The 72089-nt window shown below is 43.6% G+C and overlaps 2 protein-coding genes across 5 annotated transcripts; one reads left to right on the top strand and one right to left on the bottom strand.

Moving 5' to 3' along the window:
• Window positions 1–33701: 33701 nt before the first annotated feature.
• LOC111838654 (sialic acid-binding Ig-like lectin 13) lies at window positions 33702–58522 on the top strand. Of its 4 annotated transcripts, XM_072716525.1 has the most exons (10): window positions 33702–33776; window positions 49759–49854; window positions 50667–50764; window positions 51466–51855; window positions 52256–52561; window positions 52749–53012; window positions 53334–53603; window positions 53842–53947; window positions 55642–55810; window positions 57051–58522. In XM_072716525.1, the coding sequence occupies exons 3-10, from the start codon at window positions 50725–50727 to the stop codon at window positions 57153–57155; spliced, it is 1650 nt and encodes a 549-aa protein (XP_072572626.1). In that variant the 5' UTR covers window positions 33702–33776; window positions 49759–49854; window positions 50667–50724; the 3' UTR covers window positions 57156–58522. The 4 variants fall into 4 exon arrangements, 3 of the variants coding, with proteins under 3 accessions (XP_072572626.1, XP_072572627.1, XP_072572628.1); XR_011993020.1 differs by lacking the exons at window positions 33702–33776; window positions 57051–58522 and adding an exon at window positions 54815–54955 and having other exon boundaries at window positions 49761–49854; window positions 55642–55779; XM_072716526.1 differs by lacking the exons at window positions 33702–33776; window positions 57051–58522 and adding an exon at window positions 56920–57042 and having other exon boundaries at window positions 49761–49854.
• LOC140592528 (uncharacterized) lies at window positions 36379–38287 on the bottom strand. Its single transcript, XM_072715922.1, has 5 exons — window positions 37695–38287; window positions 37300–37528; window positions 36962–37192; window positions 36631–36772; window positions 36379–36549 (listed from the first exon to the last, which is right to left on the bottom strand). Exons 1-5 carry the CDS (start codon window positions 38188–38190, stop codon window positions 36379–36381), a joined length of 1269 nt encoding a protein of 422 aa, XP_072572023.1. The 5' UTR covers window positions 38191–38287.
• Window positions 58523–72089: the final 13567 nt, after the last annotated feature.

The raw sequence follows: 72089 nt of genomic DNA on the forward strand, positions 1-72089 counted from the left end.
AAAATAACCGTCATTTTTTACAGTAGTTTCTCTTTTTTTAAAAGCTATCTGCAAAACTCTGTAAAATTACAGAAATTATCCCTGAATTAATAAACCAACCTTTATTTTACGCATAACGCCAGTAATGAAAAATTACACGTATTTCACATTTTTAAAAGGAAAAATACTGTTTAATTTATACTGTATGTTTCCCACTTTCTCAAATTACGTACAAATTTATGTAAAATCACAACATTTAATCATCATTAGAACTCGAATTTCTTAAAAGTCGAACCAGCCAGAACTACCTAGAACTCGATCTGAATCTCAGAAGTCAAACCGTGAACTGAGTGAAATGAGTCACGCACAGTGTTAATTTTCACAGCAAATTTTGATTTAGTTTTAGTCGTAGTCTTTTGACGAAAATGTCATTTAGTTTTAGTCATAATTTAGTCATCTAAATTGTTTTTGTTTTAGTCTAGTTTTAGTCGACTAAAAATCATAGGATTTTAGTCGACTAAATCTACAATAGTTTTAGTCGGCTAAAATATAAAGTGTAAACAGTAATCCATGTTTTAGTTTCCCTTGTATTTCTGAAGATGAAATAAAAACGTTATCAATTTGTAATGGAATGCTATTAAGGTTTAAATGTGCAATACACATTGGCAAAGATTTTACTCATTCTGTTTGAACCAGCAGCATATGACTTTCCTTATGAAAATGAAATAGCAAATGAAAGTAGCAGTGCAGAGCTAAAGCAATACAAAAATTACAGAGATAAAATAAGAAAAACAAGTAATAAATACATTTTTATCTTTATTTCAACTATTGAAACTGCAAAAGAAAGTGCAAAGAAAATGGCATCAGGGATCATGCTCTGTCTAAACATTTACAATTCACAAAAAAAAAAAAAAATATATATATATATATATATATATATATATATATATATAAATTACCCAGTGAACACGCTGAGCTACAGCTCGTTAAACTAACCAGAGTTGCTGATTGTTGCACCTGACCAAAGGTAGTCATGACATGGATTTTATTTTTACATTCTGCTGGAATTTTAGTGCTAACCTAACTTTAGCAAGCTTACATCTGCGTGGATTTCAGGATGACTCGCTTGCAAGTGTTGCTTCAAGTGCGTTGTGTTTTTACCGGTGATGGTGGCTCCACATGGCTTACAAAGCATCTTGTTTTCTGTAATATTAAACTGGAAATGTGTCCATACACTCACCTAAAGGATTATTAGGAACACCTGTTCAATTTCTCATTAATGCAATTATCTAATCAACCAATCACATGGCAGTTGCTTCAATGCATTTAGGGGTGTGGTCCTGGTCAAGACAATCTCCTGAACTCCAAACTGAATGTCAGAATGGGAAAGAAAGGTGATTTAAGCAATTTTGAGCGTGGCATGGTTGTTGGTGCCAGACGGGCCGGTCTGAGTATTTCACAATCTGCTCAGTTACCGGGATTTTCACGCACAACCATTTCTAGGGTTTACAAAGAATATTGTGCAAAGGGAAAAACATCCAGTATGCAGCAGTCCTGTGGGCGAAAATGCCTTGTTGATGCTAGAGGTCATAGGAGAATGGGCCGACTGATTCAAGCTGATAGAAGAGCAACTTTGACTGACATAACCACTCGTTACAACCAAGGTATGCAGCAAAGCATTTGTGAAGCCACAACACGCACAACCTTGAGGCGGATGGGCTACAACAGCAGAAGACTCCACCGGGTACCACTCATCTCCACTACAAATAGGAAAAAGAGGCTACAATTTGCACGAGCTCACCAAAATTGGACAGTTGAAGACTGGAAAAATGTTGCCTGGTCTGATGAGTCTCGATTTCTGTTGAAACATTCAAATGGTAGAGTCAGAATTTGGCGTAAACAGAATGAGAACATGGATCCATCATGCCTTGTTACCACTGTGCAGGCTGGTGGTGGTGGTGTAATGGTGTGGGGGATGTTTTCTTGGCACACTTTAGGCCCCTTAGTGCCAATTGGGCATCGTTTAAATGCCACGGCCTACCTGAGCATTGTTTCTGACCATGTCCATCCCTTTATGACCACCATGTACCCATCCTCTGATGGCTACTTCCAGCAGGATAATGCACCATGTCACAAAGCTCGAATCATTTCAAATTGGTTTCTTGAACATGACAATGAGTTCACTGTACTAAAATGGCCCCCACAGTCACCAGATCTCAACCCAATAGAGCATCTTTGGGATGTGGTGGAACGGGAGCTTCGTGCCCTGGATGTGCATCCCACAAATCTCCATCAACTGCAAGATGCTATCCTATCAATATGGGCCAACATTTCTAAAGAATGCTTTCAGCACCTTGTTGAATCAATGCCACTTAGAATTAAGGCAGTTCTGAAGGCGAAATGGGGTCAAACACCGTATTAGTATGGTGTTCCTAATAATCCTTTAGGTGAGTGTATGTCTTCTCTTCGCTTTCTTCCTGGCACTGACATATTGTCGTGTAGGTTTCATGAAAAACAGCCTGTTTCAAACCGGGTGCTTATGATGATCGTCTATCAATCGCCTACAATTATGTGCATCTGAGCGTATTACCGCTCTCGGGAATAATAACTTTCGTCATAGTTCTAGTCTTTGAGCATATTTTTTAATTTAGTTATCGTCTCATTTTTGTCAGAGAAAAAAGGTTGTTAACTAAAACTATGACGAAAATTTTTCGTCAACGAAATTAACACTGGTCACGCAGCACGTCTCTCAGTGGAAACAAAGGGTAATGCTTCAGTCTCAGCCTCGCCTTCGCTGTGATAGCATCCTGCATGTTTACACTAGCTGAATACATATATTTAGACAGTAAAAATACATTTAGACAATGATAGACAGTAGCAGTAATTAATATTATATAATAAAATACATTTAAAAATAAAGATTTCCTATTAATTATTTTAATATTAATAATAAACCATTAATACATTTAATTATGGGCCTATTCATGTCAATGAAAGGCCCATATTACTCTTCACCTAGTAAACTACATTTTCCGAATTTGCGCTCAGCCTGTGAAATGGATGGAGCTCATTTTGGTGCCAAGTCGAAGGGCTTACTTAGACGGACGGATTGACATATCGTTTGTCTCGGTGCATGTTACGGATCGTGTGCAATTACCTCTCAAAGGAGAAAAAAATACTTATTATTATTATGGGCCTATTCATGTCAATGAAAGGTCCATATTATTCTTCACCTAGTAAACTACATTTTCCGATTTTGCGCTTAGCCCGTGAAAAGCATGGAGCTCACTTTGGGGGCAAATCTTAGGGCTTGCCTAGCTGGACGGATTGACATATCGTTTGTCTCCGTACCCTTTACGGATTACGTGCAATTCCCTCTCTAAGTCGAAAAAAAACTTTTTTGAACGTTATTCACGTTCAAACACACTAAAAATCCCATAGGAATGCCTTAGGCCTCATCACCCAACACCACAAGTCCACCATCTTGACCCGCACTCGTCATTCATCCCTCGTTCTCTCCCGTTGACTTCAATGCATTTCAGTCAAAATATTCCCACTAGGCCAGTGTTCATGCCACAGCAACAAGACTCGGTATTCAACCTTTGGCCTCATCACCCAACACCCCAAGTCCACCATCTTGACCCGCACTCGTCTTTCATCCCTCGTTCTCTCCCATTGACTTCAATGCATTTCAGTCAAAATTTTCCTACTAGTGCAGCGTTCTTGCCACAGCAATAACACTCGGTATTCAACCTTAGGCCTCATCACCCAACACCTTAAGACCACCATCTTGATCCGCACTCGTCTTTCATCCCTCGTTCTCTCCCATTGACTTCAATGCATTTCAGTCAAAGTTTTCCCACTAGGCCAGTGATCATGCCACAGCAACAAGACTCGGTATTTAACCTCAAGCCTTATCACCCAACACCGCATTTCCACCATCTAACCTGTACTCGTCTTTCATCACTCGTTCTCTCCCATTGACTTCAATGCATTTCTCTAAAAGTTTCCCTATTTCCCACTGTTCCTGCCACAGCTACAAGACTCAAAAATTAAATCAATAAGTAAATGTACCAGCTCTTCCATGGTCAGCAGAGTAGGCCCATCTCAGAATTTCGTTTCTAGTTATAATAATATTGTCGTGCCGAGCAGGGACGGAGTGGAGACAAAGGCGCAGATGTCAGGGTATCGGGGAATACGGGGTTTAATTACAAGTAAGGCAGGCAAAATGCAGACAGCCAATACAATGACCGAACTGGAGAAACAAATGAAACACGGACTAAATACAGAGGACTAATGACAACAACCAGAAACAGCTGATGACATGGGTATTCCACACGGGGATAATGAGAGGCTGTGGCACGCGGAAGGAGCGGACGATCGGGGCAGGACACATTGTTTTTTTTAACTTTACACATTGTTTTGATACATTTATTTTCTTACTTTACGAATTACTGTTTTGATAAATGTGCTTAGATGTGTTTAGTAAAGTATATGCTCTTCTTGTTTTATCTGGTTCATTTTGTGTTTAAATGCTTAAAAAAACATATTTAGTATCACGTTCGGAGGCGATGGAAGACACAGGGCTGTGTGACTTCTCCGGGAAACAGGGTTTATTCGGGGAATCTGGCGAGACATGGACAGACATCATGACAATACAATGACGGATCTGGGGAAACTAACTGAGACACGGACTAAATGCACAAGACTAGGCAAACGGAACAGGCAACAGGTGAGAACAATCAGGGATGAACACGAGGTAACGAGGTGGGCGTGGCACACATTAGGACCGGAGCTGGGCGTGACATTTAGGTGTAATTTTTGGGGCCAGGAATCAATTAATTGGCTTTCCATTATTTCTTATGGGGAAAATTCCATCACGACTCGAACTTTTTAGGATTCGATCCGTAGTTCTGAACGGATTAAATTCGAGTTCTGAGGTACCACTGTATTAACTTTGACGTTTACACAACAACGTATGCAAGTTTACTCATGCTCATTGTATGTGTATGTGTGATTGTATTGGTAATATTGCAGTTGTTGTTAACTGTGGTGTAGTCCTTGATACTCATGCACATGAATTTGGCTTAAGTAAAGAAAATAAGAACTATATACACTCACCTAAAGGATTATTAGGAACACCATACTAATACGGTGTTTGACCCCGTTTCGCCTTCAGAACTGCCTTAATTCTACGTGGCATTGATTCAACAAGGTACTGAAAGCATTCTTTAGAAATGTTGGCCCATATTGATAGGATAGCATCTTGCAGTTGATGGAGATTTGTGGGATGCACATCCAGGGCACGAAGCTCCCGTTCCACCACATCCCAAAGATGCTCTATTGGGTTGAGATCTGGTGACTGTGGGGGCCATTTTAGTACAGTGAACTCATTGTCATGTTCAAGAAACCAATTTGAAATGATTCGAGCTTTGTGACATGGTGCATTATCCTGCTGGAAGTAGCCATCAGAGGATGGGTACATGGTGGTCATAAAGGGATGGACATGGTCAGAAACAATGCTCAGGTAGGCCATGGCATTTAAACGGGCCTAAAGTGTGCCAAGAAAACATCCCCCACACCATTACACCAGCAGCCTGCACAGTGGTAACAAGGCATGATGGATCCATGTTCTCATTCTGTTTACGCCAAATTCTGACTCTACCATTTGAATGTCTCAACAGAAATCGAGACTCATCAGACATTTTTCCAGTCTTCAACTGTCCAATTTTAGTGAGCTCGTGCAAATTGTAGCCTCTTTTTCCTATTTGTAGTGGAGATGAGTGGTACCTGGTGGGGTCTTCTGCCGTTGTAGCCCATCCGCCTCAAGGTTGTGCGTGTTGTGGCTTCACAAATGCTTTGCTGCATACCTCGGTTGTAACGAGTGGTTATTTCAGTCAAAGTTGCTCTTCTATCAGCTTGAATCAGTGGGCCCATTCTCCTCTGACTTCTAGCATCAACAAGGCATTTTTGCCCACAGGACTGCCGCATACTGGATGTTTTTCCCTTTGCACACCATTCTTTGTAAACCCTAGAAATGGTTGTGCGTGAAAATCCCAGTAACTGAGCAGATTGTGAAATACTCAGACCGGCCCGTCTGGCACCAACAACCATGCCACGCTCAAAATTGCTTAAATCACCTTTCTTTCCCATTCTGACATTCAGTTTGGAGTTCAGGAGATTGTCTTGACCAGGACCACACCCCTAAATGCATTGAAGCAACTGCCATGTGATTGGTTGATTAGATAATTGCATTAATGAGAAATTGAACAGGTGTTCCTAATAATCCTTTAGGTGAGTGTATACACGCGTGTTTATTCAGCATCGACACCTTTCTGCTTTTTATATATTGTTTTTTTTTGTGAATAGTCAAGCTGAACATTTTTGTTGAACACCAGCGCTATCTTTCAGTCAAATAACGTAACCTTGAGACAGATTTATTATCTGATCCCATGATTCCTTGAGTCATATGGTCAGGCGCAAAAAAAAGATGAAAAAAAAGTGAATCATAGAATTGGTTTTAGAATACCCCTCATTGGTAACACTTTATAATAACGTTCCTTTGTAAGGCATTTATAAGTGATTAGTTAATGATGAACTAATTATTTATAAAACATTCATAAATGATTAATAAGTGATATGCTAACAGTTTGTGTATGTTTTGTTAATACATTTACAAGTCATTTACAAGTGATTAGTTAGTGATGAACCTACCATTTACAAAACATGACTGCATTCAAAAAGGAATGATAAATGTTAATATTTTTGTGTATGGTTTGTAGACTAAGTTATAAATCATTTACAAGTGATAAGATAATGATAAAATAATCATTTACAAATCATGACTATATGTTCACAAAGATTATTAAGTAATATGCTAATGATTTACAAACATGTCGTTATTTATCTTTAAAACAATAGCAAATTACGAAATGATCAAACAAATCCTAAGCAAATTCTTATTTAGGTGCTATTTAATATGCTATTAATCACTTATAAATCATTGAAATGTCAACATTGTATACACAGTAAAGGTGTCAATTATGAAAAAATGATGATCAAACCATTAGTAAATGATATATGTATATAATTTATGTATGCTTTGGTAAAGTTGTAAGCTGGTCGGTTAAAAAGCACAAAAATGCAATTATGCTAAAGCTCTTTTTTTTAAGAATACTAAATTATTTGGAGTCAAGTGAATCAACGTGTAAATGACTTACAGTTAGGGGATTACAGTGGGTTGTGTTAAACCCTTTCTTTCATCAGCATACACTCTAAAAAACGCTGGGTTGAGACTGCTGGGTAACAAAGTTGGGTTGATTTAACCCAATTTGGGTTGAAAATCGGTCTTGATCTATAACCCAGCAGTGCTGGGTTGGGAACGCGGACGTGAAAGAGAGCACGCACGTCACGTCAACATCCAGGGACATCAGCGAGAATTGACAGAGTTTTGCGCCGTCTTTAGAGGGAAGCCAGTGAAATTCTGTCTGAAACGTAAGTTATTCAGTGTGTATTTAACAATGTTCATAATAAATAAAACATTTGCTTTACTGTATAATATATATACACGCAAATTTTAGGCTTTCGGTCAGTTGAACTGAGATTACCTAACGACTAAGCGACGGCCGTGCTCCGCCTCACGGCCGATCTCTTGCTCAGTGGACGGGAAAGCGCGCGTGACATCGTCATCGGAAGGAGCTTGGAAAGGATAACGTAAAATTTTTAAATATTACTTTTGTATATGTTAAATCTACTTTGTTTATTATTAATTATTTACTGTGTTAGATACGGTTTTCATATAGCGGAGTTTACTTAACTAATTTGATTTTGTCAGCACATCCACATAAATTTCCCGCTCTGCTTGTAAGGTACATTTCGTTCAATTCGTTTGACTTAGTTGTACATTCGACAGCAAACGATGTTAATTTACTACGAACATGTAATTTCTTTAATCCTGTAAATGGTTTGATGCAGGCGGGAATGTCTGAGCTCAGCTCAGGCTAAAGGAGGCTTGAAACTAAGCATGTTCGACGGACATTTTCTAAGCATAGTGCTAAGGCCATGGTCAGTGGTTAACTAATGCTGATAGCTTGGTGTGTTATGGTCTTTAATGCTCCTAAAGGTTTTTTAGGTGTTCTGAAGGTAGCTCTAAGGATATTTAACTTTTACACATTTTTGAGTTCTTAATGAATCTATACCATTTCTTTTTTATTTATTTTTCCTTTTTTCAGATTGGGACCAATATGGCTGAGTACCTTCGTTCAGAAGAGTCCATTGAATTTTCTTATGTTCTCATGCTTGGAGACAACCACTGCTTTCAAGCCTTTGCTATAATAAATGGCACAGCATTTGAGCAAAGTACATTACTTGCTGCAGTGGACGTTTGAAATGTTTTCATATTTTAAATACATATTTTCTTGGAAGTAAATTTGACTTCAGTCACTTTATATCTCAGGATATATTGATGTTTGCACATAATTATTAATGGGAAAGTTATAAAATGTTTTCCTATTTTTTCCTAATCTTAAATTTGTATTTTCTTTTAATTTCTTTTTTTTTAATAATGTTGCAAAAAGTTTTTTTTTTGTTTGCTTTTTCAGTCAGTTTGATGCCGTTTCATTTTTACTTCTACATATTTTTTTTTCTACATTGCAGTTGATGATTTATATATATCAGGATATGTTAATGTTTATGCACAAATTTGTATTTTAAAGTTAATCTTTCTGACTTCAGTCAGTTAGATGCTTTTTCATTATTACTTCTACATACTTTTATTTTTCCTCTACACTGCAATTACATTGCAATTGATTCTTACTGATGATTCTTGTATATCTCAGGATATATTAATGTTTATGCATGATGTAAATGTTATGAAAAGTTTTCATATTTCAAATTGTGTTTTTCTAAAGTTAATTTTTCTGACTTCAGTCACAGTGTTTCTGTGATACATTTTGATACATTTTAATAGAAATTGTCTTAATGCTGAGGTGGAGATGGGAAAAATGTCTTAAATTCATATGGACACATTTTTTACATGTTTTGTCATAAATAAAATTCCATTACTGAAGTATGTATTGCTGTAGAATTGTTTTTATTTTAGTAATTTTAATCACCAAAGTTTCTAGATTACATTTCTGACCCATTTTGGGTTACATTCAACCCAGCAGTGTAGTCATTTTGAACTAATAGTTGGGTTAAAAATCAGAACCCAATATGCTGGGTTAAAAGTGTAACCCAACTTGTTGGGTCAAAATAACCCAGCGTTGGGTTAGTCCCTTTTTTACCCAGCGCTGGGTTACCAAAATAACCCAGCAGTTTTTAGAGTGTAGTCTTGGAGAGTGTGGGATCTAGTGATAATGTGAACCAGTTTCACCTTCCACAGCGTTACAGCGTTAACATACTCCATGTGTCAAAGAACACATCTGTCTGCAGTCAGCCCTTACATTGCAGCACGCGTTTTACTCATCATTTGTAGATCTTTCTTACCTGTTTCAAATCATCTGTAGCTGTACACAAGGCATTTACAACACTTTCTGCATACCCTAATCTAAAGTGTAAACTACTCATCACTTGTAAATGTTTTACTCATCATTCGTAGATCTTTCTTACCTGTTTCAAATCATCTGTAGCTGTACACAAGGCATTTACAACACTTTCTGCATACCCTAATCTAAAGTGTAAACTACTCATCACTTGTAAATGATTTACTCATCATTCCATACACAAACCATACACAAAAATATTAACATATTTATCATTCCTTTTTGAATGCAGTCATGTTTTGTAAATGGTAGGTTCGTCACTAACTAATCACTTGTAAATGACTTGTAAATGTATTAACAAAACATACACAAACTTAGCATATCACTTATTAATCATTTATAAATGTTTTGTAAATAATTAGTTCATCATTAACTAATCACTTATAAATGCCTTACAAAGGAACGTTATTATAAAGTGTTACCCTTAAGGTACTATCAGGCTATCCATGATGTCATAGCTCTGGGTCAGTGCTTCGAAATCTAAGCCAACCGTCTGCGAGCATGCGCACAGCAACCCAACCGCTTTTAGCTCAGTGCACAGCCCACAGCTTTGGCGCACTTTTCAAATCGCGCCGCTGATCTTCATTTTGAACAGCCGCTCCTCTTAAACATTTGACGGCGAGTAACGTACGCTGCACAAACTGGACCAAGAGCATTTCCATGGTAAGAACTTCAGTGCCTTTTAATGAAAACTGAAAACATGAATTCAGAACAAATATACGTTGTGTATAGTTAGATAAATGCACAAACTGTACTAAATGCACGAAAGTATTCACATGATTCTGTTACCTCAGGCAGCAGAGAAGACGTGGTGGCTCTGACTTCTTCCCCTTTGCATGTTCACAATTGTATTCAGGTACGTATCTCACTTATACGATCACAGGATGTTGTTTTTTTTTTTTATCAATATATTATTGTTTTTATTGTATAACATTGTACTGAACACACTGGAGAATTTAACTATGCTCAGTATGGAGAACTGAAGCACTGACTGCTGTATATTTGCTTAACTATTTTAATGTCATGTTGAATGTTTATACTGAAACGCATATTCGCGCTTTGAGGGTGGCGTGATGCCTCTGACCCCTTTGCACTGTATACAGCCCGAATAAAGCAGTGGCCTGAGAGGGTGGACCAAATGCAGACTCCTGTGTCCTTAATCTTCATATATATTTATGCTGACTGGTCATCAACATGTGTTGTTCAGCTGGGACTGTGGAAATTCCACCAGTACAAAGGGGCATCCATCACAACAGCTTGGTTAGTATTGAACCAATTATTTTCTTTTTTATTATTATTTTTTGGCTACAGACGATTCACAAAGACCTCTAAAAACAGGGCTATAGGTTTCATCATGTCAGAGTTCCCTTTAAGACTGTGTACACAGTCAGCTATTTTAAAAAAAAAGATATTTTTAAAAAATAATTCTGGCCTCATCGATGTGCATAGTCACACTCTGGAGCCCTGTCCGGTTGCTTAACCATTTAAATCCTATGGAAGCAGCAAGGGTGTGCTTCTTCACATGTCTTAATCATTTTGGCTTTGTGTTTTTTTTTTAATAAATAATGAATGGTGGAATCTACATTTTTGTGTACTTGTGTTTGATATATTTTAGAACCAGTGTTAGAGTTCCGGAACAGGCGAGCCGGGAAGCAGGCGAGTGGAGCCAAGCTTACAGGTTAAGGGGGTTTATTTAAGGCAGTGTGGCGATGAGCACCAAACAGAACATGACATCACAGACAATACACTACTAACGTCAATGACTAATCTGGGGGACAGTGGGAGACGCGGACTAATATACACCGGACAAGGCAAGAGAAACAGGAAACAGGTGATGACAATCAGGAATTAACACGAGGTAATGAGGGGGCGTGGCACACACGAGGATCATCTGGAGCTGGCTGTGACAACCAGGTAAGCACCAGATGATTTTTATCATGTCCTGATATGTATTAGGTGATTTAGGTCCAGAGAGTATAAATCCAGACCAAGATTTTGTTTCAACCACTCAGTTGAGTATAAAAAGTCTCAGTCACAGAGTACTCAACCTCTGGGTGAGACCCATCTCTTCACCTCAAAATAGAAACACTTTCTACTATTTTTTTTATTTTTTTTTAACCTTTGAATCCTAGTTAACCTATTCTTTTGAATGTTAAATTTTAATGTTCTTGTCTTCTCTCTCCCACCCCACCACTCCTTGATGCACCAAGGATCCAGTGGACTACTGCCAGTTTAGAAGAGGATAACTCTTTATGGGGTACAATGTACTGTCACCTTTCACGATTTCACTGTATGTTTGGTCAGGAGGGCTTGCAACATTATTAAAAAAAAATATGCAAGCTACACCTCTGCAACATTGTCCCGGATTTGTATTGCATTTTGGTGGTCCAACTGACAGGGAGGTAAGAAGCAAACTTTAAACTTTTAAACTTTGAATAATGTTGCGGGATGCATTTGCAGTGGACCCTCCCAACCACTCCCACACTTGATCACCAGTTTAAAAACTATAGGTCTATACCATATGTGTCAAACTCAAGGCCCGCGGGCCACATCCAGCCCGGCGTGTAATTATATCCGGCCCGCGAGATCATTAACACTGGTAACACAATAAACTACAGATCCCATAATGCAGCGCTTCAGCCGTCTTGCCCAACACTTCCCGCTAGGGCTGTGCAATATGGCATAAAATTCATATTGCGGTATAATTTGAACCATAGACGGTAGACGGTATGTATTGCGGCATATGATTTGATCTGTAAATTTCAATACACTATAACTGTTTTTGAAAGGGTAACATATGTCCATAGCAAAGGCATTGCAGCAGGAAGTGGTATAGTAAACTGTTAAAACATTTCAAAGTAGTCATGAATGAAAAAATATGAAAACATTTAAAGTAACTTCACTGGTTTTATCTTATATTAAAAACACAGGTTGGTTTTGTAAACTGTATAGGTAAGCAGAAAACAAGACACAGAACTAGACTATAGTGTCATAACTCCATCTATATTAGTATGACCATCTCTGCCATAAAGGTCCTGCCAGGCAGAGTCCTGCAGGGGTTCGGGTACCCGACCAGTGACCCGCAAATTTTGCTGAAACGGGTGAAAAATATTCTGCTTTGTCGGATATGGGTTCGGCTCGGGTCGGACGCAGGAGAGCTAAATTGCGGTTTTCAAAACATCGTGTGCCAACAAAAAATACCCTAGGGCTATAGTTTAGTGAGAAAAATCCCTGCATTCAAGATGATAAAACGTAAAATCAGTATCAGTTTATGTCTGCACGCGCATTCCCGGAAATCTCTCCCACTTTCATTTTCAAAAAACGCATGCGATCTCCTCCAGTTGTTCGAAATGGATGCTGAAGTAGTCAGCTGAGGCCATCAACTGTGGACGATATCCTTTTTTTTTTTGCACAGTAATATAAAACACCGCACCAAACGTTAGTCTTTGCCTTCGCGTAGGAATTCCAATCGGGTAATCAAAGGAAAATGGACAGTGCATGTAGGTAGCCTATAAAACATTTAATTGTAAGCTGGTAAGTCTATTTGTGGGCATGGCAATATCAAACATTATTTGAGTTTGGAGGTAGGCTACTACCATTTGTTTTGCTTATTATAGGGTGTTATTAAGCAACATTTACATTTGGCTATGCTTTTTCAACTGATGTTGCAGATGATTGTTGTGCCAATAAACTTTTGTCTTTAATTTTTAATCTGACTGATTTTCATTCGGGTGCGGGTCGGGTGTCTACGGAGCCCCTAAGGTACAAGGGAGCAGAAAAAAAAACGGCAGAAGGAAAAAAAAAAAGTGTCATATTTTGCGTTATAACCCCAAACTTTTGCGATATAACCCAAAACCTTTGCGTTATAACCAAAAACTTTTGCGATATAACCCAAAACCTTTGCGTTATAACCCAAAACTTTTGCGATATAACCCGAAACCTTTGCGTTATAACCCAAAACTTTTGCGTTATAACCTAAAACGTTTCCGTTATAACCCAAAACTTTTACGATATAACCCAAAACTGTTGTGACTTTGAACCGGAAATATGAGTAATCAGTCAGTGTAAGGAACAAAATTTATAGGAAAACATGGAGCGTTTGATCGAATTTTACTTTGAACTTGGTTTACAATATAAGGACATTCAGTTTGTTCTTGGATCTAGGCATGATATTCACATAAATCTGAGGCAGATTAAGAGGATTTTATGTGAAAGGGGATTATTCCGACGGAAAAACTACTCCGACTTGGGTGATGTAGTTAATGTCACGCCCTGCTCCGTCCGCTCCCGATTTGTGCCACGCCCCCTCATTATCCACGTGTGCTTCCCCGATCGTGCCCAGCTGTTCCTTGTTATTTTGGCTTGTCTTCTGTATTTAGTCCGCGTCTGAGTACGTTACCCCAGATCCATCATTGATGTTTGTTGGTGTCTCTGTCCTGTCCTTCCGAATAAACCCCGTTTGCCTGCATTCTCGGCTTGCTTCGCCTGCTTCCCGGTTTGCTCGCTCACCCTTCACAACAGAATGACGGATCTCCCCAACGCACCTCCGCAGGTCGATGACCAACGCGTCGATCTGCTCCGCGAGGTGCTTTACTGGCTTCACCAACCGGAGGTCCAGGAGGACTCTGGATTGTTGAATTTAGCCAACAAGAGCGGAATCCTCCTTCAGGAGGTAACCCCGCTCACGGCAGCGCATGTATTGGCGGACGTGCGCGAGAACCTCCGGCAGCTCGTCGACAGGCTTACGGAGAAGCGGCTTCAGCCGCTCGCCCTCTCCGAGGTAACCCCGCCGCAATCGACATGCCCCAGCCGGAGAAAGAAGAGGCGCAAGGGGAAACGACTGGAGGAGACCCCGACCGTCCTCCTGGGGGCCTGCTCATTACTCCCCGCCTGGGATGACACCGCCGCTGCACCGCCTGCAGCAACAGCGGCTGCTGACGCCGCACTGCCCGCGGCTGAGCTGCCTGCAGCTGCCGCCTCTCTGCCCGCGGCTGCGCTGCCGCCTCTCTGCCCGCGGCACCGGTTGCTGCAGCTGCCGCCTCTCTGCCCGCGGCACCGCCTGCTGCAGCTGCCGCCTCCCTGCCGGCACCTGAACTGCCTGTCCTGCCTGCTGCAGCTTCTGCTGCTCTGCCCGCGGCACCGCTTGCTGCAGCTTCTGCCGCTTTGCCAGCGGCACCGCCTGCTGCAGCTACTGCCGTTTTGCCAGCGGCACCGCCTGACCCGCCTGTCCTGCCTGACCCTCATGCAGTCCTGCTGGCCGCGTGATGGCGGCGCCCCCTGCTGGCCGCGTGATGGCGGCGCCCCCTGCTGGCCGCGTGATGGCGGCGCCCCCTGCTGGCCGCGTGATGGCGGCGCCCGCTGCGGCGCCCACTGAGGCGCCCCCTGCTGGCCGAGTGACTGCGGCACCCGACGAGGTGGCCCCTGCTGGCCAAGTGACGGAGGGGCCTGAGGAGCCTGCAGAGGCGCCCCCTCCTGATCTGCCTGTCTCGCCGGCGCCTGTTCTGCCTGTCTCGCCTGTCCTGCCGGCGCCTGTTCTGCCTGTCTCGCCTGTCCTGCCGGCGCCTGTTCTGCCTGTCTCGCCTGTCCTGCCGGCGCCTGAACTGTCTGTCTCGCCTATCCTGCCGGCACCTGAACTGCCCGAGGTGGCCGCGGTTGTTCCCCCTGCTGGCCGCGTGATGGTGGCGCCCGCAGAGGCGCCCCCTGCTGGCTGCACACCCGAGGTGCCCGCAAAGGCGCCCCCTGCTGGCCGCATGCCCGAGGAGGCCGCTCTGCCTGCGGCACCACCTGCAGCTCCGGCTGCCGCTCAGTCCAAGGTGCCCGCCGGGGCGCCCCCTGTTGGCCTCACGCCCCAGGTGTCTGCTGAGGCGCTCCTTGCGGCTGCTGGCCGCACGCCCGAGGACGCCGCCACGCCCGTTTCGCTTGCCTTGCCCGTCTCGCTTGCCTTGCCCGTCTCGCCTGCTTTGCCCGTCCAGCCCGGCTCTGTCGGCAGGCCAGCCACGCCCTCGGCTCTGCCCGCGCTGCCGTCACCGCACTGCCTGCGGCGGGCCCGGGTCCCGCCCGCCCTGCCCCCGGGCTCGCCCGTTCGACCCCTGGCTGTGGCTCGGTGGCTGCCTGCGGGTCCTGCGCCTCGGGGTCGGCGGTCGCCGCCGGGTCCCCCCCTGGATCCTCGGTCCCGGTCCTCAGTCCCGCCTCCGTGTTGGCCGCCTCCGGGCCCCCCTGCTCCGGCTGGGCGTCGGACGGCGCCTTTGCCGGCTCCGGTTGCGCCTCCGCCTGCCGCAGCTTCCCCCTCCTGCCCGCCTTCCCTGGGGTTCCCTCCTACTCCCTCCATGTCCCCTCCGTCACTCCCTCGTCCCGTTCCCTTGGTCCCTGGGTGGTCCCCTCCTGCTCCCTCCTTCCTCTCGCCTGCGGCCCCTCCGGCCGCTGCCTGTCGCCCGCCTGGGTTCCCTTGGGCTCCCCTGCTTCCTCCTCCCTTTCCCTCCGTCCCGCCTGTTTCTGCTCCTCGTCCCTCTGTGCCTCCTCCGTTCCCTTCTGGTCCCTTTGTCCGTCCTGTCTTTGCTCCTCGTCCCTCGGTGTCTCCTGTGTTCCCTCCTTGCCCTGTTGTTCCTCCGTTGTCTGTTCCTTCTCTGTCTCCTTTCTCGGGCTGTCTGTCTGCCTTCCCGGTTCTTTGTCGTGTCCTGTCTTTCGTTTCATCCTTGTTCTTGTTCTGTGTTTCGATCCTGTTCCCTGTCCTCCGTTGATGGTTTTGGTTTTTGTTTTCCCGGTCCCGTCCGTCGCCTCCCCTTGGTGCGCGCCCGGAGTGCGTGCCTTTGGGGGGGGGTCCTGTCACGCCCTGCTCCGTCCGCTCCCGATGTGTGCCACGCCCCCTCATTATCCATGTGTGCTTCCCTGATCGTGCCCAGCTGTTCCTTATTATTTTGGCTTGTCTTCTGTATTTAGTCCGCGTCTGAGTACGTTACCCCAGATCCGTCATTGATGTTTGTTGGTGTCTCTGTCCTGTCCTTCCGAATAAAACCCGTTTGCCTGCATTCTCAGCTTGCTTCGCCTGCTTCCCGGTTCGCTTGCTCACCCTTCACAACAGTTAACTTCATTCGCGAGCAGCTTTTGCACTCTGGACAGCTTCATGGCTATCGCTGGATGTACGCAAAATGCAGAATAAATGGACTTCATGTAAGAAAAGAGGATGTGCGTTTGATTTTAAAAGAGCTTGATCCAGCAGGAGTGGAAACGAGACGATCGAGACGTCTCAGGAGACGCAACTACTTCTCCAAGGGGCCCAACTTCATCTGGCATGTAGATTCCTATGACAAACTTAAAACATTTGGTGTGTGCATTAATGGGTGCATTGACGGATTCTCCAGAAAGATGATGCATACACAACCAGCAGTGATCCAAAATTGATTGGAGGTTATTATATTGAAGCGGTGCAGCGTTTATGGGGATGCCCAAGAGTAGTGAGGGGCGATCTTGGAACAGAAAACGGCCACATCAGAGATTTTCAGCGTGCCCTTCGTATCAATCCCCCAGATTAAACGCTGGACAGCTACTTAGAAGGAGCCAGCACTGCTAATCAAAGAATAGAAAACTGGTGGGGATTTTTGTGCAAAGAATGTATTGAATTCTGGATTTTGTTTGCTGACCTAAGAGACAACGGACACTTCGACGGTGGGTTTCTGGACAAAAGTCTAATTCAGTTTTGCTGCATGGGACTCATTCAAGTAAGTTCATTTGTGATGATAGTATGCGTGAAAACAATTTTACAACATGTTTATTAATTGCACAATGCTGAAAGCCTCCAAACTCATTTTGGCATATGACTCCTTGTGCAAAAAATATTTTTATGGTAAAAACTTTTTTTTATGATCAGATGTTTTGTCATATTGTCCAACGGTTTGCGTGAAACATTGTCATTGTCATATCACTTTAATCAGTGTTTTCTTGGCTTCTAACAGACATATCTAGCATGTGTTAAAGCTATAGTTTCAGCAGAGTAAATTTTATCATAGCTGTCAGTGGGGGGACAGTTGCAACATGTTGACAATGTAAAAGCTCATCATGTAACAAATTTGTAATTTCATTGATTATTAAAGAACAACGTCAGATATCTCACTATTAATTTTTAAGTGAATGACTTTTTAAAACCAAAACTTAGAAAGTGACACTAACAAGGATATCTGCATTGCTTGTTTGTAGAGTTACCTGAAACCAATAGAGAAGAGCATTTTATATTTTCCATAATATACATAAAGTTCAGTTCAGAAAGGCTTAGACATTCACAGAAGTATTATTAAATTTCAGTGGCTGACCTTTTGTAGTAATGTATTGTCATAATGAACCAAAAATGGTGTATTTGTGATCTGCCCCGATCGTCCGTTCCTTCCGTGTGCCACGCCCCCTCGTTAACCCTGTGTGTAATCCCCGTGTGATCAGCTGTTTCTGATTGTTGTCATTAGTCCAATGTATTTAGTCCGCGTTTCCGTGTGGTTCCCCAGTCCTGTCATTGTATTGTCACTCTGCGTTTGTTGCCTATTCCACATTGTCGGTCCAATAAATCCCGCATTTCCCCGATCCTACGTCCGGGCTTCTGCTTTCCCGGATAGCGCCGTGACAATTTGTTACATGAAAATACGTTCTCTTTTTAATATCTCTTAATAGAGGTAATTTAACTAATTCAGGACCTTCTTTCTGCATAAATGAAATAATGGAGGTCAAAAATGCATGATTTTATTACATTTTAATTAATGTTGCAACTGCCTCTGCTAAGTTTCTGTCAGTACATTATCCCTTAATTTACGGACATTTTCGTTAACGCTTCATTTTCATAAGGTAGCTACATTTGATCATTTTTAGGGCTTTTTTCCAGTATAGGTCTATTAAAATTTTATTAAAATAAGTATTTTCTAAATTACTAAAATATTGAACACTAAGATGTTTTGATACAAATCAACCCAGATAGCACACATACATATAGGGACAACCTCTCCGTGATGCTTGAAAATACATTGGCACATAGTCTTTATCTCAGGGGTACTGAATCTTATCCGCAAAGGGCCGGTGTGTATGCAGGTTTTTGGGATAACCTGTAGGTCAGCTGTTCAAACCCAGGTGTGAGGACTCTTCAGCCAATCAGTCCTCTAATTAGTAATCTAATTAGGGAGTTGCAGCGAAAACCCGCATACACACCGGCCCTTTGCGGATAAGATTGGGTACCCCTGCTTTATGTCATATGCTCACTGGCACAACGTCACATAGACGTCGCTAAATTTGGTTTATTCATATTTTTTGCATATATTTGTATTACACTGATTTTAAGTTTGTGGTATGAGACGGTGTTCATTTGTGTGTCGTTAATTTTGTGTGCAGTTAATTTTGCTCTATTTGACCCTATGAAACCGCCATCTGATGAAATAGCCTGTGCCTTTTTCTTTTATTCAAGAGTGTGATCTTTTGGTGCCTAAAAATACCAGAAAAGTAAATTATATAGAATTTGACTATCACAAAATGTAATGATGAAATGTTTTCACAGGATGAGCTGGATAATACGGTCAGAGTATGGGATGCACACACCATTAGGCCTTCTCGCAACCTGAATGTCCCCAGTGGTCAGCCAAACGTGATGTACTCGCTGCCTGAACTCTACGAGACCAGAGACTTCCTTGCCCCTGTAGAAAACGACCGCTTTGAGCTGTGCAAAAATGAGTGTGTCTTTCGTCAACCAATACCTTGTGATACAGATGTTTATGTGTTGTGTAACTCTGTTATGGCTGAAAGTCATCTTACTCTTCCAAGAGACCCTTATGATGCCATAAACCTATATCTTCAACTGAGAGAAAAAATTATTGCAGCTTTGTAAGCCTTCTGTGTACATAGTTTAAACATACAGTTCTAATACTTTTGCTCACTTGAACAACGGAATGGTTTGATGTGAAATATGTTAAGTTTGTTCTTATAAGCACTTCTTTACACAGCGTGTAGTCAGAGTATGGAATAGTCTTCCTGATAACGTAGTGTAAGCTGAATCCTTGGGTTCCTTTAAATCAGAGCTAGATAAGATTTTAACAACTCTGAGCTATTAGTTAAGTTCTCCCCAAGCGAGCTCGATGGGCCAAATGGCCTCCTCTCGTTTGTATAGTTCTTATGTTCTTTTGTTCTTATGTTCTAAGTTTTTCTAGATGTAAAAACCATTGAATAAAATCTGCAATTCTGATCTCACTTCCCATAGCATATTTTGATCTTACACACAAATGTCTTAGGTGCACAGCAAAAAAAAATCTATTATTTGGCCTTGCTGTTCCGATACTTTTGGTCTGTTAGTATTGCAGGAAACTTTTAAATAACATCAATAAGGTAGTATCAAACTGAGTGGAAATCAAGAATCATAAATTCTTTACTACCAATAAAAGAAATTGAAATTTAATTTGTATCAATTGAAAAGTAATTGCAGGGGTTTATCTTGAATGCTTAATATGGTGGTCATGTCATATTACAGGAAATCAGTGAAGTGTTTTCTTATTTAACATGGATTGGAAGCACTACACTGCCAGTGTGTGAAAGTAGCCATAATGACACCATGGTTAGAAATGACATTTTATTAGTATTAAATGTAGAAACACTGAACAGAATTTTCCTGTTTTTGATTAAGGAAACAAATCTTTTGTAAACTACATACTGGCTTAAACAAACTAATGCATAACACTGCAAAGAATCACACCAGGTAGTAAAACATACATTTCCAACCTTGGACCACAAGACTGAGGTCACAACAGAAAACCAAATTGCTGTCAGTTTGTGTACTGGGATACTAGTATACTGGGATCTTAATGATCTCTAGAATAAGTATAAAAGGTATAAACAGATGAGGCTGCATGAAGCATTCTTGTGTTGTCTGTTCAAAGCACTGCCAGATACATCCTAAGTCATTATCTAACTAATAGAACAAGAAAATTCAGTGCACATTGTGTGTAGAGAGATAAAACACATAAAACAGTGCTTGTCTCTCACGACAGACATTACAAACTGTGACAACATAGTTGTAAGAATTTGTTATCCATCCATTTAGTAAGACGAAATTAATAAAACATTTAAACTGACGAATCATCAAATGCTTAATGACTTCTGAACATCAACTACATCTGAAAACTCTAAAAGAAACAAGCTTTTTTCACTTAAAAGAAATTACTATTTCTGAACAATCTTTTGCTGCTCAAGTAGCTTTCAGATTTCGAAAAGAACACAAATAACATTTGAAATAAACTAGACTAAAAGAAATGAAAATAAAACAGCTTATTGAAAATGTACCACCAATCATGTTCAAATGATGTCCATTGTAAAACAGTTACTAGATAAAATACTGTCAAACTCGGCACGAAACTCTGGATAAGAGCTGTATGTGTAAGACAGTTCAAGGATAGATCCACAAGTGTGAGCCACAGGTCTTCTACTAAGCCCTGACTCAGCATTGAAACATACAGTAATTTTTTCAACGCACATGACAGAAGAGCCCGTACAAAATCGCAGAAATTGTTCTGCCTTCCTCTGGTCAACGTTCCGAACATAACGCTGAAGATAGTTGAAAGTCGCCTGCTCTTGTGGAGTACAAATTTCTTGTGTTGTCTCAAGTATCTGTGAAACTTTTTTGCCAGTAGCCCTTTTCATTTCATACAAAGATAGCACACTTCCTTTGTCTGCCAGGTTCAGCTGTACAGATCCCATGGCTTTGGAGAAGCAGTCTACTATGTATTTAGGCTCTTGCAACATGGCCTTATGAGCCATTGTTTGTATGGCAGATTCCAGGTTATCTTTTGTGGGCAGGCAATGCGAGCCCATCCTTGTAAAAGGTCTAGTATGTCCTCCTTGTCGTCTTCCTCCAGTTTGCCTTGAAGAGCCCTTTCTACAATAACTCGTTCATTTGTGGAGAGGTAGCCGAGGAAGGAGGACATCAAAACATGCTCATCCACTGAATCAACTCCATGAATAGAGGCTAAGATGATAGATTTTGAAAGCCTCACTGGGAGCACACCATGGTCTAGAAAACCTTTGGCCCAGATTCTCCCAACTGCCTGCCATTCATTCTCTGAGAAGTCTGGCCTCAGTCTTGGAACACGTTCCTCTTCACCTTCACACAGTTCAAGGAACTGCTCCCAGAATGCAGTGTACATGTCTCTGGATACCCCAGAATCATCAATGGCCTTTTCGTTAAGAAATTCCATTTTTAAAGTACATTCCATTAGGTTTGGGTCTAAAAAAGCAGTTATAAGGTCTTTTACAATGGTAATTCTGTGAACTAATATGTAACGTACATCATTTGCTGAGACACCAGTGAAGCTTGAAGAGGAGGTGTAGTTCTCATCTTGTGACAAATAATCCCCGAGAAAAGAAAGTGATGCACTATTTGACTAAAGGAGCAAAAAGGAAGACACTGAAAATAATTCAACATACAATTCAAAATGAAAACACAACAGTGGTAACAAACAGCTAAGAACTCAAGCCACATGCTACCTATTTATCTTTTCATTATATGGTCAGACACTGTAAGATAATCAAACAAAACAAGAGCTCATTTAGCATGTATTGTACTTTACCAGAATACTTGTTTCCAGTTCTTGATGTGGTGGTTCAAAAGATGGTACGGCTTCAGAACATGAGGAGGTTGTTGGGGCAGCTTCATTTACTTCTTCAATGTGCACAAATATCTTACAAAAAAGTAATACTGTTTAAATAGAGTTAATCAGAGATAATATTTATACATGGTGATGTACTAAACAAGATCAAAACAACATTTAAATTAAATTATTATATCATTATTCCTTATTTGGATTTATACATAAAAGATGATACAATGTTTATGACTTACTTCTGTGATTTCATCAGCCACAACACTGTTTATAAAAATAACCTCATCATTTTCGTCTGTCGTTTTATGTTCTTCATTTTCTGGGTCCCACAACAGAGTATCTGCTTCATCATCAGCATCTGGACTGTAAAAGCTCTCTTTGCTTTTGGTGATTCAGCTGGAATATGCACATATCTTGATCTCTTAGATGTTTCTTGTTGTTTTACATCCTGCACCTTCTGCAAAGAACAAGCAAATCTGTGTTTAAAACCTGTGTCTTGATGTAATTATTCCACTTTAAAACACAAATACAAATAAACTCAACACAAGCACACTCATTTTTTTGGGGGTACAAACCTCTCTGTTGCTGATGTTTTCTGATAGATATTCATTCTCATGTGCATCTAGAGACTCGTTTTCTGAACTGTACTCGCCATCATTGCCAGATTCAGTATGACTTGTGTCTGCATCCCTGGTGCAGATGTAAAATCTCAGTAATGGTAATTTTGTTTGTTCATAAAGTTGTCCTACAGTGTCCTCCAGAGAAACACTGTTCCTTTTAAAGTCAGAAACATCAAAACTAAAATTTTCTGCATGTCCTTTTGTTGAAAGTCTGTTTGGAAAAAAGAGGTTCTTTCCCATTTCCAAGACCTGAGCTACTGACAAGCTTTTTTCCACAATGACATGTCTTGTGCCTCCACCATTTTTTGTCCTCATTTATTGATACCCTTTTTTGCCAAAATGAAGCCATCCAATTTCTATCTTTCTGGTGGTTTTCACAGCAAAATGATTGTTGGGTCTTCCCATAAAACAACCTTGCAGTGGAGTCACAGAGGTTTTTGAATGACACTTTTGAGCTGCTTTTGATCCAAGAGCCCGAGAATCAATTTTATTTCTCACTCTTTCTAACAGATCTTCTTTATTAGGGTTAGACTGTGTTTGATGGCAGTAAGACAGAACTGCCACTCTGTCACCATAACATCGAAGGTACTTCGCCATTTGCTCATCCTTCATGACGGTCAATACAGATTTGTCAATCTGCAAAGATAAGAGAGGAAAACCAATTCCTTTAATTACTTACTAAAACAGTAACCATGGTGCACTGAACACCTTGTGTTATGCAAACATTGCAATTACGGTAGCAGAGAAGACAATTCTTGGATTTCTTTTGATTCACATTTTTTAAATTTCTAAAATGCTTTAAAGCATTGCAACATTTCAGTTGAAGGATGATAATCCACTTTTTATAGCTTTAAGGCTGATCTTGGTTCTATTATACACCGACAGCACACATGGTAGCGAGGCTTAAAAATACATCGTTAAAGCATGTCTGCTCACAGGCCCTACGTCATATAGACGGAGCTTAATTTATACACTCACCTAAAGGATTATTAGGAACACCTGTTCAATTTCTCATTAATGCAATTATCTAATCAACCAATCACATGGCAGTTGCTTCAATGCATTTAGGGGTGTGGTCCTGGTCAAGACAATCTCCTGAACTCCAAACTGAATGTCAGAATGGGAATGAAAGGTGATTTAAGCAATTTTGAGCTTGGCATGGTTGTTGGTGCCAGACGGGCCGGTCTGAGTATTTCACAATCTGCTCAGTTACTGGGATTTTCACGCACAACCATTTCTAGGGTTTACAAAGAATGGTGTGCAAAGGGAAAAACATCCAGTATGCGGCAGTCCTGTGGGCGAAAATGCCTTGTTGATGCTAGAGGTCAGAGGAGAATGGGCCGACTGATTCAAGCTGATAGAAGAGCAACTTTGACTGAAATAACCACTCATTACAACCGAGTTAGGCAGCAAAGCATTTGTGAAGCCACAACACGCACAACCTTGAGGCGGATGGGCTACAACAGCAGAAGACCCCACCGGGTACCACTCATCTCCACTACAAATAGGAAAAAGAGGCTACAATTTGCACGAGCTCACCAAAATTGGACAGTTGAAGACTGGAAAAATGTTGCCTGGTCTGATGAGTCTCGATTTCTGTTGAGACATTCAAATGGTAGAGTCAGAATTTGGCGTAAACAGAATGAGAACATGGATCCATCATACCTTGTTACCACTGTGCAGGCTGGTGGTGGTGGTGTAATGGTGTGGGGGATGTTTTCTTGGCACACTTTAGGCCCCTTAGTGCCAATTGGGCATCGTTTAAATGCCACGGCCTACCTGAGCATTGTTTCTGACCATGTCCATCCCTTTATGACCACCATGTACCCATCCTCTGATGGCTACTTCCAGCAGGATAATGCACCATGTCACAAAGCTCGAATCATTTCAAATTGGTTTCTTGAACATGACAATGAGTTCACTGTACTAAAAATGGCCCCCACAGTCACCAGATCTCAACCCAATAGAGCATCTTTGGGATGTGGTGGAACGGGAGCTTCGTGCTCTGGATGTGCATCCCACAAATCTCCATCAACTGCAAGATGCTATCCTATCAATATGGGCCAACATTTCTAAAGAATGCTTTCAGCACCTTGTTGAATCAATGGCACGTAGAATTACGGCAGTTCTGAAGGCGAAAGGGGGTCAAACACCGTATTAGTATGGTGTTCCTAATAATCCTTTAGGTGAGTGTATATATTAAATATATTATATAATTTTATGATGATTCATAATGACGTTCATATATTGCACAGATTTTTGTATAACGATTTAAGTAAAAGATAGAAAGGTGTTTTTATCATGTCGTGCGAGGAAAAACGGAAGAAAGAGTGGAAACAATAAAATTTCAGGGTTTAAACTGAACTGAAGCGCATTTTTGTGTCAGGACTTCATCGTACCGCTCTTACAAAGTTGTACCAGTATCCATACAGTACATATCACAAAAAGATTTTCCCTTTTTAAAAGAAACGTAATACAAATATATGCACAACATATGACATAATTTAGCGACATCTATGTGACGTTTGCCACTGAGCAAATGACATATCCTCCTGCACCCCAACCATGCATTTATTTATGTCCGTTGTAGTGGACATTTTGTCTTTGCATCTATCTTTTTAATGATGTAAGGAAACATTTATTCCTGTTGTACACTAAAGAGGGCATGCTGTGTAATTAAAAATAAAAATACATTTGAAAAAATCTAAATTGTAAGATGTCTTATTTCCTCCAAAGACAAATAACCTAAAATTGAAGGACAGTTTTTTCCTTGGGTCTCAGGAGGATATAATCCTAAAATCCTCGAGCACATTTTGCCTGGCGCCCTGCAAACGGCTGCTTAGGGTGTACACCGTGTATAACTAGCGGTAAAGTGATACTTTTTTTTTTTTTTTTTTTTTTTTTTATTGCCCACCACCACCCCCCCTCTTCGGAGGACAACTTTATTTAACATTACATTCAAGAGCAAAGATTGTGGCCGCTCCGAACTCACCAGTACCGTGGAAAAGGAGAAAAACAGGGGGGGTACAGAAACAACAAGCGTAACAATAACAGACATCAATCACCATGGGGAGAGGGGGAGAGAGAAAAAAAAAAAGGTATACAGAAATAATAACACTAATAATGTAGGCGGGATGGAAAAAAAATGAAGTATAGGGGAATACAGAATACAAACAACCATAAGAAACATAACACTCATCAAACAACAAGAATTATAACAACATCAGTGATACTAATAATAATTAATACAAATCGGTATTATATATATGTAGCATACACACACGTAATCGTACCGTTATATATGTATATTTCAATTCCTAAATCTATAACATACCCTAAAAAGTAATAATAATAATGATATTGATCGCTCAACCAGTCTTGTATGCATGTGCAAGTGTAGGTGTGACCTGATTTGTCATTGGATGTGCTGGCATTTAATATACATAATATATATGTAGCATACACACACGTAATCGTACCGTTATATATGTATATTTCAATTCCTAAATCTATAACATACCCTAAAAAGTAATAATAATAATGATATTGATCGCTCAACCAGTCTTGTATGCATGTGCAAGTGTAGGTGTGACCTGATTTGTCATTGGATGTGCTGGCATTTAATGCCGTCAGGGGAGGCGGCAGCACCCCCACCCCCCCCCCCCCCAGGCCCAAGGCGAAGGCAGGAGAACCAGGCAACCGAGGCCACCCTACCGCCCCCCCGGCACAAGGGCCCACAGCCACGCATCCCAGAGACAACCACCCGCCCAACCCGAGAGGGAGCCCGCGAGGGACTAAGGGGGCGCCAACCCCCGCACAGGGAGGCCTGCAGAGGGAGGACGGGCGGCGAGCCCCCCAGCCCCACCCGCAACCCCCCCACCGGGGCAGGCAGGTCCAGGGCCGAAGGGCCCCACCCACCGGGACCACCCCCCCACCCCCCGGCGTACGGCCCCCCACACACCGGGGGAGCCCCAGCCCCCCCAGCCCGTCCCCCGGGAGGACGGGCCGCCGCCCACCGCAGCGACCCGGCACGCCTCCCCCACAACACTGCAGGATGATCCAAGGGGGGCCCATACAAAGAGCCCCCCCCCCACCCGGGAGCGGACCCGCGGCGACCGGGGAGCGGCAGACACCCCGCCCAGCCCAGACCGAACCCCCCAATCCGCCTAGCAGAGCCCAGAGTGTCCCAAGATTCCCCGGACCGCCCGCCAGGGCCCCACCACGGCGCAGCAGAGCCAAGCACCACCCGGCCCACGGCCCAAGAGAGGAGGCCGCCCATACCCGCCAGGGCCACCCGAACCCCCCCATGATGGGTCTTCCCCCCGGCGGGCCACCCCACCCGCACAGGGCCAGAGACAGAGAGTTAGGGGGGGCCCCTCAGCCCCCATCCCCTCCCTGACCCATGTTGGTGTGAAGTGTGCATGTACATGTGTGAGAGAGTTGTGTGTTTATGTCTACAATGCATCTCGGCGCACCTCCCCACCGCCCCTCAAGGCCCTAGTGTTGTGTGAAATGTGGTGTTGGGCCCAGGGGAGCAATAAGGGTGTGCCAGGAGTGGGCCCCCCCCGACACCGGGGCCAGATCCCCGACTGGCCCTGATTAGTCCCCATCCCTGACCCCGCACAGCCGGCAGGGACGGCCAACCTAGGTGTTCAGGGGCGCCACAGGCAGCCCAGCAGCAGGGAACGCCCCCCCCCCCCCCCAGGCGCAGACCGGGAGAGACCCACCCCATCACGCCCGATGAGACCCCAGCTAGCGGCCAAGGACGGGACAACCCCAGACCCCCCCGGCAAACGGGGAGCCGGACCAGCCAGGCGGGGTGACCCCCGCCCCCCGGCCACCCCAGGCCCCCCCCCAGGCGAGGCAGAGGCTCCCCCCACCGCCCCCCCCAAACCACCCCACAGCGCCCGAGGGCCCCGCGCCGGAATCGCCAACGGCAGACAACGACCCGCCCCCACCAGGCAACGGGCCCGGGCAGACCAGGCCCCCCAGCATGCGGGCGACCACCCGCCCGGGAGCTGTAGCAGCGGCCCCAGCAGATAGAGCCCGCGGTAAAGTGATACTAATTTATACTAATATTAAATCTGTAAAATGTAACGTAGCATACCTTGTCTTGTTTCATGAGCATTATACTGTCTTCCGGTACTCCTCTTGACCTAATGAATGTTTCTAGGTCCCCCTCCATGGCAATGTATACCCTACAGCACTAATATTATAAACACGAAACAACAACAAAAAACTAACAATTCTTTAGGCTTAAATCAACCTCAACAGATTGGCATTAATTAGCAATGTTACTAAAACGTACTTTACCAAGGCTTGCTTTACAAATTATTAATTATGAATTAAACATTAATCTTACCACACTGAACTCTGTTTTTTTTACCGTTATATTAGATTAATAAGATTAGATCAACCACATCATGCAAACAGCGGCTTTGGAAGTTGGTTAGTCACCTGATTTTATTGTTGCATTACTATGGAAAAGTTTTGGGCTATATCGCAAAAGTTTTGGGTTATAACGCAAAGGTTTTGGGTTATATCGCAAAGGTTTTGGGCTATACCGCAAAAGTTTTGGGTTATATCGCAAAAGTTTTGGGGTATATCGCAAAATTTTTGGGGTATATCGCAAAAGTTTTGGGTTGTATCGCAAAAGTTTTGGGTTATATTGCAAAAGTTTTGGGTTATAACGCAAAACATGACTTTTTTTTTTTCCTTCTGCCGTTTTTTTTTCTGCTCCCTTGTCACCTTAGGCACTAAGTGTCAAAACCAGACCCGTGCAGGATTCTGCTGCCAGGTGCAGCAATAATCATATAAACAATTTTCATATAAATCATATAAATAATACATTATTTATTACTTGACGCAACTTCATTACCTCATTTTTGCGGGCGAGGAGGGGAAATTTCTGCGGTAGGGCGGTATTATCAAAATCGGTAGGGCGGTATTATCAAAATCTCTCCCGCTGGCCTCGGGCGGAGCTGGAGGCGGAGGCCTAGGAGCCTCGGGCGTGGCGGCAGGCGGTGCAGCCAGAGCCGCGGGCGTGGCGGCAGGCGGTGCAGCCGGAGAGACCGGTCGGACGGGCGAGCTGGGCTGGACAGGCGGTGCCGCGGGCAGAGCGGCGGCCTCAGGCAGGGCCGTGGGCAGAGCGGCGGCATCAGGCAGGGCCGCGGGCAGAGCGGCAGCATCAGCAGGCACCTCGGGTGTGCGGCCAGCAGGGGGCGCCTCAGCAGGCACCTCGGGCATAGCTACCCGCGGAGGCAGGGCTGCAGGCAGGACTGCAGCAGGAACCTCAGGCATGTGGCCAGCAGGGGGCGCCACTGCAGGCACCGCCAGCATGTGGCCAGCAGGAGGCGCCGCAGCAGCAACTGCCCCAGCAGGAGCCTTGTGCGCGGCAGCAGGAGGCGCAGCAGCTGGGGCCTCGTTGGGCGGTACGACAGCCGCCGGAACAAGCGAGACGGGCAGATCAGGAACGGCGGGCAGATCAGGAACAGGCGCCAGGGTTGGCGCCGGGCAAGCAGGCGCTGCCCCTTTAAGGGCCTTGGTGATCCGGGGAATGGTGTCCCTTACCAAGCTGGCCCCCTTAAGGGCCAGGCCTATTCCCGTGAAGGGGCAGGTTGCCGGTGATGGCGGGATAGCAGCGGCGAGGCGGGCGTCAGGCTGCTGCCGTGCAGGGGCGATGGTTTTGCAGGATGCAAAGTGGGGAGCGAAGCAGCGGAGAGGGAGACGGCTCCTAAAAAGATCGCTGGCTCCGCTGTTGATCTTTTCTTCCGTCTGCTGTTTCGCCGTGTCTTTTTCCCTCCCGTGTGTGGAGCCGAGGACAGCGCAGTGGTTTTGCTGATGGAGATTAACGCGCACCTCACGGAGACATCCCCTCCAGGATGTCCCGGCTCTGGATCGCCAGATCCCATGCCTGGGGATCTTTCCGGACGTCGAGTGAAGCACCTCGTCAACGAGACCGAGGTAACAATCCTTCGGTCATTGGGGAGTGCTTTGTTCGCGAGGTCTGTCATTCTGTCAGGATCCGTGCAGGGCGAACAGGGAAACAGGTGAGAGAGTCGTGAATGCTAGAAAACGGGGTTTTTATTTGGAGTAGACAGGATGGGAGCACACAGCAAACTACGTCAATGACAGACCTGGGGAAACTAACTCAGACGCGGACTAAATACACAGGACAGGCTGAACATAACAGGTGACAGGTGATTACGATTGGGGTAGCACACGTAGGTAATGAGGGGGCGTGGCACACATGAGGATCGGACGAGCCGGGCGTGACAATCTACTCCCAGTGAATTACGCTAAACTAGATTAACAGTATCAGACTGGGCATTGCAAGCACATCAAAGAGAAGGGTATGCACCCTCTTATCTAACTCTGAGGTTGACTGCAAATTGGCTAATTTTTTTAAAAACATGGCATTTTCCTTTAACACTTCACTTAATTTGAATTACGATATTTTACTTTAATTTTATGGTTTTTGTTTGGCAGCCATTGCTGCCAGTCATCTGATATTTTTTGCAGATATTTTTTTGCTTTATTGAAGGTGCTTGATAATATATTTGTAAAAAACCTGTAAAATAAATGTATTTCTCTGCTGAACTTCCGGTGATTTGTTGCAAGAATTTAGGAGATATCTGTAAAATAGCAATATTTAACTGTTGAACTTTTGGCACTGCCCTTTTAATTAAGGTATTTGATCACAATAATATTAAGAAAAAGTGTAAAATACCAGTATTTCTCTTCTGAACTTATAGAACTGCCCTTTTAATCAAGGTATTTGATCATAATAATATTAAGAAAAGCTGTAAAATAACAGTATTTTGTTATGATCAGTGCTGCAGGCGAGCAGGAAAGCAGACAAGCTGACCAGGAAGTCGAAAAAAAGAGGGTTTTATTCGGAGGACAGGACTGGGGAAAGCACATCAAACGAGCGTCAATGACCGATCTGGGAAACAGTGGGAGACGCGGACTAATATGGACAAGACTAGGCAAACGGAACAGGCAACAGGTGAGAATAATCAGGGAGAAACAGGAGGTAATGAGGTGGGTGTGGCACACATTGGGAGCGGACGGAGCGGGGCGTGACATAACCCCCCCCAAAGGCGCGCACACTGGGCGCGCCCGAGAGGAGGCGACGGACGGGACGAGGGAACAGGACCTGAAAAGCAAGAACAAAACCATCAACGAGACCAGGGAAACAGGACCAAGACACAAAACAGAAACAAGGATGAGAAGAAAGACAGGATCCGACAGAGGACGGGGAACGCAGACAGGCAGAGAGAAAAAGGAGACACAGAGGGGACACCCACAGGCGACACGAAGGGGCCAGGAGTGCACAGAGGAGGAACAGAGGGACCAGGAACAAAGACAGGCGGGACGAAGGGAGGAGGAACAGACAGGGGAGACCAGACCGGAATGGAAGGAGGACAAAGGGGAGCCCGAGGGAACCCAGGCGGGCGACGGGCAGCAGGCGAGAGGGAGAAGGGAGCAGAAGGGGACCACCCAGGGGCCAAGGGAACGGGACGAGGGAGTGACGGAGGGGACACGGAGGGAGCAGAAGGGAACCCTGGTGCAGGCAGGCAGGAGGGGAAAGCCGCGGCAGGCGGAGGCGCAGCCGGAGCCGGGGAAGGCGCCGTCCGACGTCAAGCCGGAGCAGGTGGGCCCGGAGGCGGCCGACACAGAGCCGGAGGCGGGACCGAGGGCCGGCACCGCGGAACCAGAGGGGGACCCGGTGGAGACCACCGACCCCGAGCCGGAGGACCCGCAGGCAGCCACCGAGCCACAGCCAGGGGCCGAACGGGCGAGCCAGGGGGCAGGGAGGCCGGGACCCGGACCCGACGCCTGTGTCCTCTTCCCTTACGGGACACTGAAAGGCGGGATCCCGGGTGGTGTTGGCCTTGTCGGGGCAAGGGCGAGGGAGTCAGGAGGGAGGTGCCCGAGGGTGTAGACTCGGGCAGAGCAGGGGGCGTGGCTGCAGGTGATGCAGCCGGAGCCGCGGGCGTGGCCGCAGGCGGTGCAGCCGGAGCTGCGGGCGTGGCCTCAGGCAGGCCAGGCAGGACGGGAGGAGCGGGCCAGGCAGGACGGGAGGAGCGGCCTCAGGCAGGACGGGAGGAGCGGCCTCAGGCAGGGCCGGCAGGACAGGCGAGGCAGGCAGTTCAGGCGGGAGCGCCTTGGCGGGTCCTCCCAGGTGGGGAGTAAGGAGCAGGCCCCCAGGAAGAGCATCGGAAACTCTACCTCCCCTTTTCCCCGGCGTCTCTTCTTCTTTCGCCTCCCGGACCCTGTAGGAGGAGGCGGGCTCGCCTCCACACAGGCGAGCGGCTGGAGCCTATTTTCCTTGAACCGGTGGACCAGCTGTTGTAACAGGGAATTTTACCATTTTTTTATGAGATTTTTTTTACAGTGTATGTTTTGTTATGAATAAAATATTCCATATCATTGCATTCTATTTTTATTTACAATTTGCACAACGTCATGGAATTGGGGTTGTACCTGGATCATGTCCCCCCTTAGGCTCCTTTGCTCAAGGCTAAACAGATTCAGCTCAGCTAACCTCTCCTCATAAGACATTCCTCTAAGACCAGAAATCATTCTTGTAGCCCTACGTCGCACCCTTACCAAGCCAGCAATGTCCTTTTTAAGGTATGGTGACCAAACCTGCACACAATATTCTAGGTGGGGTCTTACCAAGGAATTATATAATCGTAGCATCACCTCCCTTGACTTGGACTACACACATCTAGAGATGTAACCCAATGTTCTATTGGCCTTTTTTATTGCTTCCCCACACTGGCGAGAGTGGGACATGGAAGCATCAACATACACACCGAGATATTTCTCATAATCAGCTACCTTGATTTCAGTGGAACTCATAAAATATCTGTACTTTATATTTCTGCTCCCTGCATGCATTACCTTACATTTATCTATGTTAAATTTCATCTGCCAGGTATCAGCCCAGTCGCTAATTAAATCAAGATCCTGTTGTATGTGCTGCTAGATAAGTATCTGCTACACCACCCACCTTGGTGTCATCTGCAAATTTATCCAGTTTACTGTATGTATTGGTGTCAATATCATTAATGTAAATTAGGAACAATAGTGGTCTTAAAATCGAACCCTGTGGTACCCCACTATGAACATAGGCCCACTGTGACATCTAATAACTACTCGCTGCTTCCTGTCTGTTAACCAGTTTCCGGTCCAAGCTGCTACAGTTCTTAAAATCCCTGCAGCTTTGAGCTTAAGCAAGAGCCATTTGTGGGGGACAACATCAAAGGCCTTCTGAAAATCTAAGTAGATCACATCATTTGCATACCTGTCAAGTTTTGGATTTGAAAATAAGGGAAATTTTCCGGCGCCCGCCGCGAGCCACCCCACCACCCCAACCAAGCTCCAGTATCCCTTACATTTTAAGACAGGTGACAAGAAAGCTAATCACCATTTGTCAACCACTTATAAACTACAATTGGCTTTATGCACAGCTGCACTACTTCCTGAACTTCAGGCAGCTCCTTTGTTTCCTGTCTGCCATTACTGGACAAACTGATTAATCCAGGTGATCTATTTGTCCAATAATGGCAGACAGGAAGCAAAGGAGCTGGCTGAAGTTCAGGAAGTAGTGCAGCTGTGTGTAACCGGTGATTGTTAGGGATGACGTCACCCACGGATCCCGTATTGGGTTGCATGCACGAGAGGCTGTTTAGTAGATAATTGGGGGTGTTCCGCAGCGAAGTTTTAATCGGGGAGAAACAGCCGCGCACGCAATTAATTAGGATCGGCGTGGATAAAAGTGGTGGAAGCCGGTAGGGGGGGCGTGGTCCGATTGTTGCTGTGACACTCCTGTGAGCGATGGGAATTGTGGTGAGCGGTTGGTTCCGGGTCCAGGCGGCGGTGCAAGGTAATGAGTAATAGTGGTTGGAAGGTTGTTGCGGGGTGCAGTTTTCTTTTCGGGTATGTAAGGATTGTCGATCTCTTCCCAGGCTGGGTGCTGGGTGACAAGTGTCTGGGTTTATGCTGCTGCTCAGGTAGGACACAGGTGGACACATGATGTGTAGAATAAATGTTGAACTTGTGTATCTCGTGAGTATGGTCTGAAATGGGTGTATGTTTGCAGGAGAATGTCACTGCTGTTTTGCCTGTTTTGATTGTTTTGTAAGATTATGTGGGTTGTATTGGTATGGTTGTGAATAAGGGGTGGTTACCAGGGCTAACTGGGTACTGGCTGGTATAGTGGGTGGGGGTCTTGAGGGTATTTTATTGACCGCTTCCCCATCTATAGAGCCAGTGAATGTGGTGCTGGAGTTTGGGAGCTGGAGGTTGTTTCCTGCACTGCATGGAGTGAATGTGGGGTGAATTATAGGTACTAACTCCAGGATGTGGTTTGCTGTGATTTTTGGTGTTAACTCCCACTTGGATATGTGAGTCCTTGGTGTGTATGTGTGTGGTTTCCTCTTCCCTTCCTTTTCCTCCAGGTAAGCACCTTCCCTGGCTGGCTAAGGGGTCAAGGCAGGATTATAGCGTTGGACCACCAGTGCCTGGGTTTTGCTCTCAACCCCTATTTGTCATGTTCTGGTTGTAGTGGTGTTATATGCTGATGATTGTTTATCGGCTTGGAGGTTTTAAATATTGTGTTAATAAACTGTTTTAATTCTGGGATATGCATCTCTGTGTTCATGCAAGGTGGCTGCGGGTGGAAGTTCTGGGGGTTAATTATACATCCTAAGGGGCAGGGCCTTGGGTGGCGTAGTCTGGTTCTTGCGTAACCTTGCAGCCCAAGGTTACATGTGCATAAAGCCAATGATAGGCCTACCTTTGTTGATATTGACATGCTGTGAACTGTCATAGCCTAAATGAAAACGCAAAAGGGTATATATGAAGAGCATTTATTTAAAGGCGTATTTGCATATTTTCTGTTCATTTAACATTGCTTGTCTTTACATTTCATTTTCATTCCACATTCTTTTCACATTCACACACTCATTCATTTCATATTGCTTTTTTGTACAGTTTCTTTTCATTTCACATAACTTTTCTTTACTCTTTTAGTGACTTATTGTACTCATTTGTTGCAGACTTTGCATTCTTTTGGAAGGAGTGTATTTGTGGGCTGAGCCAGAGTGGTTAATTTTACATGAGAGTAGAGTGCAAACAGTTCTGTTGTCTAACGACATCCTATTCTCTGCAACAATCTTTCGTACCATGCTAAACACCTTTTCTGAATTTGCATTGCTATGGGGAATGCATAGTAAAAGCCTTCATAAGTTTTGGCAGCTCACTGAATCTCATGTCCTTTCCTACCAGGCCCCAAAATCTGTTGATTCTGTCTTCTTGGGGGAGTTGCTTGCTATCTGTCACCTGATAGTCTGTGAATTCCTCCCTCATCTTATCCCCTTTCAGCCTCAACTGAGGGAACAGGGCCCCTAGCCTTTCCACTGTAAAGTAAAACAAGTGTTTGACTGAACATTGCAGATCTAAACAAGTATCAAGTATACTGTGCCAATTATTTCTTTGGTTATCAATGGGGAACTGTCCCCAGAGGATGTTGTTATGATGCGATGTAAAGCCCTTGAGACAAATTGTTTGTAAAAATGGCCTGTACAAATAAAATTGTCTTGCCTTGCTTAACATCAATAGGCTTTATGCCCAGCTCCACTACTTCCTGAACTTAAGCCAGCTCCTTTATTTCCTGTAAATTTCTGCACTACAATGGTACTGTTACCACATTGCACATAGCTGTACATACTGTACATATCTGTTTATATGGTTCATACTAAATATCCATATTTATTCAGTTTTTCTGTAATATATTCTGTTAATACACTGCATATATCTATATTGTTCTTACTACTACTATAATGATACTGCCACTACATTGCACATATCTGTACATATTGTTCATACATTGTTCATATTACATAGCCATATTTATTCTGCTCTTATAAGGTTACTGCTAATACACTACACATACTTATATTTAATTTATCCAGGTGTGTCTGACCATTGCTAGGGTGGTTGCTAGGGTAAGTAGTGGAGCTGGGCATAAAGCCTATTGGAAACTGTTTCTATTATCTACCTGTCCCTGGAGTTATGTTAAGGCGAGCTGCAGGGTCCAGCACTTTCAGGTCCTTCAAGAGTGGATGGTCGAGGGGAAAGGAGGAGAACATCTTCTTAAGCACTGCCTCATAGAAGCTTCTCACAGTTCTACAACAGCATAAGAGTGAAAAAAATGCATTAGTGGTAATATTTTTAGGCACACTACAGCCCATACTCTCATACTGTCAAAAGATGATATCATAATATAACTACTGGGTAATACACTCACTGAAAGATTTTCTTCTCGGCTGACACAGGGAGCTCAGCGCTTCTCATGAATGCCTTTGTGTCTGCTCTGATAAAGAGATCTTCATCAGCCAACTGATGTCCATCTCCATACTCCACCTCCCTGAGAGGTATACCCACGATTGCCCTGGCTGGTATGAGGTAGCCCAGCATCCTCTTTATCAGCATGCACATCTCCTCTTCAAGTCTGTGAATTTGTGCAGATAATATCAATGGTCACAACAAAATAACAGTGAAATAAGAATGCTACAATAAACACAAACATTTAATTATATATTATTCACTAATTCATTCAATATCATTGACACCCACCTGGAAGGCAATGTTAAATTCAGATAAAGGCTTAAGGGCAGCACTCAGGAACAGGAAGTAGGTCTTCATGATTGGATCACGCAGATGGCTTGCCAGATCACGCACTTTAACACTCCTCTCTACTTCCTCATGACTGTTAAAGTAGGCCTACAGTACACAGAGATACAGGATATAGTAAACTGCATAGTAAACTGTGTAGATATCTGCTGAGTGGAGTTACCATCCTACCTGTAGTGCATCCCACTGGTTCAGCACCCTCTGGATGCAGGTTAACAGACTTAGCCATCTTGTGCTGCAGTACCTGAGGAGCTTCAGGTGGTCTGAATCAGTGAAGTCTACAAACTCTTTGTAGACTTCACATCTTTTTGCACTGAGAGATAGAAAATTACTCTGTTAGTGGTTGGAATTGTGAGTGAGTGAGTGTGTGTGTGTGTAAAGAATATGAACTGCAGGTCTACTAGGCTACCTTATTCATGAGTTAGCCACATGCAATGTTGTTACATTATAACACACACAACATTAGGCGAGATAAATAGCAGGCCTATATGTATGCATTTACCTTTTATCAAAGTGGGTGTATATCCCCACCAGGATGTCTTCCACCGGTACCTGGGCTGCTCTGATGCCATAGCCAGTGGCCAGCTGTACCAGGTGGCAGATGCAGCCAAGGTCCTGGATGTGGGGCTGGCTGGTCTTCAGTCTGCTGATGACCGAGTTATGTTGGCCTTTCATAACACTCGCATTATCAGAGTTAAAGGCAATCAGATTATCCCATAGGATGCCTCTTTTTCTATTGGAAACAGGAAACAATGCCACAAACCGTCTCAGACAAAATGTAAGGTTGTAATTAAATCCAAACTACTAAACATGTCAACAACACAGTGCAGTTCCCCTTACCTTAATGCTTCACTCAGCTTTCCATACAGATTTTCTGCATTTCCTACATTGCATGTAGGCATCTCCAGGAATCTTGTAGCGACCTGCAGAGTGGCCTCATCGTAGAGTCTAGTCAGGATGACGAATTCTTTGTCTGTTTTGCTGTTGTTTGATTCGTCACATATCAGTGAAAAGGGCTGAGATCGGTATGTTTTGGCCAACTCATCCTCTAGTTCTGCTGCTATAGCACCTGTTGAGTGTCCAGTAATTAGCTAGTAGCCTACAACATGCATGCCATGGGTTGATGCTCAAATGTTAGAATATTCAAACACATTTCAAACCCATTTTATACCGTTTTAGCAAACTACAGTAGCCCAGCAGTAAGATAGGTAGCTAACGTTATATAGCTAACTTACCTTTGATGAGTTGAGTAGCCTTCGTTTTTCCCGTTGAGTATTTTCGTGCAATAGCAGAGTCCGGGAACATGTCAGCTACGCACTTGTTGAAGTCATCATGGAAGGAGAAAGGAATGTTGTTTTTGGCACACAGCATTGCCATTTTTACCTCTGCACTTGTGACCTGGTCTGCCTCAGTGGCATTTCTCGTCACGAATGCTGACATCGCCTGGGCATGTTTTTGTGCCTCTAGCCCGCGCTTGTGCTTGGCAGATTTGTCGTGCTGGCATATATCATTCCTTCCCCCGTGTGCGATGCTAAAGTCGCAGTTACAAATCTTGCAAAACGCGTGACTGTCCCCCACCCTGCTCTTCTTCAGAAAAATAAATTTGTTGTCCCATTGATCGCGGTATTTACACGAGGGTTTTGGTTTTTTGGCAGGAGTGCCTTCCTTCTCTGTCCTGGCGTCCATCATCTGTCTGATTTTTCTTCTTTTTTTCCCCGCGTCGTCACTCATCAACTCATCATCTGACCTCACACACTAACCTCGCGACAACTGGCACCTACAGTACCTGTAGTAGGCTACTGCAGGTGGCAGTTATCGCGAGGCTAGTGACAGAGCTCAGATTTTTTTGGGGGGGATGTTTTTTTTTTTTTTTTTTAATAATGCAGGTTAAAATACGGGAGATTTACGGGAAAATACTAATACGGGAGGACGACGGGAAAGAAGGGTAAATTACGGGACTTTCCCGGCCAAAACGGGATACTTGACAGGTATGCATTTGTGATCAATTTCTCTTGTAGCTTCCTCAAAGAAGTCAAATAAATTAGTTAATCAGGATCTACCTCTCCTAAATCCATGTTGGCTATCCGTCAGAATGTTATTTGAATCCAGGTAATCTACCATTTTCACTTGGATTATAGCTTACATTACTTTTCCAGTTATGCAAGTTAAACTGATTGGCCTATAGTTTGATGGATTACTTCTATCCCCGTTTTTGAATATGGGTGTTATATTACCATGCTTCCAATCTGAAGGTACCACACCAGCAGAAAAGGATTTGTGAAATAGTAAAGTTAAAGGTTGGCTAATAATATCCCTCATCTCTTTTAAAACTATAGATAAGATGCCATCAGGGCCCTGCGATTTATTTATTTTGAGCTCAGCTAGGCTTTGTACCACATCAGCCTCAGTTACAGTATACATATATTGGTCATAGACGATGCTGTTTTCGCACTAAATGGTGGTAAGTTACTTGTGTTCTCTACTGTGAACACCTGTGTAAAATAATCATTAAACTCATTTACTATATCAATTTCATTTCAATTATAAGGTCCTTACTATCCTGCTAATTAGTGATTTCAGCTTTTAGAGCTCTTTTGGAGTTAAAATATTGGAAGAAACTTTTAATGTCATCCTTAGCCTCCAATGCAATCTTCTTTTCTACATTCCTCTTGGTGAGTCTAATATTATTTTTTAACTCAACTTTATTTTGATCGTTAGTTATTTTCCATTTGTGGAACAGAGCCCTTTTCCTCCTGACTTTATTCTTAATTTCCATAGTAAACCACCTTGGTTGTAGTTTCCTAGATTTAGTTTTGCTGGACACAGGTATGAAGGCCTCTTGCACTTGCAACAATGTGTTTTTAAAACATTCCCATGCATCTTCAGCTATTGCTGTTTAACACCATCCAGTTTACAGTTATTAGTTTCAGTCTCATACCATTAAAGTTAGCCTACCTGATGTTGTATATTTTTGTTTTGGACTAAAATTAACCTCATATTTACTTTATTTCACTACCATCCAGTGGTTCAAAAACCTGTAATTTTCCAATCCTATCCTGGTTATTAGTGAAAACAAGATTTTACGCTTTCCGTCTCTCCCGACCTATATTCTTAACTAGGGGTGCACCGATTGCAGTTTTCTGGCCGATCAACGATCACCGATCCTTAGGCAACCTTACCTGCCGATCTCGATTTTTTTTTGCCGATCTTGTTTCTTTCATAACTAAAAGACAGTTACTTCAATGTTTCCATTTTTATTGAGTAAATTGATATGAATACTCACAAAACATGAGGTAGTGTCCTCAAATATAAATGAACATATAAATGAGCATTGCTGTTTGAAGTACAAAATCATATTTTTTCTTCCAGACTTTAATTTCTCTAATTTTGTAAAAAAAATATATATATATAGCTGTTATGACACACTTGTCCAACAAATAGGGAGGGAGGCAGCCTGCACTGCACCTCTCTCGGGAATGGGAGAAAAGGCTGATTTAACCCTCTGGGGCCTAGGGGTAGGAAACACACTTTCACTGACTGGGGCATGATCACACATTTCATCACACTTAATTCATGGCAAATAAATTATTTCTTATATATTTGTTTTGCCATTACACTCATCTTTATTTTAATATATATTGTAAATATGTCAGATTTTTGTTAAGTTTGAAATTTGACATCAAAGTATAGACATTGCAAAATGCAGTTTGGAACACTTGCAGAAACATTATAAAAGTACATAGTAAGCAATGCTGGCAGTTTGTTTTGATCCCAGATATCTGATCACCAAAGTCTTGGCTACATGTGTGACGTTGCGTGACAGAGAGTCGGACCCAGATATGCAAGGCAAGCAGGGTTTATTAACCAGCCTTGACAGAGCGGCAGAAGTGTCCCAAACGAGAGGCAAGAATCGGAGTCGGGGGGCAGGCGAGGAGATCGAAGTCCGGGAAGTCAGTCCGACGAACAGGGACGTAGATAAGACACCGATGGGGAAGGCAAAACAGGACACTGGACGGAGCAGGGCAGGCGGATCAGGAACGGGAGCTGGGCTGGAGAGAGAAGGTAAGAACGAAAGGCGCTGGACCAAGGTAAGACTTACAGACACGGGGCAAGCGGGGAGACAGGAGACAAGAAGCTGCTCGGTAAGGCACAATAAGAACATTGGCTCAATACTTCGCACCATGGTGTGGATCCTACTTCCCTTTATATCTATGCTGATGAAGTCAGATTCGTTACACCTGTCGAGTTCCGCCCCTCCGGGACCGGGAACGTCACAGAGCCCCCCCCTTGACGGCAGCCTCCTGGAGGCCCTCTCCGCTTCCGGGGACGGCCCCGGCCTCGAGGGGCTGGTTTGGATGGGTTGGCTAGGTGAAACCTAGAGGTTAGGTCTTGGTCCTCCACCTCCCGGGAAGAGACCCAACTTCTTTCTGTGGTGTCGGCACACATCCAGTCCACCAGGTACTGTAGCTGGCCTTGTCTACGGCGGGAATCTACAACCCCCGAGATTTTCCAGGCCGGGGTTGAAGGGGGAACGGGCGGCATGTCCTCCGCCGGTCTGATATCCTGACGATGCAAGCTGTAATGAACCGGCTTGAGCAAGGATATGTGAAAGGTAGGTGAAATGCGATAAATCTTCGGCAGTTGGAGTTTCACGGCTACCGGTCCTACTCGTTGTATTACCGGGAAAGGTCCAATATACCTGACCGTGAATTTCTTACACCCCGGGATGCGTAGATTCTTGGTAGAAAGCCAAACCCTTTGGCCGATCCGGATCGGGAACCCGGGCCGTCGTCGGCGGTCTGCCTTGGTCTTCAGGACTTCAGCCCGGGATTGTAGTGCCTCCTTGACTGCCCTCCAGGTACGTTTGCTGTCCTGATACCAGGATTCCACACTAGGTACGGAACAGGCAGGTGAGTCCCAAGGGAAGAGAGGAGGTTGGAAACCTAAGACACACTGGAATGGAGACAAGTTTGTGGCGGGGTTAATACGAGAATTTAGCGAATACTCCACCCAGGTGAGCGAAGGAGCCCACTTCGTGGGGTCGTGGCGGGTCATCAGTCTCAGGGCTTTGGCCACCTCCCGGTTCCTCCTTTCAGCAAGCCCATTGGACTGGGGGTGATAGGCCGAGGTGAGACTGAGGGTGATATTCAATTTGGCACAAAATTCCTTGAAGACCCTGGAAGCGAACTGCGGTCCCCTGTCAGACACTAGATCCTCCGGGATTCCCGTATGTCGAAATACCTCGCGTACCAGGACCTCGGCTAACTCTGTGGATGTAGGAAGTTTAGGTAGGGCTACTAATCTACACATTTTAGAAAACCGGTCAACTAGGGTCAAGATCACGGTTTTTCCTTCTGATCGGGGAAGGTCGGTATGAAGTCCATGGTCAAATGAGACCAAGGTCTGTCGGGGACGGGTAATGGTTGCAACAACCCGGAGGGAGCCTGGTTGGTGCTTTTACACTGGGCACAGTCTGTACAACTGTTGACATAGGACTTAACCTCTTCTCTCCACCTTGGCCACCAATAGCGACGCTCCACTAACCTTAGGGTGGCGCCGACTCCGGGATGACCGGTTCCGGGCTGATCATGGATCCAGGCTAATAGCTCCGGCCGCAAGCTTTTGGTGACGTACCATCTACCTGCCGGGCAGTCGGGAGGGCGGCGGTGTCGCTCGTGGTCTGCCCTGATCCTCTCCTCAAGGCCCCAGGTAATGGTGGAGACGAAGCACTTGGGATCAAGGATGGGAGACTCCTGCATCTCACTAATGGGGGGGTCGAATTGGCGGGACAGAGCATCTGCTTTCACGTTACGGTTTCCGGGCAAATAACCTACCCGGAAGGAAAAGCGAGCGAACAATAGGGCCCATCGGGCTTGTCTGGCTGAGAGGCGTTTTGCGGTTTGGAGATACTCAAGGTTCTTGTGATCCGTGAGAACTAAGAACGGGTGTCGAGCGCCCTCGAGCCAGTGTCTCCACTCCTCCAATGCCAACTTGATGGCCAACAGCTCTCTCTCTCCTACCTCGTAGTTGCTTTCCGCCGCGGAGAGCTTCCGGGAGTAATAGGCACACGGGTGGCGACGTCCCGTCTTCGGGTCGCATTGTATTAGGATTGCCCCCATGCCTGCTTCCGAAGCGTCCACCTCGACCTCGAATGGTACCGGGTTAGGTTGGGTTAGTCTGGGTTAGGTTGTTTCAACACGGGTGACGAACAGAAAGCCTTCTTCAACCTCTGAAAAGCAAGGTCCTCCCCCGAAGTCCAAGGAAGACGAACGGGCTTACCTCGAGTGAGAGAGGTGAGTGGAGATGCAATCTGGCTGAAGTTCCTTATGAAACGACGGTAAAAGTTAGCAAACCCTAGGAAACGCTGTAACTCACGTAATGTCCGGGGCCGAGGCCACTGTAGGATGGCCGAGGTCTTTTGTTCCTCCATCGCGACCTCCCCAGGACGGATAATGTAACCCAGGAACCTTACCTGGGGTTGATGGAACTCACACTTCTCTCCTTTTGCGAACAACTGATTCTCCCGGAGGCGCTGGAGTACCTGACGCACATGTTGTACGTGTGCCTCCATGGAGGGGGAGTAAATCAAGATATCGTCAATATAAACCTAAATTTCCTTCGGGATAAATAAAGTATCTCTATCTATCTAAACGATCACAAATCGGTCCAACACATCATGAAAAATGGAGTTCATGAAGGCTTGAAATATAGAGGGGCTATTAGACAATCCATAAGGCATCACGAGATACTCATATTGACCCCGATTGGTGATGAAGGATGTCTTCCACTCATCCCCCTCTCTGATGCGCACCAGGTTGTAGGCACTGCGTAGATCAAGCTTTGTGAACACCTTCGCCTGACGTAATTGCTCCAACGCCGGAGGGATCAAAGGCAATGGATCCCTTCTCTTGACGGTGATTGCATTGAGGGCGCGATAGTCCACCACCGGACGGAGTCCTCCATCCTTCTTTTTAATAAAAAAGAACCCTGCGGTCACGGGTGAGGTGGAAGGACGTATGATGCCTTGACTCACCCCCTCTCTTATATACGTGTCCAAAGAGTCCTGTTCGTGCAGGGACACCGGGTACAGTCTTCCACGGGGTAGTTTGGCGCCCTCCAGTAAATCAATGGCGCAGTCGTTCTGTCGATGAGGTGGTAGCTGGAACGCCTTTTCCCTGCTGAACACGTCTATGAAGTCCACATACTCACGCGGAATCTTCTCGAGGTCCTCCGGTTCAGGGCTTTCCACTCCGGTGGCCCTGCATGGAAGAATCAGACAATCCCGCCGACATCCCTCCGACCATGTCTCGATAGCCCCAGTTCTCCAATTTAGTCTGGGGTTGTGGCGTCTCAGCCAGGGGAGTCCCAATATTAAGGGATCTTTCGCTCGGGGAAGTACAAAGAACTCTATTTCCTCCTTGTGGAAAACACCTACTTGCAAGTTACAGGGGTGGGTACGATGTATGATAGTTCCCTCTCTCATACGTTCACCTGTTACCCCATGCACCGACAGACACATAGAAAGGTCGATAACCGGCAGCTGAAGCCGTCTAACCATTCTTTCCTCTAGAAAGTTACCCGCAGCTCCGCTGTCAATTATCGCTGGGATCTCTACACTCCTCCCCTCCCAGTTGAGGATAACAGGTAAAGAAAACTGGGTGATACTGGCGAGAGGACAGGTGGGGTTACTTACGAGAGCGAGGCGACGGCTGGATTGCTGCCTCAGAGGGCAGTTGGCGACTACGTGCTCCGGCGCTCCACAATACAGGCACAATCCCCCCTGCATCCTCCTTCGTCGTTCTTCCGGAGACAGCGGTGATCTACCTAACTGCATGGGTTCCGTGGCATTGGGGCTGGACCTTTCAGGTTCAGCGACCTGGCGGCGTCTGCGCCGATCCCTTACAGTGTTATCCAGGCGGACGGCGTGTCATACCAGATCGTCGAAGGACGGCGCCTCGCCACGGGCAGTCAGCTCGTCTTGTAGATCATGATTTAGAGTGCGCAGGAAGAGGATCTGTAAGCAGTCGTCCGGCCAGCGAATGGCGGCGGCTATGGTGCGGAACTCCAGTGAAAACTCGGCCGCAGAGCGGTTCCCCTGTCGGCACTCCAGGAGCCGCCAGCCGGGTCTTCTCCCCACGGCCGGGTGATCGAACACCTCTAACAGCGCGTCATGAAAGTCTCTCGCGGATCGCAAACAGGGGCTGCTGTCGGACCACAATGCCTCCGCCCACTCGCGGGCTCTGCCTACTAGCAGTGATACCGTAAACCGTACTTGGGCTCCGGGGGTGGTGAACATCTCTGGGTGCTCTTCTACGTATATTCCCACTTGCATCAGAAAACCGCGACACTGATCGGGATCTCCGTTGTAGCGCTCCGGCACGGCGATCGGTGGGGCAACGGCGCGTGGAGGAGAAGGCGGAAGAGGTATTTGCGCCGCTTGGGTTGCGAGCAGTTGTTCTAGCGATGTCAGCCTTCCTTCCAGGCTCCTTGCTGGGTCCATGTTAAAGGCGAAATATTCTGTGACGTTGCGTGACAGAGAGTCGGACCCAGATATGCAAGGCAAGCAGGGTTTATTAACCAGCCTTGACAGAGCGGCAGAAGTGTCCCAAACGAGAGGCAAGAATCGGAGTCGGGGGGCAGGCGAGGAGATCGAAGTCCGGGAAGTCAGTCCGACGAACAGGGACGTAGATAAGACACCGATGGGGAAGGCAAAACAGGACACTGGACGGAGCAGGGCAGGCGGATCAGGAACGGGAGCTGGGATGGAGAGAGAAGGTAAGAACGAAAGGCGCTGGACCAAGGTAAGACTTACAGACACGGGGCAAGCGGGGAGACGGGAGACAAGAAGCTGCTCGGTAAGGCACAATAAGAACATTGGCTCAATACTTCGCACCATGGTGTGGATCCTACTTCCCTTTATATCTATGCTGATGAAGTCAGATTCGTTACACCTGTCGAGTTCCGCCCCTCCGGGACCGGGAACGTCACAACATGAAGATGACTAAATGGTGTAGATGCAACATTAATTTGGATAAATAAATAAGAAAAACCTAACTCATGTAACTATTTCTGGCTCCTTTCATTGAATATGTAGCAACTTTCATGTGTATGAATGAGCCATTGTCACCTGGCCACGTCCCCAACCCGCTTTTATGGCGCTGAAGGGGATGTATCTGGATCGCGTTTCACCGTTGCGCTGTTAATCAAATTACCATGCGAATGCGATTTGAATACGCGCTAATGCGGCTATTTAGAATGTGAATAGCGATCTTCGGGTGAGAGCGGTACTACACGCCCCCGATGCAGGTAAAACAAAGTAAGATGACATGGTTTACTTTTTTGCCAATTTAACCTAATTAAAAAAACTTTAATACTTCCGACAATGGACGTTTTGAAAAGAAGACAGATTACGGATTTAGCCAGCGTTTTTTTCATGATTATACATTAAGATTTCAGCGAGATATTTATAAACTGAAATAGACGCGAAAAGTACGCGATGTCATCGACGACATACTCGACCCCAAAGAGTTAAAAGCATATAACTAAGATCGGTGGATCTCATGGGAATATGGTCGATTTCTGATCCCATCAAATTAACGTGATCGAGGCCGATCGATCGGTGCGCCGATCGATCGGTGCGCCGATCGATCGGTGCGCCGATCGATCGGTGCGCCGATCGATCGGTGCACCCCTATTCTTAACTAATCTCCCTGCCCCCCCAGTCCCTAGTTTAAACATTGCTCAACTACCCTACACATACGCCTCCCCAATACACTGGTTCTCCTCTGGTTCATATGCAACCCATCTGGCTTGAACAGGTCCCACCTGTTCCAGAAGGTCTTCCAGTGCCCCATAAAACTAAATCCCTCATTCCTATACACCACCCTTTTAGCCACGCATTTAATCTCCTTATCTCAGTTAACTTAGCCTGGCTTGCACGTGGTACAGGAAGTATTACAGAGAATACCACCATGGATGTTCTGCTCCTAAGCTTATCTGTGACATCTATAAATTAGTGCTGTCAAACGATTAAAATTTTTAATCAGATTAATCACAGGGTTGCTGTGGATTAATGTAGATTAATCACGATTAAATAACATCCATCCATCCATCCATCCATCCATTTTCTCCCGCTTATCCGAGGTCGGGTCGCGGGGGCAGCAGTCTCAGCAGGGAAACCCAGACTTCCCTCTCCCCGGCCACTTCATCCAGCTCATAACATTCATTTTTAATCTATATTCATCGCATTTAATTTTGCATGAGCAAACAGACTCAAGAAAAAAGGGAATATATATGCACTTAATGTCTTGATCCGTGTGGGCGAGCGAGCGGGTAATCAGGATCGGTTACACGGATATCCAAGAAAACAGGGTTTATTCAACGACAGACCAAATACATGGCAACACAACGTTAATGACCGGACTGGGGAATACTGACTCAGACACAGACTAAATACACAGGGTAGGCAGAAAACAACAGGCAACAGGTGAAGACAATCAGGAAGTAACATGAGGTAACGAGGGGGAGGTGACACACACGAGGATCGGACGAGCCGGGCGTGACACTTAACATGTTTATTGAACATCTTGAACACGAGTCGGATGCATTCCATCTGTCACAGAAGTGCAATATACCATGGACCCACATCAAACCCACTGGTTAGCCGGACAACTTGTCAGATTTAAGGTACCTCAGTTTAAATGGTCTTTATCTTCATTCACTTACAATTAGCCCGAACTACCGTAAATCTGACAAATAATCCGACTAATCATGAAATCCAATTCTAGCCTGGTTAATTTCCATTGTTAGCAATATCAGTTGATAACACATTAGCGCGGTGCTTTTTGTATAAAACTCCGTAGCAACACGTCCACAGATAAGTTGGACGGTATAGTGTGTGCGACCGATTTAATGAGCCACAAATGAGTAGTAGTGCTTAAACAGTATAAAACTACAACTTTCCCTTCTGTTGATAAAAGGCGCAGCCATCTTGGATTCTGAACTCGGGATCCTCTGTGTTGCTCCGAGATGGCGCATGCCATCACTTCTGGCTTCAATACTCGGAATCCACATAAGTCGGAATACGAGTTCCCAGGGCAAATGGAATGCAGCAAAACTGCCCGAAATGGGTATTATAGGGATTTTGAGTCATTCTGCGCTGCAGATGGGTTAATTGCGTTAATTTTTATCAGATTCATCATGATGATGGATTAATCCGCGTTAACCCGTTAATTTTGACAGACCTACTATACATTTATCCTGTAGAACAGCCCTCCTGCCATTGCCTATGTCATTGGTGCCAACATGCACCATGACCACTGGATTCACCCTGGCTGGGGCCAAAAACCTGTCCACACAATCTGGAAGGTCCCCTACCTGGGCATCAGGCAGGCAAGACACCGTACGGGACCGTCTATCACGGATGCACGCATAACTATCTATACCTCTAATAATTGAATCCACTACTACCACAACCTCCCTCCTCCTGGGTGGAGGGGGCTCCTCAGTGCCCAAGGGCCCTCCTGCCTCCCCAGTCTCTTCCGGCTCTAAAACTGGAAGCATCTGAAATTGGTTAGACACAGTCACTTCAGGTTGCCACCTCTGTAAACTGTGCATGCCCTTTTGTATGTCTATGACCTACATTACTAGATGGTTACGTATTACCTGTACATTGAGATATCCTAGATATCTGGAAACCTAGATATCAGGTTTTCTTACACATAGGAACATATGATTATACATTATTTCATCTACTTTTCTGACATGTACAGGAAACTGCATCTCGTAGTGGAGCACGGGATCTCATTTTCTTCATTCATCAAAAATATTGCCATTACAAGGGCACTTAATCACATTTTTTCATTCAGACGGGTGCCTCATAGGGCTCTTCGTGAGTTTTTATTGGTAACACTTTATTTGCAGTGTATTTGTAACATTTACACAACTGAGTTTCATTTCAACTGTTTCGTCATGTAGACCTGAAGAAATTTGACAGAATACACCTTCAAACTCTTAGAATAAATTTAATTGAATTTGATTAATGGCCTTAAGTGTTACCAACAACTAATTATATAGGATTGACTGCACACTATTAATGTCTCATGCTGTGCTGTGTATATAGTCTATGTGTTTGTGTATGTATCTTTGTCTATGTGTAGAGGCTGGAGGCTGATGGTGCCTGAGCCCCTACCTTTTTTGCTGAATGAATTTGCCCCCTTTTTGAGGGTCTTAGTGGCCCTTTTCGACAATCAACGAACATGAAAAATTAACAGACCCCCCCCCCCCCTCCACCAAGATTAAACAAATGTACAGAAGGGAGATCCCACTTTCGCCCAGGGTAACAACATTTTGAATAGTCTACATGGCACTGTGTAGAGCTAGAGGGAGTACATGGCTGTAGGTTGAATATCTGTTCATGACTGTAAATAGTTTGGGAACCACTGCTTTATATGAAAATAAGGAAAGAGAACAAACACTGTATGTGATGGTGATGCAGGAGGTAGTGCTATTGTTTGGCAGCAAGAGGGTTGTTGGTTTGAGTCCTGGTTCTTCCTGACTCTGTCAAAGTGTCTTTGAGCAAGACACTGAACCCCAAATTGCTCCTGGTGAACAGGTTGGAACAGGTTGGCACCTTGTGTGGCAGCCTCTGCCACTGGTGTATATGGGTGAATGTGAGGCAAGAATTGTAAAGTGCTAGGAGTAGAAAAGTGCTATATAAATGCAATCCATTTACCATATTTCATCATTCATTTTTATTCCAAAAAAATCACATGTTTATGGGCATGACCAAATATAGGCCACCATCATGCTTCATTTTCAAAATAAAGGGGTTTTGGTGGATTTCAGTAGATTCACAATGTAAATTAAAGAGTCCACGTTCGATGTTTTGCTTGTTACCAAAATCATCAAGGGCGTAGCCTACTTGATGAATTAATTATATTTCTTGCACAGCTGCACCTCTTTTGAGTTAAGTCTTGTGGATGTGATCGTGCTGGTGTGGGGAGATTATAGTAACTCAAAAGTGCAGAACTTTTTAAGGGCTTCCTTACTGGACAGAAGAATAGACCTCATAGAGAGCAAAATGTAGTCTTTGAAAGAAATTGTGTTGAATGATTTTTGGGAATGTTGATTTTATCCAAAAATTTTATTCTATTGATTTAATAGAATATTTTCCAAATAAATCCTTTGATTTACTGTCATATCTGTAATGTTTACTTAAATGTTGTTGAATTATTAGTTTATTATTTGTATCATAGTTAAAAAATATAATTTACCATTATTTTTTTTATTGAAAATGAGAGGTATGCTGTGAAAAGAATGGTCCAGAAAGCCACACCAAAAAATATTAAAACCAATCTTTTCATGGATAAGGAAGCCTAAGAAGGTAACCAAGAGGTAAGAAACAAATTGGATGATAAATAATTGTTTTGAGATCAATAAATAATTGATTTAAGATGGGCCTCGACCCGTCTAACATAAGAGATAGGAACAGAAAGCTAACACATATCCGAAGGTTAAATAGAGAAATACATTTAACAGCATTGGACTAGAGAATTATAGGATTACTGCACCCGGCATAAAAATGCAAGGAACAGACAGGGGCCTGTAATGTGATGAGTCAGTCCCACATGCTCAAAATCTTGTTGAAAAAGTCAATGTTTAACTTCTGCTTTTCACAGCTGTCTGCTGTTACATGTTGACTCCTACAGTTATTGAAGTATAACAACAGAAGCATAGCAATTTAAAAGACTAGAGAAGAGGATGTTAGATGAAATTCAAATATTTAATATTTTTATTTTAAAATTCAAATACTTCAGTATTTTATTTGAGTCGGGAATGATGCAGCCATGCTTGGGATCATTTGTCTTTGGAAAGATTTTTGTTACTCCACTTCATATTCTGAATTTGATATGCATGCATGACCAACAACTGTGCATGTAATTTATATAAGTATAAAATGTCCTTTTGCCAAAGTTAAATTAAAGTATTTAAAGTTAAGTTATTTTAATATTCCTAATAATACAATTCAGTGTATTAATACATATTAAAACTAATAGAAAAGACTTTGACAATAGTCTTGAAAAGGAGAAATGTTTGATAATCTACAACAATCACAATGTTGAAAAAAATGTATAATGGTTTAGGAAACTAAGACAGCAAAAACCAACTTCCCTAAACTTTTTTTTATAATCTTCCCATTTCCTCAGATTTGCTTGTTTAGTTCAGGATCAGCCGCTTTTGTTACTCTCTGGCACTTTCACGGTCATGGGTCTTCACAGAGTTCTCTCCCTATGTATGGTATTTGGTGAGTTTATTATCTTTTTAAATATTTATAGATAATTAATGTATAATTTATTGGTATTATAAATCTGAATATTTGTCTTGATTGTAGCAATACTTATATAAATAAGATTTTGTAATGGCTTATATAAATATAGTTTCTTTCCAGAACCTGTTGTATTACTTTACTTTGTAAGACAAAGTAAACTTTTAAAATGTTTAATTTAAAAAAATTATTAATTGTGTTATATTTTACCAGTATGCTTCATTTTGTTATAAATTAACTTGAGAATAATACTGAAAATCAAATTGAAATTTGAAATTAAGCTACTGTATGACATTTCATCATGGAAATTGTGTGTGCGCCTAACAGGACATCAGATATGTACACTATTTTAAAGGAATCAGGTATTTGATTACTATGCTGTGAAATAATTCATCTGTGATATACAGACAATTACATTGGGACAATAAACATGAAAAGATAAGCACTGTGTTTCCACATTTCCTCTTTTCTTAATTTAACTCACTTGTGAAACATCCCTTACCACAAAAATAGCTGGACAGACTATAGAAAATGGTGCATCCATCCATCATAGCATATTCTCAGTCTGCACATTTTCCCTTCAACACTTCTGCATTACAGAAGTGTATTTTAAATTTGAAACATTGTTTAATTGGTTGATTCTCTGCAGAATGACATGAAACTTCATTCTGTCCTCACAGGTTTTTTAAAAGAAGGCTGCCCTGCGCACATTTCCATCCTGATCCCAGAAATAGTGCCAGCAGTATTGGGCTCATGTGTGGTTATTCCCTGCCACTTCACCATTCCCACCAGTCCCAGGCACACTGACAGACAGCCCGTTAAATACCACGTCCACTTAAGATACCGCTTTTTATTTGGCAAAAGGACAGCTTTCAGCAGTGATGACACCACTGAAGTGCACAGACATTTCAAGGGAAGAACAGCGCTGGTGGGAGACCCCAGCCAGGGGGACTGCTCTCTGCAGATTGACAAATTGAGGATGAATGATGGAGGCCGTTATGAGATGGAGCTGAAGGAGAAAGGAGCAAGCGAATGGACAGTCTCCAAGGCCATCTCAATCACTGTGTCAGGTGAGGAGCTTCTTCTCAAAGCATTTTAGAAGGGCTTCTGGGTGATTAAGGTACCTTCCTTCAAAGCACAAGGTAGATTAAGGCTTGGGAAAAAATCCGAATAAGAATGACAGTTCACAAGATTCAGTTCTGACTGTTTCAGTAGTTAAGTCAGAAGTCCAGTCAAGTTACAGAATTTCATTGTTCTGCAGCATAATGACAATACAGCTCTCTAATCTTAACTGGTCCATCGTCCTCCTGAAGGAAACTCCAGCTGATACGTAAGCTGAGAAGGCTACATCAGCATGGATGTGAACCTCAGGAGGACTTACCTGCTTATTTTACTCTTTGTGAATTAAACTGAAGTGTGATTACTGAAGTAGCAAAAGTATTAAACGCTGTGCTGTTTATTTCCATCTAGGTACCCCTCCAAAACCTGAGATCAGTGACCCTGGCACTATCATAGAGGGGCAGCTAGTCACCCTGAACTGCACAGTCAGTAACAGCTGCCCTGATCAGCCTGTGCAGGTTCTTTGGAATTGGGAGAGAGGGGCCAGCCACTGGCATCAGGAGCAAAGGCTGCTGCCTCAGGTCCGTGGGCAGCTTCAGGTCCTCCTCAGCTCCCTCTCCTTTAATGCCTCCCACACAGCTCCGCCTTGGGTCAAATGCCTCACCACACTCACAGACAGGCAAAGAGCATTTACAACCAGGAATCTGCACATCAGGTGTAAGTTTCTCTTGTTTGTTCTTTATCTGTTGCGTAATAGCACAAGGAAATCAGTTGTTATTGCCTTTATAAAAAGCACATTTTAAAAAGTGTTTTGAAAATGTTTTTAAAATGTCATCCAGTCTTTAAGGTTTTTGCCTTAAGTGTTCTAAGACTTTTTCCTACATTGTTGACCATGCTCCACCAGTTCCACCACGAGACATTGCCATTCAAGTCCTTAGCCAGGCAGTCCAAGAAGGGGGGAGCGCATTTCTCTCCTGTTCCTGTAAAGCAGACCCCCCCGTTACAGAATACCAGTGGTTTTACACTCATCAGGGACTTGCCATTGATCTGCCCCAGCGCCTGCAAACGGTCCGGGTCTACAATGTGACGCGAGGAAAGAGATTCCACTGTACTGCTACGAACCAAATCGGATGGGCAAAATCTACCCCAGTCACCATCGATGTTCAACGTGTGTCTATCACGGTCATGTTCTTAACAACCTAGTATAGTAACTCACACAATATGAGTTTGTTCTGAATACACTTATCTAAAATGATAAATTTTTCAATAAGCTACGTAATTGATTTCCTTAAGAAAAAGTTTAGTGTAATTTTAACTAGTTTTTTCTGTTTAATATTATAGGTACAGGTTTAATACTTTAACATTTTAATCTTCTAAGTATTAAACCTGTACCTGTAATATGTTCCCATTAATCCATTTCTTCACCTTCTACCATTACTGGTTTGCCAGCCTGGTTACTTTATTGTTAGCTCACATCCTTGTTTCGTAGGCCAGCCGGTGATCTCCCAAAGCTCCTCCTGCAGCTGGGCTGGGGGGGGGCTCATGTGTCAGTGTGTGGTGGACTCCAACCCCAGGTCTGCTGTGACCTGGAGTGTGGACGGGAGCAACTCTCTGGATGGATACAATACTTCCGTTTTGGCACAGGACAATCCGCTAGTAGCTGTGCTGAGGAGGGATATGGGTTTGCCCCTCAGTGTGGTTTGTTATGCCCACAACATGCTGGGGAATGACTCTGCCATGCTAATGGACAGGAGCGAAGGTGAGTATAAAAAAACATTAACTCGACGTCTGTCAGTTTATAGAATGCAATCCGTTTATTTGCAGTAATTGTCTTATTTATCTTATTTATATACAGTTTTCTGATAGTGATGTATTACTCAATGCTCCAATACATCTTTCGATATGTAGCCTCTCATTAATCCTAATGCGACAGTTAGGTATTACCATTCATCTGCATGTGTTGCAGTTGACCTATTATCGTGTTTATTTGCTGACAGATTCACTGCTGTGGAAAGTGATTTTTGTGGCAAGCATCTTCCTCTCTTTGCTCCTACTCATCCTTCTCTTCCTCCTCCTTCTCCATTATTCCAGAAAGAAAAAAAGGTATGTGTCCTGTAAATTGTAGACCTTGTCACTACTTTAAATATTACCAGTTTGGTTCCTCTGCCTCACAATAACACTGCACAACAAAGTTTTTGCTTCTTGAACACTGTTGGGAGTTCCAAATAGATTTTTGGCTGCCGATCACGAAAATCACATCCAAATTTGCCCATCAAGTACCGTTTCATGGAAATCTTCAGTTTTGTTATGTATTTTTCTTATATTTCTGTCCAAAAGTTTTCATTTCTTTAAGAGACCTATCAACAATGTTTTGTACAGTCTGGGCATGTCCAGGCATGGAATCAGGCCAGGTTGGAAACTATTCTGAGGAAGTTTGGACCCTGGGCATGCCTGGCCTGGCCGAAGCCAGCTTGACACTGCCTCAGCAGGCTATTAAAGTGGCTTGTATACACAGATGCTGCTCATTGGGTTAATAAAGACCTGATAGTGTGTATGTATTGTTTCAGAATATAGTATTGCCTCAGTAGCAATGTAACAAGCAAGCTACATGCTATTGATGTTTGCAGTACGATTAGTGTCGGTCAATATGTCTCGTATGTCATAAGATTCTGCTATATTTGTGGTGAATATACGCTTGCGCCTCAGAGATGCTCAGTGACTGCTCTTGTGAAGAAAGCATATCATCTGTACTTCGACTGTAAAATCGATGATCAAGACAAGGAATGGACACCTCACATTTGTTGTGCGACAAGAGCCTGGCTCAGAGGCACTCGAAAGACAATGCCATTGTCCCGATGATATGACAAGAACTGAAAGACCATGGGATGGACTGTTACTTCTGTTTGACTAATGTGTCTGGTTTCTCTGCCAAAAACAAGAAGTCAGTTGAATACCCTAATCTACCTTCAGCAATGAGACCTGTGCCTCATGACGACAGTCTTCCAATTGTGAAACCACCAGAGGAATGGACCTTAGACGAAGCAGATGAAGAAACTGCAATGCAGGGAACTAGCAGGGACAATAATCCAGATTTTGAACCGCGCCCATCAGGTGATCAACATCTCACATAACACAGTCAGAATTAAACGATCTGGTCAGAGATCTGGGTCTGTCAAAAGCAAAAGCCGAATTGTTGAGTTTGAAACTTCAGGAATGGTGTTTGCTGTCATCAGGTACAGATATTTCTGCTGACTACTGTTGGACACTGCAGCGTGATGCACCTGACATTGAATACAAATGAAAATCAACAGCAAAACACTTCTAATTATGTTAAACTTAATATTGTATGAGAAACAAGAATGCGATTAAATACGTTATTGTCGGTAAACAGTTAACTGTCTGTTTCTTAGAGTTCCTATGTGATGCAGCAAAACCAAAACTATATATGTGCATGCCCACCAGGTACCTGTCACAATCAGCAAAAACTTTTCAGGAAGCAAAACTTTAAAAAAAAAATGTTGTGCAGTGTTATAGATTGACTATAAAAATAATAAAAATCAGTGTGTGTCAAGGTCTGAGATATATTAAATACTAAGCTAACATTTGGTGCTCATAGTCAAAATGTTGAATGAAATGGGCAGGGGAAAAAATGAATGACTTTTTTTTTTACAAGAGACATATAGTCAAGTCATTTTAAATTTGAGAAAGTTATTTAAATCATAGGTGCTGGATAAAACCACACAAGTCACTGAACAAATGTTCACTAGTATCAGCTAACCAGTCATTTATATGCACAGGCACATCCTCAACTATGGACATCCTGCTGTGCACCAGACAAGCCTGGGGCTTTACCATGAGCACACCTCATTGTACATTAATTGTACTGAAGTCACCCACATCTACACCAATGGCAGCTACCAGCTTGTCTACCAGAACTGCACTCCAATCTTCATTCAGAACAAACAGGTAACACACTGAGCAGATATGTCTTCTGTAAATCATAGAACTTGCAATGACTCTATGACCTGCAGTGTGGACGAGAGCAGTTCCTTGAATGGATACAACACTTCCATTTTGGCAAGACAATCCGCTAGTAGCTGTGCTGAGGAGGGATATGGGCTTGCCCTTCAGTGTGGTTTGTTATGTCCACAACATGCTGGGGAATGCCATCCATCCATCCATCCATCCATTGTCCAACCCACTTATCCTACTGGGTCGCGGGGGGTCCGAAGCCTATCCCGGAAGCAACGGGCACGAGGCAGGGAACAACCCGGGATGGGGGGCCAGCCCATCGCAGGGCACACTCACACACCATTCACTCATACATGCACACCTAAGGGCAATTTAGCAACGCCATTTAGCCTCAGCATGGCTTTGGACTGTGGGGGGAAACCGGAGTACCCGGAGAAAACCCCACGACGACATGGGGAGAACATGCAAACTCCACACACATGTGACCCAGGTGGAGACCCGAACCCAGGTCCCAGAGGTGTGAGGCAACAGTGCTAACCACTGCACCATCACGCCACCCCCACTGGGGAATGCCACTGACCAGCAATTGGTTTGGAATAATACATCGCAGCCTACACTGTAGCATATATGCTTATTTAGACTATGCAGTTAATCGCATTATTATTTTATCAGGAATGCATTCTAAACTTTCAGTCCATGCTACTAATAATAATCATATACATGTTAATAGGCCTGTCTTTGTGTAAGGGTGGGCTGGCTCTGAGGTTAGGGATCTGTGCCAGCAATTGGAAGGTTGCTGGTTCAAGTCCTGTGAATGCCAGAAGTAATCCTACTCCATTAAGCCCTTGAGTAAGGCCCTTAACCTGTAACTTCTTTGTCCTGGGTATGACATTAATCTGAATGCAGCCCTGCAAGCAAGGTCCTCCAATTTACAGGGATAATTTGGGGGTTGGTGGTAGGATTGGCACTCCAGCCAATGGACTCCCACTGTTCCGATTGGACTAGTGTAGTGCTGAGGTATTACCTGCTGCTTCGCTGCACTCAGGTTCTCATCCCTGAGGTGGTTTGTCATGTGGTGCTTGCTACTTACCTCTGTCTCTAAGGTGGAGTGAGACTCAGGTTGAGCCAACTTATTTGGAGCCCCTCAGCATGGCCTTGCTGGTTATGTTAGCCGAGATACAGCATCAGCTGTGTTACCAGTGTAAGTGCTGAGGAGAGTGTTGCATCCCCACAGAGACGCCAGCGGGGGAGGCAGGTGGACTTTCCAAACAGGGCCCAACGCGAGATGCAAAGCCCCAGCAGTGACACTGAAACAGCCATATACGTTGAGATTATTTGAATTAATTAAAGCTGTTCTGCCTGTTGTTGTTTTATATAAAAATCTAAAGTATAATTAAAGGCATGATGTGCTGTGGTTAAGTGACATGATAACATTTAAAAATGCTTATGTGTTTGCATGCTTTTTTTTCTCTATATATTACAGTATTCACTAGAGGGTCAATTCTCCCATGTACGTAAATGTGTGCAAGTCAAAAGAACTCGGAACTGCAAGTTTTTTTCACTTAAGCTTATTTGCTCATCGACTTATGTCTGGGGTTTACATGCACCTAGACTAGATATGCACTTTGGGCAGAGAAACATCAAAATACGGGCGCGTTGCATGTAAATGTTCCTTAATAGCATTCTGCCACTGACTAAAGTGCTTTTAATTGCATTTTTCACTATGCGCGCTGGAAGGCTGTATTGAGTCACACGCCACTACATGCCCAAACACAATATCTCAGTGTTCAGAAAGTGGAACATGCAATAAGATGATTTTTTTTCACATTTAATATATTACAATCCAACATGCATGTGAATAATTATGTAATTATATAACACAATAGTATATAGAAATATATTAGTATATACAAACAGTTTATCATTCGACCAGATTGACATCTGCCTTGTCAACACGCCTAATAGGAGAATCAATTTGACTAGTAGGTTAAAAAAAATAATTGGTTCAATTAAAATGAGTAACAAATAATGGAAGAAGTCGCAATCCTAAGCCACAGTGCATGTATTTGCACTCCTGCAAGAGTGTGACAGACAATCAGAATATTCTAGCCTCACCTTGATGTACTTGAACAGACTGACATTGAATACATAGTATGTTTGAGTAGATCATGAAACGCTTTGTTAACCAATACAGGATGTGATTTGCCCTATATTTTTGTACACACACTTATACATACATACATACTAGGACAGGGGCCCCAAGGGAACTGCCTGATCAGGACCTTTGCCTAATTGGTAACCAGTCAACACTTAATGGGGTAAATGTGTAGGTTTATAGTGCTAGTGACTAGCAGCCTACACTGTAGCGTATACGCGTGTTTGGACTATGCAGTTAATTGCATTATTATTAATGTGTTCTAAACTTTCAGTCCATGCCACTAATAATACTAACATTTACACTTACTGTATATATCAATTATATATTTAACTACATGTTAAATTGATAGATCATGCTACCCTTTGCAGCAAAAAAAAAAATATTATGCTTCTATCATGTGACATGTACTTTGTTATAGCTTTATTTCACTCTGAACTGAAATATGAAGTTTTGTGTATTTTGTGTTTGTTGTAACCAAATATATATCACTCCAAATCAATGAAATCAAGAAAAAAAAATAAAAAAATAAACAACATACATTTATCTAACACATCTTGGCATTATCTACTGACTTTGCTACAGTTTAATAGTGGCAGCAATCAAGGACATATAATAATTGATACTTTATTGATCCACATGGGGAAATTGTCTTTACACCTCCCTCAACTTGCCCTTTGTAGAGTAAGTTGTCTGTGAAAGGCAGCCACCCATAGTGGCACCCAGGGAGCTGGGGGTTAAGGACCTTGCTCAAGGACCCACTGATGTGCGGAGGCTAGGTTTGAACAAACGACCTTGTGATTACAGGCACACAGGCATAGCCCACTGAGCCATATACTGCCCCTTAATATGTATAGGGTCACCCCACCATGACTGGGGTACCTAACCTCATAAACATTGAGTCAGACACAAGTGCAGGTGCTATGCAAAGCCTTTATTGAACAGACAGACAACACGAATCATCCAAAACCGGATTATCCGGATTTGAATCTCCCATTTTCAAGCAGTGCTGTCTTCCCCTTAAGCTAACACGTCACAAGTGAGGGTTGGGAAACAGGTATATCCAGTAGCTCAGCCCTCTGCGTCCAACTCTGCAGTAGACAAATTGCACTGCTGCACTATTTGTCATTGATTTTGAAGAATTTCCCTAGTTCAAAGATCAAAAAAAAGATCAAAGATATTTTTATTGTCAATTCACATTTTATGTGCAAGACATACATGAGAACCGAAATGCCATTTCTCCCTCACTGGTATGCATACCATTAAAAAATTATAGACATTCTATACAAAAAGACAGATAACAAGACACAGGACAAACTGACAAGGCCAGAGACATATCGACAAAGTGCAAAAGGTACAAAGTGCAAATGGTAACAATATATAGTCAGTTGTGCAAATGATAACAGTTTAAAAGGCAGTTGTGCAAATGGTAAGACTAGAAGAAGCGGTTGTGCAAAGGGTAATAATATTAAGGTAGTTGTGAAAATGGTAAACATAGATAAGGAAGTGATGCAAATGGTGAACAACAGAGTGCAAATGGTAGCAATCATACAAGTCAAATTCAAATTAGCAGCGGAAAGGTATGAATGTTAACAGTTCTTGAGGTAGTCAGTGAATAAATTACTGTCCAGGGGCAAGAGGCAGAGTGGGGAGCTAATGGACAGATTTCAGCCTCCTGACAGGCTGGTAGATAAAGCTGTTTAAGAGTCTTGTGGAGCGAGCCCGAAGGGTCTGGTACCTTCTCCCTGAAAGCAAGAGGCTGAAGTGGGAGTGTAAGAGATGGGAGGAGTCTCGAGCAATAGTGAATGCTCTGCGGGTGAGGAGGGTATGGAAAGTGTCCGTGAAGGGGGGCAGGGAGGTGCCGATGATCTCGCTGGCTGTATTCACTACCCATTGCAGAGCTTTATGGCAGGAGGCAGAGCAATTTCCGAACCACACAGCGATACAGCCAGTGATGATACTCTCAATAGTGCCTCTGTAAAAAGAGAGCATGATGGGGGGTGTAACTTTCGCCCTCCTTAGTTTGCAGAGGAAGTAGAGGCGTGTTTGTGTCTTCATGGTCAGTGATGTGGTGTTATTGGTCCAGGAGAGATCCTCAGAGATATGCACCCCCAGAAATTTGGTTGTTGTCACCCTCTCCACAGCAATGCCGTTGATGGTCAGTGAGGCATGCTGAAGAGGTATTCTCCTGAAATCTATAAACATTTTTTTGGTCTTCCTCACATTGAGGAAGAGATTGTTTGCCTTACACCATTGGACAAGTTGGCTCACCTCACTTCTATAGTTGGTTTCCTCATTGTTGTTTATGATGCCCACTACAGTTGTGTCGTCCGCGTACTTAATGAAGTGGTTTGTGCTGTAAGTTGGCACACAGTCGTGTGACAGTGGTGTAAAGAGTAGTGGACTTAGCACACACCCCTGTGGAGCCCCTGGGCTGAGCATCCTGATCTTGGAGGTGTTGTTGCCGACCCATACTTTTTGTGTCCTCCCTGTTAGGAAGTCCAACACCCAGTTACAGAGGGATGTTTTGAGTCCCAGTTGTCAAAGTTTGTGAGTAAGCTGCTGGGGAACGATAGAATTGAATGCTGAACTGAAGTCGAGGAATAGCATTCGTACATATGAGTTCTTTGAGTCGAGGTGTGTGAGGGCTGGATATAAAGCAGCGGAGAAAAAAAAGCATCTCCGCTGCTTTATATCCAGCCCTCACACACCTCGACTCAAAGAACTCATATGTACGAATGCTGTTCCTCGACTTCAGAATCCAGAATCATTTCTGGACCTGTTTGACCTGTATGCAAACTGCATTGGGTCGTGGGAGGAGGGGAGGATGGACTTTCATATGTAGTTATTTACAGTCAGGACCTTAAATATTTGGACAGAGACAAAGTTTTTCAATTTTTAAGTTCTGTACATTACCACAATAAATTTTAAAAGAAACAAGTCAGATGCAGTTGAAGTGCAGACAGGTTTAATTCAATGGGTAGAACAAAAACATTGCATAAAAATGTGGGGAACTAACGTAATTTTTCTGGGGCTCATAAGTAATTGGGCAATTTAATAAAATGTTCAATTCTAATACTTAGTTGAAAACCCTTTGCAGGCAATGACTGCCTGAAGTCTTGAACTCATGGACATGACCAAATGCTGGGTTTCCTCCTTTTTAATGCTCTGCCAGGCCTTTACTGTAGCAGCTTACAGTTGCTGTTTGTTTGAGGGTCTTTCTGTCTGTAGTTTAGTCTTTAGCAAGTGAAATGAATGCTCAATGGGGTTGAGATCAGGTGACTGACTTGGCCATTTGAGAATATTCCACTTCTTTGCTTTAATAAAGTCCTGGGTTGCTTTTGCTGTGTGTTTTGGGTCATTGTCCATCAATATTATGAAATGCCACCCAATCAATTTGGCTGCATCACATCATCAAGAAACACTAAAGACCCAGTGCAACTGGCAGCTATGCACGCCCAAGCAATCACACTACCTCCACCATGTTTTACAGAAGATGCGGTTTTCTTTGGATCATAAGCTGTTCCATCCCTTCTCCATACTTTTTTCTTTCCATTATTCTGATACAGGTTGATCTTGGTTTCATCTGTCCAAAGAATGATGTTCCAGAATTGTGCTGGCTTTTTTGATGTTTTTTGCAAAGTCCAATCTAGCCTTTTGTAGGAATTATTAGCTCAGGTAATTTTAATATCTCCACCAATATGTTTGAAATTAATTAAAATTTAATTAATTATTATTTAATGCTGATTATTAACCAATCGTTATGCCGAATGGTCGGCTCTTCCAAACTCATTTGCGGTATCCCTGTGAGTCTGTTAATGTGAGACTTAAATGGGATTCACTAATTACCAGTATCGCTTAGTAACCTGGGTTAGAAGGCTCGTCCAGCGAGCTGCATCACCAGGTAATGTAAACGATTGGTAGCGAAGCTCCCCTCACGGCTGATGAGAGAGAGTCTCGCGATGTTTCAGGCGAGTTTGAGGTTGAGAGCGTGTAGCAAGATCGCACAGAGGCAGGAACTTAGTGTGAGTACTCAATGACGGAGGCTGAAGTTGTGTAAAAGACATGCATTTATTCCTAGCTAACACTACAACTAACATACTGTAAGACAGACATTACACCTAACACAAAAAACAAACACGAAATAACGGAATAAAACAAAAGATGTAATTATGAAAATGCAATGACCAGATTTAAATGAGTAACCTTAAATGGGAAATACTGTTCTGCAAAGCAAGCACAGTTTGTGGAAACACGACCCTAAAGTCTTATAGCAGGTTAACAGAACAGCTTAAGTTGTTAGAATGAAAGGAAGTTGGTTTACTTGGTTGAAGAGTGGGGGGGGTGGTCTTGGCAGTTGATGGCAGAGCTGCTGAGCTGTTGGCACTCAGGAAGGCGCGGCGTTTGGAGCTGTGGAGTGGAGCCCCTTTGGATTCTCTCTCCTGGTGAAGCTTTGTCTTGGGTGCTGTTCTCTGTTCAGCTGGGCCTTCACCGGAGGGTTCTTGTGGGCTTCTCTTCTCCCGGCCTGATGTTCTCCTTCGGGCTGGTGGTTGTTCTCTGCCCTTGATGATCTGTTTGCCCCGGCTGATGTTGTTTTTTTCGGGCTGGTGGTTATTCTCTGCGCCCTTTGTTCTGAGGTGCTAGATTTTTATGGTCTAAAGTTCATGAATAGGGATGACCAGGAATTCGACTCCTGGCCCAATGGCTGGCCATCCATTTGGCGGGCTTTCGGAAGGGGGTCTGTATCAGTCCTTTTGGGATTTATGGCCCGACTGATTCTCCCTTTACTGATGATTTTCATTAAGCTGTTATAACTTTTGATACATCCACTTTTATGGTAATCACTGACCAGATTTGGAATCAGGGGTGATTAACAATCAGTTTGACACCAAACATGCCATACCAGCTTCACAGGTACATACCTCATACCATCTGTATTAATTGATTAAACAATTAATTATTTTATCCATGTGACTGATTCACATCAATATAGGATACAGGTGTTTTGGGTTGCACCTCAACAGATGTCACACTTTGTGCGGATATTATATCAAATATTCCTATTACAAACAGCACATCTTATCCATAGATAAGTTAGTTTGTGGTAATATCAATATAAGTTTCACATCTGGAAACAACATATTTTGTTTGGTGTGGCTTATGCCAATTCATCTTCTCCAGAATGGATAAGATACACCTTAATTCAGTTCTTATAACATAGCATGGTAGAAACAAAGAAACTTGGTGACTGTCCACCAAGATCAGATAAGGACCACAAAGGAATGTTGGAAGAGAAGGGGGGGTTTTAACAAAGAAGACTTTCTAAAATTTAGGACTCATTGGTTACACTCACTTTCCAGATTCTTCTGGTATACCATGAGAACATATATACAGTGGTAGCTATACCTGTCTATTTATTTAAATTTATATGTGTTCAAGTGCAAAGGGGTGAAATAGGTGATACTCCGTGAACATGGTTATAAGGGTGGCACACAAAACACTAAGATTGTCTAAGGACACATACAAACATAACCTATCTGTATATTGAGACTAGTAGTCGTGAGTAAATCAATATACAGGGTATACAAAAGCCAAACTTAAATGAAATTTCCTTTAGGGTGTTCGTCTGTTGGGTGAGTGATATGTAAGGCAGAATGTCGAGGAACGGGGTTGTCGAGGGACCCCTGTTCATTAGGTCCACTCTGCTTGTCTGTTGGTCCCTAAATCTTTGGGCAATAAAAGTTGGAGTGCTGGCCTCCCTTGTTATCTGTGTGTGTGTGTTTATGTGTGTAACCCCCCTTTGGTGCCTCTCGTACCAGGCTCGGCCTTGTCTCAGGCCACCTGGAATTCAGGCCCTGTGATATGTGCATGTGTGATCCTACACTTTCTATTCTCAAGGCTTATGAGTGGCTTGCATCTTGCAGTGAACCCTCTGTATTTGCTTTCATGCAGTCTTCTCTTTATGGTAGACTTGGATATTGATACGCCTACCTCCTGGAGAGTGTTGTTCACTTGATTGGCTGTTACAAAGGGGTTTCTCCTCACCATGGAAATGATTCATAAGAACATAAGAACATAAGAACTATACAAACGAGAGGAGGCCATTCGGCCCATCGAGCTCGCTTGGGGAGAACTTAACTAATAGCTCAGAGTTGTTAAAATCTTATCTAGCTCTGATTTAAAGGAACCCAAGGATTCAGCTTGCACTACGTTATCAGGAAGACTATTCCATACTCTGACTACACGCTGTGTAAAGAAGTGCTTCCTTAAATCCAGTTTGAAATGTTCTCCCGCTAATTTCCACCTATGGCCACGAGTTCTTGTATTTGAACTAATGCTGAAGTAACTATTCGGTTGAACAGCATCCAAACCTGTTAGAATCTTATAGACCTGGATCATGTCCCCCCTCAGTCTCCTTTGCTTGAGGCTGAACAGATTTAGCTCAAATAACCTTTCCTCGTATGACATTCCTCTAAGACCAGGAATCATTCTTGTGGCCCTACGCTGCACCTTTTCTAAGGCCGCTATGTCCTTTTTAAGATATGGTGACCAAACCTGTACACAATATTCTAGGTGAGGTCTCACCAAGGAATTGTATAATCTTAGCATTACCTCCCTTGACTTAAACTCCACACACCTGGAGATGTACCCCAACATCCTATTGGCCTTTTTTATTGCTTCCCCACACTGGCGAGAATGAGACATGGAAGCATCAACATACACACCAAGGTCTTTCTCATAATCAGCTACCTTTATTTCAGTAGGTCCCATAAAATACCTGTACTTTATATTTCTGCTCCCTACATGGAGTACCTTACATTTGTCTATGTTAAATTTCATCTGCCAGGTGTCAGCCCAGTCACTAATTAAATTAAGATCCCGCTGTAGCTGCTGAGCCGCTAGTTCAGTATCTGCTACACCACCCACCTTGGTGTCATCTGCAAATTTCACCAGTTTACTGTATATATTGGTGTCTATGTCATTTATGTAAATTAGGAACAAAAGTGGTCCTAAAATTGAACCCTGCGGTACCCCACTATGAACGCAGGCCCACTGTGACATCGAGCCTCTTATAACTACTCGCTGCTTCCTATCCGTTAACCAGTTATCAATCCAAGTCGCTACAGTTCCTAAAATACCTGTCGCTTTGAGTTTAAGTGAGAGCCTCTTGTGGGGAACAACATCAAAAGCCTTTTGGAAATCTAAATAGATGACACCATAGGCCTTCTTATCATCAACTTCCTGAGTAGCTTCCTCAAAAAACTCCAACAGATTTGTTAAACAGGATCTACCTCTCCTAAATCCATGCTGGCTATCCCTCAAAATGTTATTTGAGTCCAGGTAATCTACCATTTTCTCTTTGATTATAGCCTCCATTCTGCGATCATCCACCACTGTTGTCGTCTGTGGACGTCCAGGCCTTTTTGCGTTGCTGAATTCATCAATGCTTTCTTTCTTTCTCAGGATGTACCAAACTGTGGAGTTTGCCACTCCTAATGTTGTGGCAATTTCTCAAATTGTTTTTTCTGTTTTCGCAGCCTAAGGATAGCTTGGTTCACCTGCATGTTCCTTTGACCGCATGTTGTGCGTTCACACCTCGATCTTTCCAATGCAAACAAGACACCTCAAATCAACTCCAGGCCTTTTATCTGCTTAACTGATAACGAAAGAACAAAGGAATTACCCACACCTGTCCATGAAATAGCTTTTAAGTGAATTGTCCAATTACTTTTGGCCCCTTTAAAAACAGGGTGGCACATGTTAACGAGCTGAAACTCCTAAACCCTTCATCCAATTTGAATGTGGAAACCCTAAAATGAAATCTGAGAGCCTGCACTTTATGTCCATGCCCATTGTACACTCACCTAAAGGATTATTAGGAACACCATACTAATACGGTGTTTGACCCCCTTTCGCCTTCAGAACTGCCTTAATTCTACGTGGCATTGATTCAACAAGGTGCTGAAAGCATTCTTTAGAAATGTTGGCCCATATTGATAGGATAGCATCTTGCAGTTGATGGAGATTTGTGGGATGCACATCCAGGGCACGAAGCTCCCGTTCCACCACATCCCAAAGATGCTCTATTGGGTTGAGATCTGGTGACTGTGGGGGCCATTTTAGTACAGTGAACTCATTGTCATGTTCAAGAAACCAATTTGAAATGATTCGAGCTTTGTGACATGGTGCATTATCCTGCTGGAAGTAGCCATCAGAGGATGGGTACATGGTGGTCATAAAGGGATGGACATGGTCAGAAACAATGCTCAGGTAGGCCGTGGAATTTAAACGATGCCCAATTGGCACTAAGGGGTCTAAAGTGTGCCAAGAAAACATCCCCCACACCATTACACCACCACCACCAGCCTGCACAGTGGTAACAAGGCATGATGGATCCATGTTCTCATTCTGTTTACGCCAAATTCTGACTCTACCATTTGAATGTCTCAACAGAAATCGAGACTCATCAGACCAGGCAACATTTTTCCAGTCTTCAACTGTCCAATTTTGGTGAGCTCGTGCAAATTGTAGCCTCTTTTTCCTATTTGTAGTGGAGATGAGTGGTACCCGGTGGGGTCTTCTGCTGTTGTAGCCCATCCGCCTCAAGGTTGTGCGTGTTGTGGCTTCACAAATGCTTTGCTGCATACCTCGGTTGTAACGAGTGGTTAGTTCAGTCAAAGTTGCTCTTCTATCAGCTTGAATCAGTCGGCCCATTCTCCTCTGACCTCTAGCATCAACAAGGCATTTTCGCCCACAGGACTGCCGCATACTGGATGTTTTTCCCTTTGCACACCATTCTTTGTAAACCCTAGAAATGGTTGTGCGTGAAAATCCCAGTAACTGAGCAGATTGTGAAAAATATTCAGACCGGCCCGTCTGGCACCAACAACCATGCCACGCTCAAAATTGCTTAAATCACCTTTCTTTCCCATTCTGACATTCAGTTTGGAGTTCAGGAGATTATCTTGACCAGGACCACACCCCTAAATGCATTGAAGCAACTGCCATGTGATTGGTTGATTAGATAATTGAATTAATGAGAAATTGAACAGGTGTTCCTAATAATCCTTTAGGTGAGTGTATAACTTCAATTGGAATATATTTCAGTAAACAGGCAAAATCTTGTGTTATAGTGTCCAAATATATATGGACCTAGTTTCTCCATTATGTTAATATAACATTCTGGGTTGTTATTGAATATAGAAGTCTGATTCACCTTTTTAATTTAAAATGGCAGCTTGGGCTGAATTAGCAGGGGTGCCGCTTGATAAATTGGACCCTCCACCCAGACCAATCCAATTATGTTTCAAATTTTAGGAATCATCCTAAATTCCCCCCTTCATGGCGCTCTTGCTAATTAGTATAATATAAGACGGTAAAATGATGACTCAGGATAGCTTATCATTAATTCATCCCGCTTATACACTGTTTAAAACTCATTAATTGATAAGCAATTCAAAACTAAATGCAATGGTACTAGAGACTGTGAATAAGGAGCCAGATGTGCAGCTCTGTCTTATTATAGGAGGTTCTATAATTCAGGGGGTGTACACAGTACAACAAAGAAAAAATACTGATACTGCAACTGCTTAATGATGTTCTCCCTCTGCTTTATGTTTCTGTCTATTTCATCTTTTGGCAATTGTTGTTCATGTTGTTTTATTCTTATCTTTTTATACTTTTTTCCTTTGTATTGGATACTTCCTTCCGCAAGTGTCAGAATGCAAATGGTTTACACAAACATAAATAAGTAATTTAAACAAAGAATAGCATTACAAAACAATAAACAGTGCATACTTAAATATATCATACCTCGATCCACTTCCCGACGGTACAAACTTTAACTTCTCAGCTATTCTCAATCAGGCTTGTTAGGCGTTTCACGTTACATGCCGCTCCCGCGAAGATGCATGAGAAGTGCAATGGAGGTCTGTGCGTGATCCTAAGGTTTTGTTTTTTCCCCATAAACCCTCACTATTGCACACTACTCTCGCGCATTTCAAAATAAAGTTCCAAGATGATTATGTGGTCACTTACAGTACACTCCCACCACATCATGTTATGATTCACGAGTTCACCATGGTATAAGAGTAGTGAATCATAGATGATTTCCAGACCGTATTAACACACAGACAGAAATGGCCTTACATACAAATAAACAATTTTCTCTTAATAGTCAAGACAAACATTTTTTGCTCCTCTGTCGGTCGCCTGAGCTTCCGACATTCTAAACATTGGTGAACAAACTTGGCAATTGTTTTACTCCCACCAATGACCCAAAAGCCATTGGTTCGCAGTTCCATTAATGTTTGAATTCATCCTTGGTGACAGATCTGAGCATGGTAGTGAGCTATAACCAATTCAGTAATGTGATCATCTCTTGGAAGGATGACAGGGTGCTTTAGTTCATGACTGAGGGTCAGCACTTTCAGTCTTCCACCAACACGAAGTAGTCCTTCATATAGAAAAGGGTCAAGGTGAAGAAGAGGGCTAGTACTTGAGAAACATTTGCCCTTATGACTCATTTGAAGCACCTTTATCTCTTGAGGGAAGCTTTGGCATTGGTCCAGCTTAATCACCGTCTCACTAGCACTCCTACATTCCTCGACAGTCACAATGTCGTCATGTCGTTGCCTCTTGCTAGATCCAAGTCTCTTAATTCTTGCAACTACCTTAGTGAGCTTTGTCCAGGTGGAAAATCGACTCAGAAGGCTTAGGACATCGTCCTCTTCATTGACTTGGGTTGCAAATATTTGAGTTGCCTTTACTTCTGGATCTCCAACAAGCAATTCTGTTGGGGGTTTAGGTGGCACGAATACATCTTGTTCCCACAGAAATTTGGGTCCAGATAACCAATTAGATGAAGATATCTCTTCTGCCTTTAGGCCTCTCGAGGCATGGTCAGCCACGTTTTGTGTTGTGTCGCCATAGTGCCATTGTTTTGGGTCTGTACTTGCTCTTATTAATTGGACAAGGTTGGCCACAAACACATGGAACCTTTGTACTTCATTTCTGTTGTACGCTAGCACAACCTGAGAGTCAGTCCAGAAGAATTCTTCATCAAATTTCATCTCAAGTTCCATCTTAAGCATTACTCTAATCCTGGCTGTAGTGACAGCAGCAGTAAGTTCCAGTCTCGGGATGCTTTGTATTTTTGATGGTGCTACTCTAGGCTTTGCCATTAAAAAACTGCAATGGACCTCACCTCTGTCATTTTTATTTCTTATGTAGGAACGTGCGCCATATCCTGTATTATTGGCATCTGAAAAGTGATGCAGTTCAGTCCTAACAATGTTACTAAAATCGTGGGGATGATAACATCTGGGTATAGTGACTTCCTTTAATCTTTAGAGTCCATTTTTCCACTCCTCACACCGTGACCAAAGGTTTACAGGAATGGGGTCATCCCACCCAATGCCTCGGTGACACAGTTCTTGTAGAATATATTTCCCAATCAGGGTGAAAGGAGACACAAACCCAAGTGGATCATAGAGAGAGGCAACTCCCGACAGAACACCACGGCGAGATGAGGGGCAATCCTTTGCATCAATGAAGAAGGTGAAGGTGTCGGTTTCCACAGACTACTGAATCCCAAGCACGTGTCCTTTCGGCATGACGCCTGGGTTAATACTGAGAGGATCGGTAGTTGCTGCTCTTTCTGATGGAGCTACACAGTTAAGAACCTCCCTTTGATTCGAGTTAAACTTATGTAAGCGCAAGCCTGTGCTTTTGCACAGTTCCTGCATCTCTGTGATTAGTTTATTAGCCTCTTCCACTGTTGGAACACTGATTAACCCATCGTCCACATAGAAATTCTTCTCTATGAAGGTTGCTGCTGAAGGGTGTTCAGACTTGTGTTGTTGAGCCAGATATCTGAGTCTGAAATTGGCACATCCAGGGGAGGAGGCAGCACCAAAGAGGTGGATTGCCATTCTATACTATTGGGGTTCTGCTTCTAACTGACCTTCCTCCCATCAGAGGAACCTCAGGTAGTTACAACATTCAGATGATACGTAGAACTGGTGGAACATCCTCTCAGTGTCACAGATCACGGCAACAGCTTCCTTCCTAAACCGGAAGAGAACTCCCAGCAAGGAGTTGATCAGATCAGGGCCTGTTAGTAGAGTGTCGTTCAGTGAAATTCCATTGAACCTTGCCGAACAGTCAAAGACAATTCTGAGCTTTCCTGGCTTCTTGGGGTGATATACCCCATGATGCGGAATGTACTACACAGCCTCTCTCTCAGAATCTAGGGGGGCTGGTTCTGCATCACCCCTGCCTATTATTTCCTTCATGACAGTTGCATAATGGTCATAATACTGCTTGTTAGCCCTTAATTTCCTTTTTAGATGTTGTAGTGGAACGTTAGCTAGCTTCTTGTTATTTGGAAGGACTGGTGGATCAGTGCACTTGAAGGGGAGTGGCAATTCATAATGTCCATCCTCCTTCTTCTAATTTGATTGGTGGCTATGCGAGCAAATATTTATCTGCAAAGCGCTAGGCAAGTTAGTGCCAAAATTATTTATGTGTGCAAGTGTGAATTTGCACTCGCAGGTTGGTATTTGCGAGAGGACTTGGATTTGCAATACAGGTTTTGTACTTGAAAACCATTCTATCTTTGTAAAAAATATTTTTATGAAGATGTTTGGTTTCGCATTTACAAAAAATATTGACGTGTATTTGCAAAATGTTTTTCACGTTCATTCACAAATCTTCATATACAAGTACAGATCATGTGGCACATATTTCTGTTCAGTATTTTGCGAATGAAAATTGTGTTCAGTGCGAGCAAATTTCATTTTATGGGTGCAAATTGGAAAGTACACCTACAAGTATATATGGCACTATTCTGACTCCATATACATGCTATTACTGTATTAATGCCTGTCATCATGCTCAGTTTGAGTTGTACTGAATGTGTGGTCGCATTAAGTTCAGCAGCTAAATCTTCCAATATGAAGGTTGAGTCGCTTTGTGTGTCAAGCAGAGCGTAAGTGAGAATTTCCTTCTCTGGTGCTGCTACTGACAACACAAGAACTGGGACAATGCCAGAAGTGGCTGAAGCATGCCGTGTCAACACATGGGACATAACCTTGTGAGTTTCTTTGCTAGTATGCTCCTCCGCAACTCCAGAGGCCTTTATATCTGTTTCAACTGGTTTCATCCTGCCCTCTACATCTACCCTTACATCACTGTCTGCTTGCAACCGTCATAGCCTAGTTTTCTCCTCTTCTAATTTTACCTTCATTTCAGCTCTCTTGACCTTCCATTCACTCTCCAGTTTATCGACCCTTGATTGCTGAGCGTGCAGTTCTTGCAAGGCTTTCACTTGTTCTAGTTTGGCAGTGAGTTCTGCTTCCACATCTGCGCGTTTGCTAGAAGACCTAGAGGTGGCAGTGGAGTGCTTACCTGATTTTTCTGTTGATTCAGAAATGATAGTTTCTGTATTTGTTTTCCCAAATACGGACCCATACTCATCTCTGTTTAGTACCATCCTCGCTTTTTCCTTTTCAAATTGGTTTTTTAACTGTATTTGACTCTCCCTGCCGGCTTTAACTGTATTTGACTCTCCCTGCCGGCCCCTGGAGGATGGGCTCCCCCTTTGAGTCTGGTCCCTCCCAAGGTTTCTTCCTTCTAGGGAGTTTTTCCTTGCCACTGTCGCCTATGGCTTACTCACTGGGGGCTTTGGGTGGGGATGCTGTAAAGTGCTTTGGGACAATGTAATGTTGTGATAATGCGCTATACAAAAATAAATTTGTTGTTGTTGTTGTCATTCAAAACCCCGTTTATATTCTCTAATCTTGTAATGATAAGCTCACAGATTTCGGCGGTCAGGGAGCCACATGCATCCATTCGCTTTACGATATCTGGACAGTGTTGGGACACTAGTTCAGTTCAGAGTTCATAATTCAAATTTTTTTAACTAAGTTCGCAGGTTCCAAAATGAACTAGTTCATAGTTCTTTTATTTTTTCCAGTATGCTGCTGCAAGCTGTTACCCTAAGAATACTGGCATTTCCCAGTTGTTGCCCCCCATTCAGTCCACACTCGTATCCAGCTGCAGCTTTCACCCTACAGTATATTCTCAGAAACATGAGGAAGAACGTGCTGCTTGAAT

This window comes from Paramormyrops kingsleyae, chromosome 9 (assembly GCF_048594095.1).
Source record: "Paramormyrops kingsleyae isolate MSU_618 chromosome 9, PKINGS_0.4, whole genome shotgun sequence".
NCBI classification, from domain to species: Eukaryota; Metazoa; Chordata; class Actinopteri; order Osteoglossiformes; family Mormyridae; genus Paramormyrops; species Paramormyrops kingsleyae.

What these genes read in the sequence shown, in the direction of transcription:
- LOC140592528 (XM_072715922.1), bottom strand. Translation starts at nt 38,190, where the DNA reads ATGAGTGACGACGCGGGGAAAAAAAGAAGAAAAATCAGACAGATGATG. An exon ending in GGCTACTCAACTCATCAAAG is followed by an intron (nt 37,529 to 37,694) that starts GTAAGTTAGCTA and finishes GACACTCAACAG; the next exon opens with GTGCTATAGCAGCAGAACTA. An exon ending in ACCAGTGGGATGCACTACAG is followed by an intron (nt 36,550 to 36,630) that starts GTAGGATGGTAA and finishes TGTGTACTGTAG; the next exon opens with GCCTACTTTAACAGTCATGA.
- LOC111838654 (XM_072716525.1), top strand. Translation starts at nt 50,725, where the DNA reads ATGGGTCTTCACAGAGTTCTCTCCCTATGTATGGTATTTG. An exon ending in CAGGAATCTGCACATCAGGT is followed by an intron (nt 52,562 to 52,748) that starts GTAAGTTTCTCT and finishes ATGCTCCACCAG; the next exon opens with TTCCACCACGAGACATTGCC. An exon ending in TATTCCAGAAAGAAAAAAAG is followed by an intron (nt 53,948 to 55,641) that starts GTATGTGTCCTG and finishes TTATATGCACAG; the next exon opens with GCACATCCTCAACTATGGAC.